Below are 72,089 nucleotides of genomic sequence, written 5' to 3'. Positions count from 1 at the left end.
AGAAGAGAATGACAACCGAACCCCCAAGCGAGAACAGAAAGCCTTCCAGAATCTGGAAACAAACTGCATGCCCCTATCAGAGACTATGTCTGAAGGAATCCCATGCAATTTGACAATGTGGTCAATAAATGCCTGCGCCAGCGTCTTAGCATTGGGCAAACCAGGAAAAGGGATAAAATGCACCATTTTGCTAAAACGGTCCACCACCACCAGAATCAAAGACTTCCCCGAGGAACGAGGCAAGTCCGTTATGAAGTCCATGGACAGATGTGTCCAAGGACGGGAAGGAATGGGCAAAGGAAGGAGAGGACCTGATGGCCGTGAATGAGGGACCTTGGCACGAGCGCAAGTCTCGCAAGCTGCCACAAAACCCTCAACCGACTTACGAAGCGCAGGCCACCAGAATCTCTGAGCGATGAGATCCAGTGTGGCTCTTGCCCCCGGGTGCCCAGCAAGGACCGTGTTGTGGTGTTCTTTAAAAATCTTGTGTCTCAAAGCGAGAGGCACAAACAACCTCCCAGGAGGACAAAGATCAGGAGCTTCTGACTGGGCTGCCTGCACCTCTCCCTCCAATTCAGGAAAAAGAGCAGAGACCACCACACCTTCAGCCAAAATGGGACCCGGGTCTTCAAAATTCCCACCTCCCGGAAAACAACGTGACAGGGCATCTGCCTTCACATTCTTAACCCCAGGGCGGAACGTAACAACAAAATTAAACCTTGAAAAGAACAAAGACCATCTGGCCTGTCTCGGGTTCAGACGCTTGGCTGACTCCAGGTAGGCCAGATTTTTATGGTCAGTAAACACGGTAATAGGGTGTCTGGCTCCCTCTATCCAATGGCGCCATTCTTCAAAAGCCAACTTGATGGCCAACAATTCCCTATCTCCCACATCATAATTTCTCTCTGCGGAGGAGAGTTTCTTTGAGAAAAAGGCACACGGTTGCCATTTGGCAGGAGAGGAACCCTGAGACAAGACCGCACCCACCCCTACCTCAGAAGCATCAACCTCAACTATGAAGGGTAACGAAATATCAGGTTGTACTAGGATGGGAGCGGAAGCAAAACTCTCCTTGATATTAGAAAAGGCCTTACGCGCCTCTACCGACCAGGAAGAAAAATCTACCCCCTTTCTGGTCATATCAGTTTAACAACAGAGGAATAATTCAAAATAAATTTCCTGTAATAATTGGCAAAGCCCAAAAAACGCATCAGCGCCTTCTGATTCTCAGGAAGCTCCCACTCAAGCACAGCGCGGACCTTCTCGGGGTCCATGCGAAAACCAGAAGCGGAGACAAGAAACCCCAGAAATTGGATTTCTGGAACCGCAAAGACACATTTTTCCAGTTTCGCATATAATTTATTCTCCCGCAGGATGAGCAAGACCTGATGTAAGTGTTCCTTATGAGTCTTGAAATCAGGAGAAAAAATCAAAATGTCATCCAAATACACTAATACAAATTTTCCCATTAAATGATAAAAAATGCTGTTGACGAAATGCTGAAAAACGGCTGGGGCATTCATCAAACCAAAAGGCATAACCAAATTCTCAAAATGGCCCTCAGGGGTATTGAAAGCCGTCTTCCATTCGTCTCCTTCTCTGACCCTAACCAGGTTGTATGCCCCTCTTAGGTCTAATTTGGAAAAGACTTTAGCCCCAACAACCTGGTTAAACAGGTCCGGGATCAGAGGAAGCGGATAAGGATCACGAATAGTGATACTGTTCAGCTCCCTGAAATCCAGACAAGGTCTTAAAGAACCATCTTTTTTCTTAACAAAGAAAAAACCAGCCGCAACAGGTGACTTCGAGGGTCGTATGTGTCCTTTTCTCAGACTCTCAGAGATATAAGCCCGCATAGCGACCCTCTCAGGTTGGGAAAGATTGTATAAACGAGATTTAGGCAGCTTGGTGCCTGGGATGAGATTAATAGGGCAATCATACTCCCTGTGCGGAGGTAAACCCTGAACTCCACTCTCAGAGAAGACATCCAAAAATTCAGAGAGGAAAGGTGGTACAGTCTTAGTAGAAACCTCAGAAACAGATGTTATGAGGCAATTCTCTCTGCAAAAGTTACTCCAACCATTTATTTGCCTCGCTTGCCAATCAATGGTGGGGTTATGTTTAGTGAGCCAGGGTAGCCCCAACACTAGAGGAGTAGGCAAACCGCTAAGGACGAAACATGACACATCCTCAACATGAGCATCACTCACAATTAAACGGATATTGTGAACTATGCCCTTTAATGATTTCTGAGAAAGTTGAGCTGAATCAATAGCAAAAACAGGAATATCCTTTCCCAAAGTGCATACCTGGAAACCATGAGTTATTGCAAATTGATTATCAATGAGGTTGACAGCTGCTCCACTATCCACAAAAATCTCACAAAAAATGCTCTTGCTCTCTAGCGCCACCCTAGCAGGCAGGACAAAACGGGAACTACAAGCAAACGGAAAACCTTCAATTTCCGCCTCAACCCTGCCAATAGTAACAGACGGAACATTTTTAAAAGATTTTTTCCTTTTTGTCTCTTTATTACTCCCAGAAAACTGCCTGAATCTCCTAGAGGGACAAACATTTGCCAGATGATTTATACCTCCACAACAAAAACAAACCCTCCCCTGCGGGCTGAATCTTCTATTGTCAGAGGCAATCAACCCCAGCTGCATGGACTCCTGCTCAGAAGGGGCTGACAGCGACTGAGACCCCTGTGCACAGAATGAGACCGCTGCACTGTCCCGGGACTGAGTATGACAGGAAGGAGAGATCTCTCCTCTCTCTCTAAGACGCCTGTCAATACGAACAGCCTAAGACATAGCAGAATCCATTGAGGTAGGTCTTTCATGATAGGCAAATGCATCTTTCAATCCCTCTGAAAGACCATAGCAAAATTGACTTCGGAGTGCAGCATCATTCCAACCCGTATCTGCTGCCCATCTCCGAAATTCTGAACAGTATATCTCTGCGGATTGTTTACCCTGGCATAACAGACGTAGTCTAGACTCAGCCAGAGCAATACGATCCGGATCATCATATATCTGACCCAGGGCTAAAAAGAATTCATCCACTGAACGAAGGGGCCATGCCCCCTCCGGCAGCGAAAAGGCCCAGGACTGAGCGTTACCCCTGAGCAGCGATATAATGATCCCCACCCTCCGTTCTTCATCACCAGAAGAATGGGGAAGAAGGCGAAAATGGAGTTTGCAAGCCTCTCAAAAACGCACAAAATTCTCACTACCCCCGGAGAACATATCCGGGAGCGAGATCTTAGGCTCAGCACAAACTCCATGAACGCAAGCTGAACCGGTCACTTGAAACTGAGAAAAAGTCTTACGGAGATCAGCTACCTCCAAAGAAAGATCCTGAAAGCGTTCAGCCAAAAGTGAAACCGGATCCATGCTTGAGACGGTTTTGGCGGCTGATAATGTCACGGATGGTGTACAGGAAACAAGACAATACCATATAAACAATGTCTCTCTGGATCCACAACTAAGGAACAAAGGGAGACCCCTGCAATAGACCTGCCGCTCTCCCTCACTGCTCAGCCTATGCGAACCCCCCAAAGGTGGATGGCCGCATATCCACGTTCCTCGGCTATCTATTACCTGAAGACCCTACAATAGTGAAGGGACACGACCACCGGCTCCCTACACTGACACGGAGGGAGTCAGGGTCACCTGGATCCAGAAAAGACAAAATCATAAATACAAAAACAGCACTTATCTTGCAGACGACTGACGACTGGGAACTGGGAACAGCATGCACACACACTCCAGGAAGTTGTATCAGCCGCACACTACTGCATTATGGGGAGGAACTTAAAGGGTAGCAATCAGTCCAACTGCATGACAGCTGAGATAAACTAACGAGATGAGAAACTAAACCAAAACAAAGAAATTCAAGGAGGAGGATCTGAGAAGCTCCTGTGAGCGCTTCTCAGCTGTCTGGCTGTGACAGTTCCACGGCCCAGAGGAGCCAACGTGTATCTCGGTATCAAGCCAGGAAGATAGGCAGAGGTGAAGTCTGTATTCTACTATTCACTCTTCCGGAGTAGCAAGTTTATTGTGGATAAAGACAAAGGAAGGACAAAACCATTATTCTGGGATCTAGGCGCCTTTGTATTTGGGAGAAGGATTTATTAGCTTCCGGCAGCCTCACCGTTATTTTTAAGGACAGATAAGATTTCTGTTGCATCACTTGTGAGTCGAAGACTAAGACTTGAACTACCTCAACTGAGACTGAAGCAAGGCAAGGAGCTGAATATCAGTGAGTACATAACTAACTACCCTAGCCTGAGACATAACTACAAGTACAGCCTGTTACTGGGATTCATCATATCCAACTTGCATGTGTATCAGAGACTGCTTTATTACTGGATGTAAACTGTTATAAAGAACCTGGTTATAGTAAAGTTTTCAGTTGGACTTAAACCTGCCTCATTCTTCTAACTTCATACTACTACCACTCTCAACATTTTGCACCATCAAGGTGCTGGCGTCACGACACTACATAAGTCAGGGGCCCAGTCGCACAAGCACTCAGAAACCCAATCACCATCAAGGGCACCTCGATCACCACCTGGCCGGTGTCCCCTGTAATAGAGTGTGCCCCGGAGAATCCTGTGCTGTTCTCCCCTTGACTGCACTGCTGGCCCAGGGAGGCATCTGCTAAACCGTGAGTAACTGATGAACTGTTTGTACACTTCAGCCCACCATGAACCTCACGTGTTCTACCCCTGCGGACTAGCACGTTGCAATTTAAAATTGGCGTCATGAACAGGCTCAATATCCTCTGTGCCTTATGTGAATGAGCCCCATTTGTTTTATTGGGCTAAAGAACTGTTTAAAACTGCTTAAAAACTGCATGGATATACTGTGCCAATTATCTACTTTGAAATCGCATTGTTAAACTAAAACTGCTTGCTGTGACTGAATTATCTTTGACCTTGAACCTAAAATGGCCGCCGGAGGCCTTCTTGTCTGATTTTTGGCACCATTACTCTGCAAAACACCCTGTTCGGCGGGAAAAATAGAGTGCCGCACCTTGAAAGTGCGGGAAAATAATTTCTGCTGCGCCACCACTTCATTACCATGGATTACAATATGAGCGCCACCTCCACTATGCTGCAGAACATAGGGGACGTGCAAGAGGAGAGGTGGAGCCTGCATGATCAGTGGATCAGTCTGCTAGACGAGTGGCTGCTCACAGACACTTAGAGAGACGCTAAGCTTATTGTTATGTCACAGCCGGAGCCAGAGCACGAGATTGGTGCACCGCCAGCATGCAGCCAAGGTGAAAGACTGCCACCTTACCCTTGCTCACAACCGCAAGGAGGGTTCGCCCGACCTAATCCATTATGGCCTGCTGTTATTTTTAAGGACAGGTGAGATTTCTGTTGCATCACTTGTGAGTAGAAGACCAAGACTTAAACTACCTCAACTGAGACTGAAGCAAGGCAAGGAGCTGAATATCAGTTAGTACATAACTAACTACCCTAGCCTGAGACATAACTACAAGTACAGCCTGTTACTGAGATTCATCACATCCAACTTGCATGTGTATCATAGACTGCTTTATTACTGGATGTAAATTGTCATCAAGAACCTGGTTATAGTAAAGTTCTCAGTTGGATTTAAACCTGCCTCATTCTTCTAACTTCATACTACTACCACTCTCAACATTTTGCACCATCAAGGTGCTGGCGTCACGACACTACCTAAGTCAGGGGCCCAGCCACACAAGCACTCAGAAACCCAATCACCATCAAGGGCACCTCGATCACCACTCTAACTCTTCCCACAGTTTTTACACTACATAGACAGTAATATAACGAAATGTGCGGATTGTTCCCGATTGGTGTGCTATTACTTTGTGGAACGTTTCGACGAATGGTTCACAAAATATCAGCGTTTTTGTGGCAAAATTGGTCCCATAGGAATGAATGGCAGAATGTTCAAAACTAGAGTGTGAGCTGACAAAAGCTAGAGTGTGAGCTGAAAAATCAGGACATGATTTCTAAACTCTCTCATTTTCAAGCCCACCTACACATATTTTATTTTAAAATGTTCAGCTATGGCCTCATGCACATGGCCGTTGTTTGGGTCCGCATCCGAGCCGCCGTTTTGGCGGCTTGGATGCGGACCTATTCACTTCAATGGGGCCGCAAAAGATGCGGACAGCACTCTGTGTGCTGTCCGCATCCGTTGCTCAATTTCGCAGCCCCGCTAAAAAAATATAACATGTCCTATTCTTGTCCGCGCTTTGCGGACAAGAATAGGCATTATATTGACGGCCGTCCGTTTCGTTCCGCAAATTGTGGAAGGCACATGGGCGGCTTCCGTTTTTTGCGGATTCGCGGTTTGCGGACCGCAAAAAACGGAACGCTCGTGTGTATGAGGCCTATCCCTGCTGCCACTAAAAATGTCCACAGCTAAGCCATAGTCCTGATAGTTTTCACAATATGACCATTTGTTTGCAACTCACGCCGCTCATTGACATTCATTGAAATGCCACTCTAGCCACCTCAAATTTGAAGGGAAATTTCTAAACTGCGACTGTGCCTTAATTTTTAACCCCTTAAGGACTCAGCCCTATTTCACCTTAAGGACTTGGCCATTTTTTGCAAATCTGACCAGTGTCACTTTAAGTGCTGATAACTTTAAAACGCTTTGACGTATCCAGGCCGTTCTGAGATAGTTTTTTCGGCACATATTGTACTTCATGACACTGCTAAAATTGGGTCAAAAAAGTAAATTTTTTTGCATAAATTCTAATACCCCCAAAAATTGTGATGACTTTACATTCCCCATATGTCTACTTCATGTTTGTAGCATTTTGGGAATGAAAATTTATTTTTTGGGGATGTTACAAGGCTTAGAAGTTTAGAAGCAAATCTTGAAATTTTTCAGAAATTTACAAAAACCCAATTTTTAGTGACCACTACAGGTCTGAAGTCACTTTGTGAGGCTTACATAATAGAAACCGCCCAAAAATGACCCCATTCTATAAATTACACCCCTCAAGGTATTCAAAACTGATTTTACAAACTTCTTTAACCCTTTAGGTGTTGCACAAGAGTTATTGGCAAATGGGGATGAAATTTGAGAATTTCATATTTTTGCCTAATTTTCCATTTTAACCCATTTTTTCCACTAACAAAGCAAGGGTTAACAGCCAAACAAGACTCTATCTTTATTGCCCTGACTCTGCCGTTTACAGAAACACCCCATATGTGGCCGTAAACTACTGTACGGGCACACAGTAGGGCGTTAACCCTTTAGGTGTTGCACAAGATTTAATGGAAAATAGAGATACAATTTCAAAATTTCACTTTTTTGGCAGATTTTCCATTTTAATATTTTTTTTCCAGTTACAAAGCAAGGGTTAACAGCCAAACAAAACTCATTATTTATGGCCCTGATTCTGTAGTTTACAGAAACACCCCATATGTGGTCGTAAACCGCTGTACGGGCACACGGCAGGGCGCAGAAGGAAAAGAATGCCATACGGTTTTTGGAAGGCAGATTTTGCTGGACTGTTTTTTTTGACACCATGTCCCATTTGAAGCCCCCCTGATGCACCCCTAGAGTAGAAACTCCAAAAAAGTTACCCCATTTTAGAAACTACGGGATAGGGTGTCAGTTTTGTTGGTACTAGTTTAGGGTACATATGATTTTTGGTTGCTCTATATTACACTTTTTTGTGCGGCAAGATAACAAGAAATAGCTTTTTTGGCACCGTTTTTATTTTTTGTCATTTACAACATTCATCTGACAGGTTAGATCATGTGGTAATTTTAAAGAGCAGGTTGTCACGGACGTGGCGATACCTAATATGTATACAATTTTTTTTATTTATGTAAGTTTTACACAATGATTTCATTTTTAAAACAAAAAAACTGTTTTAGTGTCTCCATAGTCTAAGAGCAATTTTTGGGCTATTATCTTAAGTAGGGTCTCATTTTTTGGGGGATGAGATGATGGTTCGATTGACACTATTTTGGGGTGCATATGACTTTTTGATCGCTTGCTATTACTCTTTTTGTGACGTAAGAAGACAAATAATGGCTTTTTTTACACCGTTTTTATTTGCATTTTTTTACGGTGGTCACCTGAGGGGTTAGGTCATTTTTATAGAGCCGGTTGATACGGACGCGTTGATACCTAATATGTATACTTTTTATTTATTTATTTAAGTTTTACACAATGATTTCATTTTTGAAACAAAAAAAATCATGTTTTAGTGTTTCCATAGTCTAAGAGCCATATTTTTTTCAGTTTTTGGGCGATTATCTTGGGTCAGGTATGATTTTTGCGGGATGAGATGACGGTTTGATTGGTACTATTTTGGCGTACATGCGACTTTTTTGATCACTTTTATTACCTTTTTTGGGAAGTAAGGTGGGCAAAATTTCAATTTTCTCATAGTTTTTATTTTTTTATTTTTATGGCGTTCACTGTGCGGGGAAAGTAACATGACCGTTTTATAGATCAGGTCGTTACGGACGCGGCAATGCCTAATATGTGTAGTGTATTTATTTTTTTTTATCTTAACTTTTTTCACTTTTTTTCACTTTTTTTTTGACCCAGACCCACTTGGTTCTTGAAGATCCAGTGGGTCTGATGTCTGTATAATACAGTACAGTACACTATATAGGGTACTGTACTGTATTTTACTTACACTTTGTCTGAACAGATCTATGCCTTTAGCATAGATCTGTTCAGCACCATGGACAGCAGGATGCCTGAGAAGGCGTCCTGTTGCCATGGGAACCTTCCCCGTCTGCTCAGTTGTAGCCACAACTGCGCAGACGGGGAATGGTAAGGACGGGGCTGTCGGGGGGCTGTCTGGGGGCTCTCTCCCTCTCCCATCGGGGGGCTGCAAAGGCACACAAGCCCCCTGATGGGAGAGGGAGGGTGCTCCTTGAGCTGTTAACCTTTTCCATACAGCGGTCCGTACGGACCGCTGTATGGAAAGGGTTAAACGGCTGACATCGCATCACCGATGTCAGCCGTTTATACCAGGGTGTCAGCAATGTGCTGACACCCTGGTATAACCACTGTCCACCAACGATTATTCAAGGGGAGGCGGGCGGGGGATCGCGATCCCGCCTGCCGCACCGCCCGCCTCCCGCACCGCCTGCGACACCCCCCCTGCACCACCTGCCCACATAATATCATTCAGGGGTGCAGGGGGGGTTAATAAAACTTTATTTCGGGCATTTTAAAGTTTGATCCCCTCGGTCAGAGGGATCAGAATCGGCTAAAAGCGCAACAAACCGCAGGTCTGAATTGACCTGCAGTTTGCTGCGATCGCCGATACGGGGGGGGTCACATGCCCCCCCCCCCCCCCGGCGTTGTGACAGGATGCCGGCTGAATGATTTCAGCCGGCATCCCGTTCGGATTAACCCCCGGGGCGCCACAATCTTATTTTAAACTCATGACGTACCGGTACGTCATGGGTCCTTAAGGACTCGGGACCCATGCCGTACCGATACGTCATGGGTCCTTAAGGGGTTAATATATCAGAGACATACTATGCATCAAAGTGTAGGTCTGGGTCTTGTGATTCTCACAATCTAAAGCTCTTCGCTGTAGGGTTTATAATTTTTAAACTACAACCATTTGAATATGGCAACCGCCAGTGAAGTGAGCAAGTTGGAGCAGTTTGTTTTTAACCACTGTTCTCTGCCCTTGATGTAGAGTGAGTTGCCATAGGAACCCAGGTGTGAGCAGCCAGCAGAGTGACAAAAGCTAGAGTGTGAGCTGAAAAATCAGGACATGATTTCTAAACTGCCACCGCTCCCTCATTTTCAAGCCCACCTACACAAATCGGCTGCTAATGTTTTTATAAATGTATGTTTCAATGTAGAAAATCACAGAAATAAGATAATAATGCACTTAGTAGATGTAAGCATTATATATGGACAAAGTCCTCACTCTGATATGATAAAATCTGAGACACTTAGCCAATATATTTTGATCAAAACACATCTGTGCCTGCCTACCAAGCGCCAAGGTGGTCTCAGGTCAGGCGGGTCCTACGCTAAACCTACCTAAGCCGTTGGGCTTCTATGTTCAGGAGCGCAGACGCCGCACATATGGTGTGCTGCTCCTAGTCTCCTCCATGTGCATCAAGCAACCGATGGGAGGAGGAGCAAGCACACCTATATGTACCACCTAATCAAGCCGCTCTATTGGATAGGAAGGGCCAAAGTGCAAAGGAATGCTACTCCCAAGATAAAATAGGAGCGCATTCACACCTGAAGGTGCCACTCCCTCAAGCATACACTACATAGACAAAAAAAATAAAAAAAATAACAGAAAAAACAAAGATAAAAACATCCTGCACGGTACGATATATAAATGTGCGGATGTCCCTGGCCATATTGAAGAAAATCACAGAAAAAAGATAATAATGCACTTAATCAAGTAGATGCAAGCATTATATATGTACAAAGTCCTCACTCTGATATGATAAAATCTGAGACACTTAGCCAATATATTTTGATCAAAACACAAGCGCCTACCAAGCGCCAAGGTGGTCTCAGGTCAGGTGGGTCCAATAGAGCGCCTTGATTAGGTGGTACATTTAGGTGTGCTTGCTCCTCCTCCCATTGGCTGCTTGATGCACATGGAGGAGACTAGGAGCAGTACACCCTATGTGCGGCGTCTGCGCTCCTAAACATAGAAGCCCAATGGCTAAGGTAGGTTTAGCGTAGTACCCGCCTGACCTGAGACCACCTTGGCGCTTGGTTGGCGGGCACAGATGTGTTTTGATCAAAATATATTGGCTAAGTGTCTCCGATTTTATCATATCAGAGTAAGGACTTTGTCCATATATAATGCTTACATCTACTTTGCTAAGTGCATTATTATCTTATTTCTGTGATTTTCTACATTAAAATGGCCAGGGACATCCGCACATTTATATATCATACCGTGCAGGATGTTTTTATCTTTGCTTTTTCAGTGATTTTTTTTGTCTATGTTTTAATGTAACTGTCAGTGGCGTATTGCCAATATAGGCAGACCACGCCATTGCTATGGGGCCCGTGGCACAGGGGGGCCCGGAGCGCAAGGAAGGCCCCGCCCCCCTACATCTACTTTGCACAAGACACAGTTTACTGGCTGAGGTATGAGGCGGCTTGTGGCCCGCCCACTTGTGTTCTCCCAGCGGAAACAGCCAATCACAGAGCTGCATTACACACAGACCGACGGGGAATATTCGGGAGCTTTCTAGTCAGTCTAAAACTCATCCAATCAGCGGCGGGGGCTGTCCGTGATGTAATGGAGCAGAGGGAATAGTTCCAGGCGGAGCTGTCAGTCAGAGAACTTTTCCGCCAATCAGCGTGAGGAAGGGGCGGGGCGTGCGAGACAGCTCCTGAAAAGTCTGGAAGATGTGGAGACTGTGTGACAGGGAGCGGCGATTATCAGTGGTAAGAACGTTCTCCGTTGTTCTCGTCCCGTCTGCTGTGTGTGAGGGGAGGACGCAGTGGGCTGGGACAGGTCTGACGGGAAAACGGAAAAATAACAGTAGAGGCGCCGTGTATATGACAGCTGTAAGGGGAAATAGCCAGAAGTATCCTTAAAGTCGTAGAGTTTTACCTGACAGTATGGGATTTTTAGAGGTCATGGCCCCACCAAGAAAAAATAATATATAGTTTTTGTGGGATAATTAAAAAACCATTACATGTGAAATAAATAGAAGAACCTTTCATCAGACGGAATGCGCTGTGAACCGGACCGTGTGACCGCGGCTGTTTATTCTGCAGGTGCTCGGCTTGAGCTAGAGCCGGACCAAAGCAGCTGTAACTGTAAGGCCGTGTTCGAATGGTCAGGATTTGCTTGTAAATTCTGTCAGAAACCATAGACATTGCTCCGGTAATGGAGGGGAGTGTGGTATATGAGATGTCGTACACGTTTTCTGAGAGAAACCTGCACAGAATAAGCCTCCTTTCACACTTTCAGGGTTTTGGTGTTTTTCTTGCAGTAAAAACAGCAGCTCCAGATGTTTGCTGACGGTCTGTAGGCAATGTGAAATGCAGGACAGAAGAGGTTCCTTAGACTGCATTTTTAAGCATTTTTGTAACATTTATTTTACTAAATGGAAAAAACACACTTCACATAGCCACAAAATGGCATTTAAAGGGAATCTGTCACCTAGTTTGAGCATATTAAACTCTTAACATAGCGATGTTCATAAAGTACCTGCATTCCATAGCTTTTCCACAGTCTGATCTTGTCCACCCCCTCCCATCTCTCCTTCTAAATCCTGGTATGTCTTTTCTGAAGCATTAATGTCTCCTTCCCTGCTAGATTTATTGAGTATTTGTTTGCATTGACTATTTCACCCCTGTATCTGGTGCCCCTTGTGCCCCTTGATTAGGCCATATGTAGCCCCCTCCCCTCTTGGTGTGAGAGAAGGATTTATTATTTTATCCATATATAATTGGAATATTCTGTAGTACACATTTTTGTCCACTAGATGGCCGCAAACCATATGTATGAGAAGGTTAATAATGGAGGGGGAAGAGGGGATTACATTACAGTCTTCAAATACACCTATAGACTCAGTGAAACCACTCCTATCAGGTTAAGGAGCCAATAGTCTCTTCTTAAGGAACACCCCTTTTGTGATGTCATGCCTGCTATTTAAGTGAATGTACTGTGAATAAAAGTCTCGCCTGCTCTTCCACCAGGGCTCAAGGAAGATGAGAAGATGCTTTCATGAAACCACCTAGTTTGTCTGGTCTCATTATAAAGCTGTATGGCATGCACATACTTATTCTTCTAATTGATTTGGCACCACACAAAGAAGAAGGAGAAGCGCATGAATTGCGCTAACAAAATGGCGCCAACGTGGGGCAGATAGCTTGCGTAACTTCCGATTCAAACGCCACGAGAGCGACTTAAACGGAACCATCAGACGAGATCACATGCCGGCAAGGTAAGAAAGCTTTATTTCTTACAAATCTCCTCTGTAACTTCCGCTTTTGTGGGTTCTCAAGAGTTGAATTGGTGTTATCGCGATAAAAGGGTTCAAGTTATAGCTGATCTGTCTGTTAGAAAGAACCTGTTGAAATATTCCTTCTTTGTGTGGTAGAACATGCTGGAAACTAAACTGAAGTTGTTAGACAGCTGAGCCGGATATCCTGTGACGTAGAATTAGTTCCCAGCCAAGGTTCTGACGAGAATCTTGGGAAAAGGGTTAATACCAATTGCCATAGGCAATTGGAAGTTATTAAGATTTTGTATCCCGGTGAATTGACTAGGGGTCTTCACTTTGAGAGATTGTGGGTTCAATACTATTATTTCATTTGAGCTGTGTGCAACTGCGCTTAAGTTTGTGGGTTCGGTGGCGATTACTTATAGTAATCGGATTCCGTTTGAGCTTTGTGCAACTACGCTTAAGTTTGCGGGTTTGATAAGTAGCAATTGTTAGAGCTTTGTGCAACTACAATAATGGGAAATTCGAATGTTGCAGGACAGAGTGAAAAGAGATATTAACAGCGACTCAGTTGATGAGAGAAAAAGAAAGGAAAAGTTTCAGTTAGAAATAAAAGTTGAAAGCATTCTGTCATACTAAGTAGCAGCGATTTCCGGTATTATCCGTAAATATGCAGTTTTGTGTAAAAGTTCCCCCTAGAGATTGCAAATGCAGTAGGAGATAGATTAAATTAAAGTTTGTGTAAAACTGTAGGTGGAAAGTTGAAAGTAATTGAGAAGAATGGACAATATTGCTATAGTAAAATGGAGGATTTGGGTGTGGCAGGGAACAAAGAGAGTTGGCCATGCGGCATTCCCTTCCCCCCACCACATGTGTTGTAACTAAGTAATCCTGGGTCTTGTGGTCCATCAAAGACTACCTATTGCTTTTTCTGTCAGCCCCTCCTCTACACCAGGTGCTGGAATGTGCTAATCAGCACCACCCACTGTGCCTTCTGCTCTCTCTAGCCTTTCCCCATCCCCCAAAAACTCTTTCCTTAGGACTTAAGGGGGGATGGGAGTGTGGGTGCAGGTACAGGAATGCTGTCTGTGGATCTCAAAGACAGGACATAGTTTCTATCATAGTTTCCAACACTGGATTATATCCAGTGATGTCTGAAAATAACCCTTCCCAATTGTATGTCCCATCAGTTAAAAAGGTACCTGCAGTAATTGCCCCTATGATGACTACTAGAAATATTCCCATGATGCTAGTTGGAAGTGTCCTATCAATCTAGATTGCACCCATTCTAAGTCCTTATTCAGGTATGAGTGAAATTGTAGGGATATCTGCATCATTATATGATGTATGACATATACTACACCCAGTAGTAACATCAATTTTGCCATGATGAATAGAATTCCCAATTCAGAGGACTTATGCTGCTTTATAGAAAATTAGTTAAAATATGGAGAGTTTTCTCATATTATTTATGAGATTTGGAAAATTTAGTCCAATGTAGAGCTGAGGATTTAATACATAGTGAAGATCAGTGAGTCTGTGATGAAGTATTTAGATCATCAGTCAGTCACATTGTCCTCAGGACAGAGAGTGTGGAGAAAGTTTTCACTAGACTCCAGGAAAGTTGGGTGGATTTGGATTTTTGAGATTACCTTAGCTATGCATGAGAAAATCCTAAGTACTGCCTTTGTGTATGGTCTTGAGAATCATCTAGAAAGGTCTAGTGTTGGCTAGGCTTGAGAGAAGTTCATTTTGTACCTATTTTGTCATAGTGTAAAAGTTAAATCGAACAAAGACCTAAGGCGGGGGTGGCTGCCAATCAGCCCTCCCCACAAGGGGGGGGGGGGAGACTTTGTATGTACTTGCCCACTTCCTCGCCTGTTGGAGGAAGACAAATGTTCAGCCCCTTCAAATGAAACACCCATAGGAAATTAACAACCCAGAATCAAATACTGGATCCCTGTTATCTATACAGTCCTTAGGATCTAATTACATTGCCTCATAGCAAACATGTTCCATGATCTCTCATGGCTAAGGATAGTATCACATGTGTAGGAGCATCTAGTAATGCAATTCCTACTCCTCTCACCAATTAATCACCGTCTTAAGGGTGTGCAAAATTAGATCCGATCACTCTGCTGCATCTGGAAGGGGGGAGGCTGGGAGTAGTAAATACAAATACTTTTTCCCACCTCTGTAAATAAAAATAAAAAGTGCTTTCTGGGAGTAGTAAATAAAAATATAAATATTCAAATTCAAATTTAATGTCTCCATCCAATTAATAACCACATTTTTGAGTTTCTGGTAGATCATTTCAGGTTCCTGGAAGATGGATCACCTCGGACAGGATATGCTGTTCCTACTTAATCTGATGTTGTCAAGAAAGAACCACTCCGTCCAGCAATGGTAGTGCAGGAGACAGAGCTGAAGACACTCGCTGAGGTTGGTAAGATGGCTGAGGGTAAGACTACTAACATCCAGGTATGCCTTCGGTATCACTCATTATTATGGTCTAATCTAGTGAAGCAGAGATTTTGTATGATCCATGGCTAAGCCCATCAATAATGAATGCTGAGTGTATGAAAGATGTTTGATGCCCTGATGCTGCCTGAGGAGGTAGAGGCTACATTATTACCTGAAGTCTATGCTAAGTGGAAATCTGTGTGATATAGGATGGCTTAAGGCCAGTGGACTTCCAAAAAGTTTGCCTTTTTCAGATACAGGCTACAGAGGCTGAAAGGAAACATCAAAGTATAAAGGTAGAAGTGATAATAGGACTCTGGAGGGTTAGGAAGAAACTCTTCCTTCAGAGGGCGCACTACCTAAAGAGGATGGATTTAGAACATGGGCAAATCGAGAGAGAGAAGGTGTGATTGGGTTCTGTGGTGGATGACTCCTGGGGTCAACAATGCTGCCACTAGGTTAGTTGCTGTAATGATGATGGGAGAACTATGGGAGTTCCAGGAAGGCATATGCCAAGGTCATCTTACCCGTTTCAGAGACTGCGGATTGACTACATTCAGAACAAAGGTGGAACAGTGTGAATATGTCTGTGTATATTGATCTCTTTCCAGGATATTCGGAGATTTGGCCTGTAGCAAAGGCTACAGCTAAAAGATACTGACTGAGGTGAGAGTACCTATCCCTGGGGTTTTTCTTCCTCCGATATACATCTAACCGGAAGATAGGCCTAAGGCCTTATGAAGTACTCTTTGGGAATGCTCCTGGATTAGGTGTCTATTTCCCCAATAGTTCCAGATGCAGCATAGTAGTTTTCCAAGTTATGTTGTCTGCTGCACAAGTTATTGTCTAATGTGTATTTCCAAGTTTTAGTTGTTTCCTAGAATCCAGACTGTATAGAAGCGATTCATTCTTCACAATCAGGAGATTGGATAGTGGTGAAACAAGAGACGGGCGGAAAGTCCTAGAGCTACGGTTTGAAGACCTACATCAAGTCCTGATAACCGCCGCCACTGCTGTCGAATTGCAAGGAGAAACTGATCGTATTGCAATCAAGTGCCAGGACTATAAGAGCCATAATGCTGTTTCATGCCTTATTGTTTGTTCCATATTGTACAAAGGGGAAATCACAGTCAAATCAAATTCCAACGGTGATATATTATCAAGATGAGTCAGGAACAACGAAGTTGACTTTTGCAGTATAGTGGACTGTAAGACAGATGACAGATAGGACACTTGGTTTTGGTCTGATAAGTACATCTGTGTGACGGGGACTGACCCAGTCTATGGTAATTGTATTTAAATATGACCATACCAACTGTGGATATTGGAGGTTAACAGAATGGAGTACTAATCTGAAGTGTTGTGAATACAAACTAATTGAAACTACCTCTAGAGTCAGTAAAGGTGAAGGTTTGTCGCAAAAAAAAATGACTATCCTGAAGGGAACCCCACCAAACAGTTGTAAACATGATGAATGTAATCCTCTGTTCCTGTCCATTAGAAATCCTATCCAACAGGATTTGGGGATATATGTGTTAGGAGCATGTGTAAGTGACAAAGATCCCCTAGGCAAATTTAGAATATTGGTAAGAGAGAAACCTCAAAGTTCAGTAGCATCTGTGGCTCCTACATCCTTACCTATAATTGACATTAAATATTTGGCCAAATTTAAAATATAATGACAAACTGACCTTAGAGACAGGATTTATACAGGAAAGCCCTTTGGTGTTTTCCCTCCAGGATATTGTTCTTACATAATTCAGCTGAAGAAGACAAGTAGTGACTCATAGTTCCTGACAGTTGGTTTATCAACCAAAATGATCAAAACGCGGGGCGTGGCCTGACCGGCATGGAGTGAAGACGCAGGTCGCTTCAGCTCCGGCTTTATCCTGCTCATATCCTGACCATCCGCTCTGGTGGACCCTGTTTTTTTATCTAAAGACCCTCAGTGAGTCTCTGTGACTGTCCCCCCTAAGTTTTGTCCGACCCTGTGACCTGCGGCGGCTGCCGGACAATACCCTGGGGCCGGGCCTACATACCAGACGGCTTCCCTGCCTGCTGGCCGGATCTATCGGTGGGGGACCTGGTGAAAAGGGATTCCCTGCCATACTTATCTGCTCCGGAGGTCGAGAGGAGCCGGGAGGCTTAATCCGGTGGGTTCCTTGGCTTCTTCCCTGGCTGGACGGTGACACGGCGTATCCTGCACGTTTGGCGCGGCGGGCGCCATCTTGGCCGCAGCGCTGAAGAAAGCGACACCGCTCCCTCTGTAGCCAGCGTTCCAGGTAGAGAATCTTCGCTGCTCCTGTATCACCATAGAGACTTACCTGGGGCGGTGTGACGCCGGTCGGGGTCACTGGGCCTACGCGATCCTCAGCACTGAGAGGTGCATCCTTTATACTAGGCCACAGGCGCTGTTTGCTGGAGTGCTGCTTCCTTCTCCCCCCCTTTTTTATAATATCAAAGCGAGGGGTGTACTGAAGATTTTATGGGCCGCAAAACGGGCACCTCAGGGCCTGCTATCCCTCCTAAGCTGATGCTCGACAATATGAGCCAAACAGATAGCCGCGATGCTGGGGCTTCTTCTGAACGTCCGGAGGTGGATCTTGCAAAAGTCATGGCGGCCATTACTAACTGCCAAACGACACTCACGGTCAAAATTGACCATGTACAGGCCGACCTAACCCTCCTCAGGCATGATATCGATAAGATCCGTGAGAGAACAACTGAGGTGGAGAGAAGGCTGGGAGAGGTGGAAGATACGGTTCAACGTGAAGATTCGGTGGTCCGTGCCTTGCAGAATCAAGTTAAAACCCTAGCGGCAAAAGTGGAAGACGCTGAAAATCGAAACAGGAGAAATAATATTAGGATTATGGGCTTACCGGAGAGGGCAGAGGGTCCGTCCCCTGAGGAATTTACGGAGCGCCTTATCAAACAAATCCTGAACCCAATCACCTTATCGGGGACTTTTGCAGTGGAGCGGGCGCACAGGATCCCTACTCGTCCTTTGCCCCCTGGAGCCCTGCCACGTCCTTTTATCTTTAAAGTGCTAAATTATAGGGATCGGGACGCTATTCTGGCTACGGCCCGTCGTATGAAGGACATTCATTTTGATAACGTCCGGATTTCCTTCTACCCGGACTTCTCTACAGAGGTGCAGAAACAATGCAGGCAATTCACAGCAGTGAGAGTTCGGTTGAGGGAGAAAGGCCTTGTCTACGCCATGATGTATCCAGCACGTCTCAGAGTCCAGGATGGAGAAGTGGTGAAATTTTTTGCCACCCCAGAGGAGGCGTCCGACTGGCTCGACCGCAGAGGCTGAGTATAATGGGACTTGTGTACTGAGAGTCTTATTTTATGTTCAGGATGGTCACTTTATATGTGGGAGCTGAATGTGCTAAAATTGTGCTGCCCTACTGCCTAGGTTCAGTTTTTGGGTTTACCTAGAGGGGTGGGTGGCAGCACGGGCCTCCCCGTCCTGATCTACTAGAGAGGAGATTGTTCATGGGTTATTTAAGCTTGGATAGGTTGGGGTTATCTGGGCAGGGTGGGGGGTTTTGCCCGCTGTTCTGGGCAGCTTGGGATGTTTTTACTGCATTCTTGATGTATGGGTATGACTGTGTGTATGTATGGCTTGGGTGGTGCATTTTCCTCGTATGGTATAATTTTGACACTCCGCCGTAATGGCTATCTGTCGGTTTGTCTCCTGGAATGTCAGGGGACTAAATGATAAAATTAAAAGATCTCTTGTCTTCAATTTTATAAAGAAGCATAACCCTGATATGTTGATATTGCAGGAGACACATCTGCAGGGGCGGAAGCTGCTAGCGTTGAAGAAGCCTTGGGTGGGAGCAGCTTATCATTCGGTGTATAGTTCCAGAGCGAGAGGTGTGTCAATTCTGGTGGCGAGGTCCCTCCCCTTCCGTTCCTACTCTGTTCAGATTGACATGATGGGACGTTTTGTGATCCTACACGCTGCAATCAGAGGCATTGATTATCTTGTGATAGGAGTATATGTCCCCCCCCCCTTTTCAGAGGGATGTGTTGGATGAAATTATGAAACGAGTTGCAACGTTGCCTCCGGTGCCTCTGATTGTGCTTGGGGATTATAATGCGGTGTTGGACCGGTCAATGGATAGGCTTCGCCCTGGGGGGTCACATACTGAAGCGTTGAACTCCTGGGCAGAGGTATTTGCTCTTACAGAGGGATGGAGATATATGCACCCTGATATTCGGCAATACTCTTGCTATTCGGCTTCATATGCAGCGCTCTCCCGGATAGATTTAGTGTTTCTCGGTAAGGAACTGCTGCCCTCACTAGTGGCCGCGGAATACTTGCCGAGAGGCATTTCTGACCATGCCCCCCTGTTGGTGGTTCTGAGACAACCGCTTGCACCTGCCGAAAGGCAATGGAGACTAAATAGTAAATGGCTTTAGGTGCTACCGGTGGCTTGGGCTGCGCAACAGGGGATGAAAGATTATTGGGAACTTAATGAGGGTTCTACTAACCCTCTGGTGGAGTGGGAGGCTTTTAAAGTTGTCCTGCGTGGTACGTTGATTCAGGCAATTGCATCTTACAGGAAGGAGCTGAGTGCCACCAGAACTAAACTAGAAGATGAGGTAGTGGGAAAGGAACAGGCTTTCATCTCAGACCCCAATGATGTGAACCGTGGTTTATGGGATGAGGCACAGAGGAATCTTACCCTGCATCTCACTGAGTATACACAGAAGAGGTTGCTGTTCCAGAGGCGCCTGGTCTTTGCAGATGGTGACAAAAATGGGAGTGCCTTGGCTTTCCTGGCTAGGACTGAGGCACCGCAGACGGTAGTTCCGCACATTACCTGTGGGGATGGCTTGAAGGTATATCGGCCGGCGGATATTTGTGAACAGTTTGTTCAGTTCTATACTGACCTGTACAGTTCTAAATCCACCTCATCCCCAGATGGGATCCGTTCATTCCTTCAATCCATCCCACTTACTCCTTTGGCTGCGGCTGATAGTAGATATCTAGGGAGACCTATTGATGATGGGGAGGTCAGGGCAGCAATCGAGGACATGGCACCTGGGAAGTCACCTGGTCCGGACGGCTTCCCGATTGAATGGTACAGGTTAGACGTTAATTTGCATTCTGCACGTTTACTCAGGCTTTTTGACTATGCATGTGATTCCGGGATGTTGCCTTCTTCCTTTGGGGAGGCGACCATCGTGGTAATTCACAAAGTCGGGAAGCCTCCGGATCAGTGTGCATCATACAGGCCGATTTCCCTTCTAAACACGGACGCGAAAATCTTAGCCAAAGTCCTGGCTAGGCGTCTTAACGGGGTGATACTGTCCATTATTGACCCAGATCAATCTGGTTTTATGCCCGGGAAGACGACTGATATAAATCTAAGGAGATTATTTACTAACTTACAGGTCAGGCACGATAATGCGGGTTCAAGAGCCTTGGCGTCCCTGGATAATGAGAAGGCCTTTGACTCGGTGGAGTGGCATTTTATTTGGGAGACAATGTTCTGTCTGGGTTTCCCTTCCTCCTTTATCAAGTGGGTCCAATTGTTATATCAGACACCTATAGCACGGATTAGAGTGAATGGAGTTATATCCCGGCCCTTCAGGTTGTATAGAGGCACTAGACAAGGGTGTCCTTTATCCCCATTGTTGTTCGCCCTGATAATGGAACCGTTGACACAACTGATCAATAACAGCTCTCTGATAGAGGGGTGGACGGTGGCAGGGATTCAGGAGAAAGTATCACTATACGCGGATGACCTGTTAGTCTATTTGGCCGACCCTGGCCCCTCCCTAGAAACTCTGCTGGATGTGGTGAATGGTTATGGGAGGTACTCGGGATTACAGGTAAACTGGGCGAAGTCTAGTTTATGTATAATAGATGTAGATGAAGCTGTAGATATTTCCCCGGTATCCCCCCTGAGAGTAGTGGATAGCTTTCTTTACCTAGGGATACATATTCATAGGGACCCTAGACAGTTTTGTCAATTGAACTTGAGGCCTACCATGGAATATGTCACGCGTAAGCTGGAGGCCTGGGAAAATCTTCCGCTGACCCTGGTGGGAAGAATTAACATTGTTAAGATGGTGTTGCTACCCAAACTTCTGTATATTTATAGAGCGGCGCCAGTAAGGATCCCTAAGTCCCACTTTGATATTTTGGATAGAACCTTGTCCCGTTTCTTGTGGCTCCATCGGTCCCCTAGACTGGCGAGAAAGACGCTGAAGGCCTCCTATGTACAGGGGGGTTTGCAGCTTCCAGATATGTATATTTATTACATAGCTACGCGCCTAATGTATGCATCTTGGTGGATTAGGGCAGATGCCAATAACCCCGCGGTGGTATTAGAGGCGGCGCTGGTTGGATCATATGAAGCTTTAACTAATCTGGTATACAGGAGGGGAAGACCCATAGGTCCTGGGATTTATACAGACTCTATGATGACAGTTAGCGAGGCTTGGGTGAGCTTTGTGGAGATACATACGGAGGGTTTGGAGGGGGATACCTGGTCCCCTTATATTCCACTATGGCGTAACAAGCTCCTTCCAGAGCTCTTGCACCTTTCCGATTTTGAATTCTGGCCTAGGAAGGGCCTTAAATATCTGACACAATTGTTTCATGAAGGGAGCTTCCGCTCCTTTGAGAGCCTGCGAGCGGAGTTCCAGCTGCCCCAGACTAGCTTTTACCGCTTCCTCCAACTGAGACATGCCTGTGAGAAACAATTTAAAGCCCTATCCTTAAATTTAGAGTGCGGCCCACTAGAGTCAGTAGCCAGGAGGAAAGTCCCATGTAAACCTATTTCTTCCTTTTATGCTGAAATTGTTAAAATGCAAGAATCTCCTATTAGACGATCCTTTGTTAAATGGGCTGAGGATATTCCCGAGTTGGAAGATTCTCATTTGGAGGAGTGGCGTCTGAGATGGAGGACGTCGGTTATAAGTGCGAGAGATCAGCTCATTCAAGCGAAATGGATGCACAGAGTGTACTTGACCCCACTGCGTCTCTATCAGATGCGGCAGTTGCCGAATCCAGGATGTGATAGATGTGGGGAGGTGAGGGGCTCTTTCTTCCATATGGTGTGGCTCTGCCCGGTGATGAAGACATATTGGAAAGGAATTTGTAACTTTATTAATGTTAAGTTGGGGCTCCCAGGGATCTGTAATCCAGTAATATGCTTACTAGGTTTAGTTTCTGAAGTTACTCCTTCCAAATATAATAGAATACTGTTAAGATTGTTGATGTTCTATGGGAGGAAGAATATACTTTTGAACTGGAAACCGCCCAAGTGTCCTACAGTGAGCCAATGGGTAATCCTTATAAATAATGACCTGCAAATGTATAAATTGACATACGAGGCAAGGGGATTGACTGATCGATTTGATAATATCTGGATCCTTTGGGTCCGGGCGGAGGGTACGACTTGAAGTCATTGACGATGGCGAATGTATCACCCATTGTATGTTTGTGTGAGTGTTTGTGTATGAGTGAGCTCTAGAAGCAACTTAGTGACAACAGTGATACCTTGTATTATAGTCATTTATATGTCTTTTATGGTCAAGATACATGTTAATGATGGACTTGCCGATGTGAGTGCATGTTTCATGGAAGATTGTTCTTCTTTGTTCTCCCTCAGGGAGTGTTGTATTAAATGCAAAAATGTTAAATAAACACTATTAAAAAAAAAATGATCAAAACGCAGATATCTGGTGATTGTGTGGAGATTTGAAACTCCAACCCAGGATGCAGGTGGAATGAAGTGGCCAATGTACCCTGATCAAGTCCTGATCGGGTACTGATGCCATTTGTTCTATTCTCACCTCCTGAGTGGGATCAAATCAGAAAACAATGTCCGGTCACGACTAAGGAGGTCACTCCCTACATCCTTTGACTCACGTTTATACATGTATACATGGATGCCATAGGAATCTGTAGAAGAGTTTCTGATGAATTTAAAGCAAAAAGTCAGATAGTTGCAGGATTTGAGTCATTAACTCCCATGATTAGTAAAAATCAAAAAAAATAAAAAAAATTTTTTGATTGGATTAACATATCTATTGTCATCAACAGAGATTTGTGAATTATATCTGTGATGCTGTGCAGAGAATGGTGGAACAACTGAGCTCTTTTCCAGTGATGACTCTACAGAACCGACTGGTCCTTGACAGCAGAAAAAGGAGGGGTCTACAAGAACGGCTGCATCTACATCCTGGACAACACTGCCCCTGATGGAAGGATCACCAAGGATCTGAAGAAACTGATGGACTTTATCAAATGAACTGACGGGAAAAATTCTGAAATTAATATCATGGCCAGAATAATGTTTTGGGAACTGGTTCAGCGACTACAATGTTATTAGAATTTGGTTTTAACAGGCTGTCATATAGTTCTACATTTTAGGAAAATTGTTTTTGAAAATGTATAATACATCCATGCCCACACTATGTATATGTGCGGTGCCCCTGTCAAAGACAAAGATTATTCCATCCTTAAGTAAATAAAACCTTGTTGATGGTTGCGGGGTAAATAGGACAAGGTGAAGGCAAACCCGAAAGGGAGTTGAGGGGACCTGGTGAAGCAATAAGGAAAGTCCAGCTCTTCGCTGTTTAGGTCGTTGGGAGAGTACCTCACTTTGCCTGTTCACCTCTGGTCTATTGCCCGCAAAAGGAGGGATTTGTGAGAGAAGGATTTATTATTTTATCCATATATAATTGGAATATTCTGTAGTACACATTTTTGTCCACTAGATGGCCGCAAACCATATGTATGAGAAGGTTAATAATGGAGGGGGAAGAGGGGATTACATTACAGTCTTCAAATACACCTATAGACTCAGTGAAACCACTCCTATCAGGTTAAGGAGCCAATAGTCTCTTCTTAAGGAACACCCCTTTTGTGATGTCATGCCTGCTATTTAAGTGAATGTACTGTGAATAAAAGTCTCGCCTGCTCTTCCACCAGGGCTCAAGGAAGATGAGAAGATGCTTTCATGAAACCACCTAGTTTGTCTGGTCTCATTATAAAGCTGTATGGCATGCACATACTTATTCTTCTAATTGATTTGGCACCACACAAAGAAGAAGGAGAAGCGCATGAATTGCGCTAACATTGGTCACATCTGATTGAACACTGAGTGGTATAAATCTAAGTCCTTAGGTCTTTCAGACCTTGGTCTTTCCAAATGCCACATCTCTCAAGTGCCACTCTTAAGTGCACATACTGAATTATACCAGAATTGGACCAGACGGGGATCACAGGTAATTACAGACATTGTTTACATTAACTATGTTTCAATTTTTCCTCTTACTCTTCCCACTTTTCCAACACCTCCTGAAATACCCCCACATCCATTAACCCAGCAAGGAACTATTCATCTCTTCCTACATTTTACCTTCTCATCTGATCGCTTGCACAAACCTGTTTCCCAACATAAAACACTTCCTTCCCAAACACACACACACGCCTCATGCCCTCTCTTATTCTCATCTATTAACACTTTCTCTGCTTCTCCTTACTGCTGGTGATATCTCTCCAAATCCAGGACCCCCTCAGCAAATCCCCACTATCACCTCCATGTCCCACTACAAATCTCCTACAAGTTTCTGCAACCCCCTAAACCTAATAACCATTCCTCTGACCCCTGCTCCTTTGGTTCCTCTTGCAGGAGCATTATGGAACGCGCGCTCTGTCTGTAACAAACTGTCGTACATTCACGAACTTTTCATCTCTCAAAACCTTTCCTTTCTGGGTCTCACTGAAACATGGCTGACACCCTCAGACACCTCCTCCCCTGCTGCACTCTCTTATAGTGGATTTCAATTCACTCACACCCCCCGCCCTGGCTGCAAACATGGTGGAGGAGTTGGTCTCCTCCTATCAGACACCTGCTCCTACAGCCCAATTCCACTGCCACCCTCCATTACGCTCACCTCATTTGAAGTACACTATGTTCGCATCTACTCTCCCTCCAACCTTCAAGTAGCCGTCATTTACCGCCCTCCAGGCCCAGCCACCATCTTTCTTGACCACTTTAACACCTGGCTACTACACTTTCTTTCTTCCGACATCCCCACTATCATCATGGGTGACTTCAACATCCCTATTGACACCTGCCACTCGGCCGCCTCTAAACTCCTGTCACTCTCTTCCTCCTTCGGCCTATCACAGTGGTCTTCAGTTCCCACCCACAGAGATGGTCACACTTTGGATCTGATCTTTACCCGCCTCTGCTCCCTATCTAACCTTTCTAATTCGCCTCTCCCCCTATCCGACCACAACCTACTCACCTTCTGTTCACTGGTCTCTTCTGCTGCTCCCCCGGTCCACACGCCAGCACACCCCCGCAGGAACCTTAAACATCTCGACTTTCGCTTGCTTTCTGACTCTCTTCTCACACTCTCTACCATCTGCTCCCTCCTAGACCCAGAAGCTGCTACCACCCTATATAACAACACAATAAGTACAGCTCTGGACACTGTTGCCCCCCTCACACACAACAAAACCCGAAAAATCAACAGACAACCATGGCACACTAACCTGACCAAAAAACTCAGACAAGCTTCCAGGGCTGCTGAGCGGCAATGGAAGAAATCCCATTCAAATGATCATTTCACGGCATACAAGCAATCCCTCCTCATATTTAAATCCTCACTCGCTGATGCAAAACAGGCCTACTTCTCATCTCTCATATCTTCCCTGTCACACAGCCCTAAACAACTTTTTAGCACTTTTAACTCCCTTCTCCGTCCCCCAGCGCCCCCACCCTCTCCACTCTTCTCAGCTGAGGACTTTGCCAAATATTTCAAACAAAAGATAGTCAACATCAGAGAAAGCTTCACTACACAGTTCCCACAGACCCTCTACACAACGGCTCGGTCCTCTTCTCCCAAAACCCGCTTCTCTACCATTACAGAAGAAAAACTCTCCACTCTACTCTCCAAATCTCATCTGACCACCTGTGCACTTGACCCAATCCCATCCCACCTCATCCCTAACCTCACCACAGTGTTTATCCCAGCCCTAACTCATCTCTTCAACCTATCACTAAACTCTGGTGTCTTCCCCTCTGCTTTTAAACATGCTACCATTACACCCATCCTCAAAAAGCCTTCACTTGACCCATCTTCCTTGTCCAGTTATCGCCCCATATCACTTCTTCCATTTGCCTCTAAGCTACTTGAACAACATGTCCATTCAGAACTGTCCTCCCACCTCTCCTCCTGCTCCCTCTTTGACCGCCTACAATCTGGCTTCCGACCCCACCACTCGACCGAGACTGCCCTTACCAAAGTCACCAATGACCTACTGACAGCCAAAACCAAGAAACAATACTCTGTCCTCCTTCTCCTTGACCTGTCCTCTGCCTTCGACACTGTTGACCACTCCCTTCTGTTGCAAACTCTCTCATCTCTTGGCATCACCGACCTGGCCCTCTTCTGGATCACATCATACCTCACAGACCGGATGTTTAGCGTCTCCCACTCTCGCACCACCTCCTCGTCTCATTCCCTCTCTGTTGGTGTCCCGCAAGGCTCTGTCCTAGGACCCCTGCTCTTCTCTATCTACACCTTTGGCCTGGGACAGCTCATAGAGTCCCATGGCTTTCAGTATCACTCTTACGCTGACGACACGCAAATCTACCTCTCTGGTCCAGACATCACCACCTTACTATCAAGAATCCCACAATGTCTATCTTCTATATCATCCTTCTTCGCCTCTCGCTTTCTAAAACTTAACATGGATAAGACAGAATTCATAATCTTTCCCCCATCTTGTTCAACCCCCTCAACAGACCTATCTATCATGATCAATGGCTGCACATTCTCCCCGGTCAACAAAGTCCGCTGCCTCGGAGTGACCTTGGATTCTGCCCTCTCCTTCAGACCGCACATCCAAGCACTTTCCACCACCTGCCGCCTCCAACTCAAAAACATCTCCCGCATCCGTCCTTTCCTTAACTTTGAATCTGCGAAAATTCTTGTACATGCCCTCATTATCTCTCGCCTAGACTACTGCAACATTCTCCTCTGTGGCCTTCCATCTAGCACTCTCGCACCCCTCCAATCTATCCTCAACTCTGCTGCCCGACTAATCCACCTCTCACCCTATTACTCCTCTGCCTCTCCCCTCTGCCAATCCCTTCACTGGCTCCCCATTGCCCAGCGAATTCACTTCAAAGTACTAACAAATACATACAAGACCATCCATAACCTGTCGCCTCCCTACATCTCTGAGCTACTTTCCCGATACATCCCCACACGCACTCTCCGATCCTCACAAGACCTCCTTCTCTCCTCTCCTCTTATTGCCTCTTCCCACAATCGACTCCAAGATTTCTCCCGTGCATCCCCCATACTCTGGAACTCGCTACCCCAACATATCAGACTCTCACCTACATTGGAATCCTTCAAAAGAAACCTGAAAACCCACCTCTTCAGACAAGCCTACAACCAGTGACCCTGCTGCCTCTATACCGCCATGACCTACTTAACTCGCACCTACTGTGTCCTTCTCCCATACCATGTAGATTGTAAGCCCTCACGGGCAGGGCCCTCTCTCCTTCTGTACCAGTTTGTAACTTGTCTTGTTTATGATTAGTGCAATTGTCTGTATTATGTATGTGCACCGCTCATCATATGTACAGCGCTATGGAATGAATGGCGCTTTAATAATAATAATAATAATAATTCCAGCAAGGGTCTTCTTTCTTTTATTCAAGTTTTCATTTTGATCAAAAAGCGATTTTTCTGATATGCTAATGAAGCTTCAAGGTGCCCAGAGGGGCGTTATTCCTCTCCACAAGTGCCCAGTAACGCCCCCCCTGCAGTGCCCAGCCCGCCTTTATTTCAAGCTAATTTATTCACCCCACCATCCTTGTGTCCTACTTTCTTTCCCCAGAGATCTCGCGCAGCCGCAGTATCGCCGACTGCCTGCGCCTGTTCTATACTACGGCTCCTGAGGGCAACAGCCTCAATAGTGTCACTGGGCATGCGCCAAGCCCAGTGACGTAATCAGAGCGCTGTTGCCCTCAGGAGCCGTAGTATAGAACAGGCGCAGGCAGTCAGCGATACTGTGGCTGCGCGAGATCTCTGGGGAAAGAAAGGATGACACAAGGATGGTGGGGTGAATAAATTACATGACGTAGCGGAGGGGGCGGCGCTGTTCGGCTCCGATGTGGGAGTAAATTAATTTATGAAGAGGCGGGCTGGGCACTGCAGGGGGGCGTTACTGGGCACTTGTGGAGAGGAATAACGCCCCTCTGGGCACCTTGAAGCTTAATTTGCATATTAGAAATATCACTTTTTGATCAAAATGAAAACTTGAATAAAAGAAAGAAGACCCTTGCTGGAATGAAGGTACTTTATTGAAAATCGCTATGTTAAGAGTTTAATATGCTCAAACTAGGTGACAGATTCCCTTTAAAAATAAAAATAAAAGCAAAATAATGAAGTTAATTTTGGTGTTTTTTTTTATGGTTTAAAAACGCCAGTAAACTATTCATGTGTGGAAGGATCCTGAAGAACTAGCATTTACACCCCTTCCCCTCTTTATTTAGTACATGTAAGCACACTCAGCATCAGCAGCAAGGAGTTAAAGGGGTTATCCAACCAACCCCTATAATGCCCCCCAAAATGCCTGGGCACTGTATGCGGTGCCTGGGCATTTTGGGGGGCATAATAGGGGTTAGATAGCCCCTTTAACCCTTAGGATACCGGAGGTTTTTTCTTTTTTGCATTTTCTTTTTTCTTCTCTATCTTCCTTCAGCCATAACTTTTTTATTTTTCCATTCACATAGATGTATGAGGACCTATTTTTTTGCCGGAGAAGTTGTACTTTAATATGGCATACAATGTAGTGGGAAGCAGGCAAAAAACTGAATTTCTCCACCGTTTTATGGGTTTTGTTCCTACGGTGTTCCCTTTGCGGCAAAACTGACCTGTGTCTTTCAATCTCTGGGTCAGTACGATTACAATAATACCACATATGTATAGGTTTTTTATGTCTAAATAGTTTTTTAGTTACTGCAACAAAGTTAGTTAATAAAAAAATAAAGATTTATCCCTAACAGTTTCAGTAGGTCATGTATACATTCCTTTATTGGCAAATGGGGGTGTGGCAGGGGAGGAGCCAGGACAGGAGGTGGGATGGGCCGGGGTGTGTGGGTGGGGTTAGGGGGCCCAATTCAGATTCCCAGTGATTTCTATGTACGCACCTGGTAACTTTGAAGCACTTTGGGCAACAACATTGCAATTGAATGTGCCACATAAATAAATAAAAGTTGAAATGCATTTCTCACTCGATCAAGCTTGCCATGTGCACTTTTTAAATTTGATCAATCAATTGGTTAGTGTAATGTTTACTATCTTTACTCCAAACACTCCACTCTGCCCACTCCATAAAGTTGTGTCACATGAGTAAATAGCATTTATCATGTAGAAAAAGTTAATACAAGGCACTTAACTAATGTATTGTGATTGTCCATATTGCCTCCTTTGAGGGCTGGATTCATTTTTCCATCACATTATGCACTGCTCGTTCTCAAGGGTACAACCACCCTGCAAGTGGTGGTCGTGCTTGCACACTATAGGAAAATGCACTAGCCTACGTGCGCATCCACGTTCCCTGCCACCTTAGAGGCTGACGTTTCTTTCTATAGTGAGCAAGCATGACCACCACTGATAGATTGAAGAGTGGTTGTAACCATGGAAACGAGCAGTGTATAATGTGATGGAAAAATTAATCCAGCAATATGGACAATCACAGTACATTAGGAAGTTCCTTGTAGTAACTTTCTCTACATGATAAATGCTACTTGCTGAAGTGAGACAATCCCTTTAATCAATGATTATGTTTACCCCAAAGTGGTGCCAATAAATACTGCCCTCATACGACTGCACTAAGGTGAAAAATGCATTGAGGGGGAAGGGGTTAAAAGCTTTCAACGACTGAGGAAGCTCAACTTTTAAGCCTCATTCACACGTCCGTGCTCAAATCCGTGAGCAGGTGGTCAGTGAAGCATCTGTGAAGCTGTCCATGAAGGATCCATGTTGGGTCCGTGTGTCCGTTTTTTGCTGTCCGTGTTCCATCCATGTTTTACTGACACTGAACAGCTGAAAAATTATTTTCAAAGCATCGGTTCTTAATGATCCATGAAACACGGTTGCAATACGGATGGCATCCGCGTTGCATCAGTTTGGCCGGACTAGGGCGCAGCTAAGGGTAGGCCAGCATGATTAGATTTTGGTTGTAGGGTCTTGGTGGTTAAGGGATTTGAATTGAATGGTGGGGTGGGGGGCGCTGCTCTAGTGAGGAGGAGTCTGGGAGGCTATTTATGGGGGTGTAGTTAGGCGAGGAGTGCCATTTTGTGGAGAAGAAAAAACTCCCATCCACCCTCCCATATATTGGAAGTAGTGGAGGGGGTGACATAGGGGAGTGAATCAAGCCAGGTTTGTGGATGATAAAAGGCATTTTGGTTTGATAACGAGGATATTAATTTTAATGGTTATAAGGCATTAAGAGGCGGTTATGGGGGTTGTTGTTTGATGGTGCGGGAAAAGTATGTCATGGCAGTCGAGAAGGTAGGAGGTACTGGAAGCTGGGACTACGGATTGGGATTTGAGGTTGAGAGGGCCCCTTATGGTGGGGGCTGGACTCTCATGGTGGGGCTTACCTGTTCGGTTTGGCGAGGCGTCCACCACCAGGTGCCTCCGAGCTTGTATACTGCGGCTGGAGGCAAGGTGGATTTGCTGTGTGGTTTGTAAGTGGACAATTTGGGGCTTCCAGGACCTCCTTCGTCTGCGGTTATGTTATTTATGTTATATATGTTATGTATTTATATTAATAATAAATGGCTGCTGTGGCCAATTAAATCCATTTGATGAGTGGTGTGGTTATTTTGGGGGGATAATGGTGGGTAGACGGGTATGGGAATGGTGGGGTTAAGAGATGGATGAGACCCGGAGTATCAACCAATACCTTATTCATGTGGTTTTCGCGGACCCATAGACTATAATGGATGTTATGGATCCGTGAACACGGACCCACAGACCGTGCTAAAACACTGATGTGTCAATACACACATTAAAATGAATGGGGACGTGAGCTGTCCGTGGAGAACACATACAGCAAATGTCCGTGAAACACTGACGTGTGAATGAGGCTTTATCTACATAAAACACATAATGCAAGCAAGTATTGGCAGCAATTACAGTATTAAAAAAAATTCTGCCTTTAGACTGGCATTGACTTTTTTCCAGTGAATTACCTATACTGACAGGGAATGTCCCACAGGATTGGCGCGTGGCATATGTGGTGCCAATATTCAAAAAGGGGCCAAAAACAGAGCCTGGAAACTATAGGCCGGTAAGTTTAACATCTGTTGTGGGTAAACTGTTTGAAGGTTTTCTGAGAGATGCTATATTAGAGCATCTCAACGGAAATAAGCAAATAACGCCATATCAGCATGGCTTCGTGAGGGATCGGTCATGTCAAACTAATTTAATCAGTTTCTATGAGGAGGTAAGTTCTAGACTTGACAGCGGCGAATCAATGGATATCGTATATCTGGACTTCTCCAAAGCATTTGACACTGTACCGCATAAAAGGTTAGTATATAAAATGAGAATGCTCGGACTGGGAGAAAACATCTGTATGTGGGTAAGTAACTGGCTGAGTGATAGAAAACAGAGGGTGGTTATTAACGGTACACACTCAGATTGGGTCACTGTCACTAGCGGAGTACCTCAGGGGTCAGTATTGGGCCCTATTCTCTTCAATATATTTATTAATGATCTTGTAGAAGGCTTGCATAGTAAAGTATCAATTTTCGCAGATGACACTAAACTGTGTAAAGTAATTTACACTGATGAGGACAGTATACTACTACAGAGGGATCTGGATAGATTGGAGGCTTGGGCAGATAAGTGGCAGATGAGGTTTAACATTGATAAATGTAAGGTTATGCACATGGGAAGGAAAAATGCAAGTCACCCGTACATACTAAATGGTAAAACACTCGGTAACACTCACATGGAAAAGGATCTAGGAATTTTAATAAACAGCAAACTAAGCAGCAAAAACCAATGTCAGGCAGCTGCTGCCAAGGCCAATAAGATAATGGGTTGCATCAAAAGGGGCATAGATTCCCGTGATATGAACATAGTCCTACCACTTTACAAATCGCTAGTCAGACCACACATGGAGTACTGTGTACAGTTCTGGGCTCCTGTAAACAAGGCAGACATAGCAGAGCTGGAGAGGGTTCAGAGGAGGGCAACTAAAGTAATAACTGGAATGGGGCAACTACAGTACCCTAAAAGATTATCAAAACTAGGGTTATTCACTTTAGAAAAAAGACGACTGAGGGGAGATCTAATTAATATGTATAAATATATCAGGGGTAAGTACAGAGATCTATCCCATCATCTATTTATCCCCAGGACTGTGACTGTGACGAGGGGACATCTTCTGCGTCTGGAGGAAAGAAGGTTTGTACACAAACATAGAAGAGGATTCTTTACGATAAGAGCAGTGAGACTATGGAACTCTCTGCCTGAGGAGGTGGTGATGGTGAGTACAATAAAGGAATTCAAGAGGGGCCTGGACGTATTTCTGGAGCGTAATAATATTACAGGCTATAGCTACTAGAGAGGGGTCGTTGATCCAGGGAGTTATTCTGATTGCCTGATTGGAGTCGGGAAGGAATTTTTTATTCCCCTAAAGTGGAGAAAATTGGCTTCTACCTCACAGGGTTTTTTGCCTTCCTCTGGATCAACTTGCAGGATAACAGGCCGAACTGGATGGACAAATGTCTTTTTTCGGCCTTATGTACTATGTTACTATGTTACTATGTTATAGTTCGGCATATAAATTTGTGATGACATCATCAGGGTAGGCAGAGAACTAAGACTCAGTTGAGTATGCAGCCTAAATCTATAATCTATAGATCTACAGTATATGATCAATGGGGCTCATCCCCGGGATCCCCATGATCAGTATCAATGAGCGCCACAGTCCCTTCTCGGTTTATTTAGGCACAGTGGCTTGCTTTACATGTGCTTCTAACTGCTCAGCCCCCTAGGGTGAGGGTTTGGGGGTCTGACCCCCAAGGATTACACAGTGTTTTTTAACCCACATGTATGCCACAATATTTTTTGTTGCTCTTAATCATGCATTTAGACATTTTGAGTACAACTGGCTTAGTTGCCCATAGCAACCAATCAGATTCCATCTTACAATTTGGACAGCCCCTTTGGAAAATGAAAGGAGGAATCTGATTGGTTGCTATTGGCAATTAAGCCAGTTCTACATGACACCAGTTTTATAAATAATCCCATTTGTGTTTCATGATTAAAATGCCAATAGATTCCTTATTGCCTTGTATTATGCTGTGTTCATTTATTGTATAGAATACAAGTTTAGTAGATATAAGCAGTGGTTAAATGTTTGACATTTTCATTTACTTTTTGACTACTCAACCTTCACAGGGTATTTCAGACATGAACATTTATGTCCTATCCATTGGATGAATTCTAGATCAGTTGAGGGTCCAAGGGCTGGGACCCCCACAGATCACCAGCCCTCATCCCCTGTTGTCCCCAGGTGCAAGACTGCTGCTATGGAATGGAATAGTTTTTTTTAAGCCTGCCGATCTATGCAGAGTCTATGGCACTGATGGAAATAGCTCAGTACAGCGCCAGTGGTTGGGCCCCCTCTCCGTCCATTGGATAGGTGATTAATGCTTTAGGCAGAAATACCCCTTTGAAGATGTTGTGCATGATTAGGACATTATGCCAAGTACCTGCCAGAAACAGCGCCACTCCTGCCCACTGGTTGTGTCTGGTATTGCAACTTAGCTCTATTGAAGTGAATTAGGCTGGTCTGCAATGCCACACAGGCGTGGCACTGTTTCTGGAAGAAAGCAGCCATGTTTTTCTAATCCTCGACAACCTTTTTAAGGAAGGATTAGGAGTCGCATAGATAATATGGTTGAAAAAAGATGGTTATGTCAGTTAAAGCTCATATTTGCATTGGATTATATTGAGTAGAATAGACATTGCTGTCATCTTGTTCCTCTTTACTCTCCAGATGATCTGTAACAAAAAAAAAAAGATCAATGTTTAGTGCACTGGATATCCCACCAAAGCTGGGCACAGCTTGTGTAATTAAAGAGGTTATCCAACACCTATATTGAGCCCCTCTAATGCCTGGACCCCTCATATTGGTTATGCTTACCTTGCGAGGGGGGGGGCAGCTAATAGCAGGCTGTGACGGGACCTCCATAGCATTGCGGGTGACTCTAGGGAGGCTCGTCCCCATTGCGGCCTGCTAATGGCTGAACCCACCTTCCCGCATCCCCCCCAACCCCACCCCGTTGCCGGATGTTTTGATCTGTGGGATGGGGAGATACAGCGGCAGCCATGCGGGCATCAGGAGCGTTGCAGGTCCCGGGGAGCGGGGTAAGTATAACCTTATAACCTGTCTGACGGGCCCGGGCATTAGGAGGGTCATTATAGGGGTTGGATGAGGCTACTTTCACACTTGCGGCAGGACGGATCCGACATGCTGTTCACCATGTCGGATCCGTCCTGCGGCTGTTTCGCTGTGCCGCCGCTCCGTCCCCATTGACTATAATGGGGACGGGGGCGGAGCTCCGGCGCAGCACGGCGGTGCACGGCTTAAGGCCGCCGGACTAAAATTACTGCATGTCAGGTTTTTTAGTCCGGCAGCTTTCTCCGTGCAGCGCCGGAGCTCCGCCCCCGTCCCCATTATAGTCAATGGGGACGGAGCGGCGGCCCGGGGGCACGGCGAAACAGCCGCAGGACGGATCCGACATGGTGAACAGCATGTCGGATCCGTCCTGCCGCAAGTGTGAAAGTACCCTAACCCCTTCAAGCTGCATTTTACCTCATGCAGTTTCTATAGGATTCTTGTTTTGTCTTAAAGGACTATTTTGTTTACCATAAATAAAACTTATCTTTTAGTCTAATTCATCATCAATAATTACCTAATATACTGTAAATTTCAAATATTTATAATAATATAAAAGTAGTTTTCTTCCTCTGCTACCCACTGTGTTTCCTCATAGATTGCCATGGCATCGACCTGTAGTTCTGAGCCTTTGTTAGGTCGAGCATGCTCAGTGTGTTGCTATCAATCCTCTAGCTAAATGTCTTGTGAAACAAAGGGCGTGTCAGTGTGCTGGTGATTACTGAGTAGAGGGGGCGTGACTGGACTGTGTATCAGGCAGCCAATCAGTAAACACCAACACAAACAGGAAAGCCATGGATTGTGGGGATTGTAGTTTTGTGAGGGAAGATCAGGCGCCATGATACTCTCAGTGTGCTGCAGACTCACATAGGAGCTAGACAAATGGATTGCAAGGTAAAATGAAGCTCTGGTTATAGCTATAGGTATGGGCTCTGGTTGGGTCACAGCTTGCAGCCTTAATGCAGTTTTTCAAAAATTAAGTTACTTTACCAGAATACCCCTTTAAAGGGAATGTGTCGCCTATACTTTTTTAAGGATATTTGTCACCTATCCTTTTTTCCTAATCTGTTTTTATTTTATGATTTCAGATTTTTTTTAATTCTGTTTCATGATTATGGGGGCAGCCATCTTGTCTGAGCTGCTCTTAACAGCAGTTACAGATATACTTTACATCAGTCGCCATGGTCCATAGGCACAATGGACAGGAGGGCACCCCATTGACTTCTATGGGAGAGTTTTCTAGGCATGTTGTGGGACCTGTGCAGAGGTCAGGATGGAATAGACAAGCCATAATATCACCTATTGTGAATTTTGAATCCCGCTATTTTGCTAGACAAAATAGAGCAGCATGCTACTCTATTTTTGTTCCATATTTTTGACGGAATTGGCGACAGAGGCCGATAATCGAGAGTCCTAGTTAATTGCACTCCTTTTTAATGACCTATGCAATCATAAGAAAAAAAATGTAATGTGTGGTATGGGTCAGGGTCTTACTTTTTCTTTGCAAGTTCAAGAAGTTTCTTCCCCATTCTGGAGTGAGGATTGAGGCATATTGCCCTTGTCCCATGCTTTAATGTAACACTATAAAGATTTGAAACAAAAAGTAGAAAAGATAAATGCGGTAATAGTATTTCTGCATCAAAACCTGTGACTTCAGGTGAAAAATAAATATAAAAATATCAAATGTAAAATTCCCTTTATATTTCTGTTGTACATTTTTCTCAGACAGCTGCTTAATGTGTGCATTTACAGATAGTGGGATGAAACAGGTCAGCATTGACCCAAATATATATGGAAGATCTTGTAGATTTCTACACGTGCCTTGCCTAGAGTATTTGCATTGCTCCATTGGCTTAAAAGGTAGCTGTATTAAGATATATCCAGCGAGTCCCCGCTTGTGCCAGATGTGGGCAGGCTTGAAATGAAATTGAACACTATGCTAACACTTCGTGGGGCACTCTGCTGACAGTGTTTAAAGAGGGTACTGTGCTGGCACTGATTATGCAGGACACAGAGGATCTGTTTATTATTGAATAAGGGGGCTGCTGGCACTTATATTGAAAGTACGGGCCTGTATATGGGTGAAAATAGCAGAAAAATATCTGCGGCACACACAGGGCAACATGAAAAAAAAAATTTCTTTTCTTGTAGCTGCCACTTATGGTGTCCTAACTAAGGGCAACATAAATAAGTGACTGATTCTCTTAGCACAATGCTGGGTCACTTTCTTTAATTGACCCAGTCAATCTGCCAACATCTTGTATTGAAAAGCTCCAGCTGATAATGATGAGTCATAAATATTCATGAGCTCCTGACTCTCCCCGCCTACCTGCTGCTGATTGACAGTTTTTCTCCATATGAATCAGCAGCAGGTGGGCAGGGGAGTGGCTATAGCTCTGAATTAAATATACGCTGGACTCACTGACATCACGCTGGACTCAAATCAGCTCATTAGCCTGCGGCATGCGGCATCTTTGTGTGTATATCATGTAACCATCTGTCACACCAGTAAGTGAATACATCTAAGGCACTTTTTAGTAGTTAATGATTGTATATAATTAGTTAGATTATAATCAAATATCCACATGACAGGTTCCCTTTAAAATCCTATGCATTGAGCTCCCCCTAGTGGTGGTTTCAAGCAGTTTTATAGTATACTATAAAGCCACACACATAGAACTCTATGATGGGAGATTTATCAAAGTATTTATGTCAGTTGTGCGGTGTAAATGCATTTAGAAATATAGGGGGTCATTTACTATTCTGACATACGCCTAAATTAGGCATATTTCAGGCACAGATGGCAGCACAGCTGTTAGTTGAGCCGCTATCTACAACTTCGCCCCAATTCACGCCAGGTCTAAAATTGTGGGCGTGATGTGGGCAGGGAAGAAATTTACAATTTTCGAAGCCTATTTTAGGCACAGGAAGCTGTCTTACATTTAGAACTGGCATTGGATGCACCAAAGTTATGGAGAGGCCTGTGCCTCTTCATAACTTCGACGGAACCACCACCAGCTATGGGGGTTTAATTTTACCGACGTCTAAAACACTGATCTAAATAAATGTACCCCATAGTAGGGAATTTATCATGAGGGGAATATTTGAAGTCAGTTTTGCATGAGTTTGCGTTGGAGTACTTTATGCCACATTTATCAGATGTCTCATGTTGTTTGATAAATGTGTCTTATCCTTAGGGCATATGCACACGACCGTATGCCCTCCGAGACATACGGTCCGTGAGCGGGTCATATGTCCCAGAGTGGCATACATCGTATATTACAATGATGCTGTGCACGTCGGGCCTGCCCACTGGGCCAGGGGTGTAGCTATAGGGGGTGCAGAGGTAGCAGTCGCTACTGGGCCCAGAAGCCTGGGGGGGCCCAAAGACCCTTGGGCCACATAAGAAGACACCGGTATTATAGAAAGTGCATTCTGGGAGGGCTCTGTTATAGATTTTGCACTGGGCCTAGAATCTTCAAGTTACACTTCTGGCTGGAGGGAAGGGGTTAGGTCAAGAATTTGGCATATGGGAGTGCCGTTTAAATTTTTGCCTATGTGCTTCCCTGCCCCTGGCCACAAAGCACGGAGGGAAGGGGGGCCCAAGCTGAACTCTTGCACCAGGGCCCATGAGCCTTTAGCTACGCCCCTGCGCTGGGCTATTGTCCCGCACTCATAAGATCTTATGAGTGCGGGACAATAGCCACGCGGGCGGCCCGACGTGCACAGCATCATTGTAATATATGATGCACGGTACTCCCGTGCACACGATGTATGCCGCTTCGGGGCATATGGCCTGCTCACGGACCATATGTCTCGGAGGGCATACGGTCGTGTGCATTAGCCCTTAGACCTAACTATTTTGTCTAGAGAAGCTCCTTCAGTTTTCCTACTCCACCCTCCTCCTGGAGTGAGATTGCGACTTTTAAAAAAAGTTGCAATGATAAATCTGGAGTGAAACTCATTAACATAGCTAGCCACATTCACTTTTCTACCCACATAACAAAACTGGAGTGAGTGGTGTGCAAATGATTGAGTGAGTGTAAAAAGTCTCAAATATTTACGCAAGCTCTAAAATTTTGTCAATTTTGGAGTGAAGGTATGATAAATCTGGGCCATAGTGTTCAGAATGAAGGTCATATTTATGCAGAACCTATTCTACTTTTTCTGGCAAATAAAAACAAAAAAAGCTAATCCGTTAATCTGGGGCAATGTGCTTGGCGATCTCTGTTGCCTGGGAGTGTCTGACCCACGCTTAATGGCAAGCCTGGAGGGGTGGGGGTGGGATACAAAGATCAGTGTATGCTCATGTTTTAGCATTCAATACTGTAGCCTGTTACTTTAACAATTCATTTTCTAGATCATCCTAAAACAGCCCATTTTCACAGGAGCGTGCACAACGGCATGCAGATGATTTAACAGTCCAAAAACAAGTGACCGATTCCCTTTACTTCTTTTCATTCTGATAATTCCAATTTACAGATGACTACCTCCAAGGACAAACTTGGCTCTGAGGACCAGAATAATTTATTGTATTTTTTTTTACTCCTGAGCTATGCACCAGTCTCACATTTTTACATTTTTTGTTCAGATAGTTTTCTAACATGTTGATATTTGCAGGAGAAATGTTTTTTTTTGGCAGTTTGGTCTACATATTGCAATAACATAGACCAATCAACTATAACATTAGAAAGATGAAGTGAATAACATTGACTATCTCATAACATTAACACCTGTCAAGGGGTGGGATAGTTTAATCAGCAATCGAACATTCAGTTCTTGAAGGTGATATGTTGGAAGCAGTAAAAAATGGAGTTGCTTTGATAAAGGCCAACTTGTGATGACTGGGTCGGAGCAACTCCAAAACAGAAGGTCTTTTGGCGATGTTTCCAGTATAAAATGTTTAGGACCGAACAAAAGTGGTCCAAGAAAGATAGCCAGTGAACCTGTGACAGGTTCATGGCCGCTCAGGGCTCACTGATGTGTGTAGTTAGTGAAGGAAAACCTGTCTGGTCCTATCCCACAGGAGAGCTACTGTACCACAAATTGCTGGAAATATTAATTCTGTCTATAATATGAAGTGTTTGTGCATTGCCTGGTCTGGTCATTTACGTGTGGATGGCCGAGTGTGTGTAGGTTGTTTACCTGGGGAAGAGATGACACAAGGATGCATTACATAAAGAAGGCAAGTTGGGAAACTTTGGGTCCTGGCAAATATGTGAATGTTACTTTGACACATACAACCTACCTAAATATTGTTGCAGGCCAAGTCGACCCCTTCATGGCACCAATATTCACTATGGGCAGTGGCCTTTTTCAGAGCCACACCACACTTCAAGGAGCATGGCAAAGAATTCAAGGTGTCAACTTGGCCTCTAAATACCCAGACGTCAATCCAGATGAATGTTTGTGGGATGTGCTACAAATTAGTGATTAGTGAACCGGTTCATCCTGCTTTGATCCAACATAGTTCCTTCATCTACATAACTCAGATTCAAAGCAGGACAAAACAGTTCAACAAATCTCCAGTAAAAATACAGATCAGATACATTGAGGTCCCATGTTGCCATTTACAGAACTTATAGACTCTGCTGCTAATGTTTTAGCGCCAGATACCACGATACAGTCAGGTCCATAAATATTGGGACATCAACACAATTGTAACATTTTTGGCTCTATACACCACCACAATGGATTTGAAATGAAACAAACAAGATGTGCTTTAACTGCAGACTGTCAGCTTTAATTTGAGGGTATTTACATCCAAATCAGGGGAACGGTGTAGGAATTACAACAGTTTGCATATGTGCCTCCCACTTGTTAAGGAACCAAAAGTAATGGGACAATTGGCTTCTCAGCTGTTCCATGGCCAAGTGTGTGTTATTCCCTCATTATCCCAATTACAATGAGCAGATAAAAGGTCCAGATTTAATTTCAAGTGTGCTATTTGCATTTGGAATCTGTTGCTGTCAACTCTCAAGATGAGATCCAAAGAGCTGTCACTATCAGTGAAGCAAGCCATCATTAGGCTGAAAAAAACTAAATAAACCCATTAGAGAGATAGCAAAAACATTAGGCGTGGCCAAAACAACTGTTTGGAACATTCTTAAAAAGAAAGAACGCATCGGTGAGCTCAGCAACACCAAAAGACCTGAAAGACCACGAAAAACAACTGTGGTGGATGACCGAAGAATTCTTTCTCTGGTGAAGAAAACACCCTTCACAACAGTTGGCCAGATCAAGAACACTCTCCAGGAGGTAGGTGTATGTGTGTCGAAGTCAACAATCAAGAGAAGACTTCACCAGAGTGAATACAGAGGGTTCACCACAAGATGTAAACTATCGGTGAGCCTCAAAAACAGGAAGGCCAGATTAGAGTTTGCCAAACGACATCTAAAAAAGCCTTCACAGTTCTGGAACAACATCCTATGGACAGATGAGACCAACATCAACTTGTATCAGAGTGATGGGAAGAGAAGAGTATGGAGAAGGAAAGGAACTGCTTATTATCCTAAGCATACCACCTCATCAGTGAAGCATGGTGGTGGTAGTGTCATGGCGTGGGCATGTATAGCTGCCAATGGAGTTGGTTCTCTTATATTTATTGATGATGTGACTGCTGACAAAAGCAGCAGGATGAATTCTGAAGTGTTTCGGGCAATATTATCTGCTCATATTTAGCCGAATGCTTCAGAACTCATTGGACGGCGCTTCACAGTGCAGATGGACAATGACCCAAAGCATACTGCAAAAGCAACCAGAGAGTTTTTTAAGGGAAAGAAGTGGAATGTTATGCAATGGCTAAGTCAATCACCTGACCTGAATCCGATTGAGCATGCATTTCACTTGCTGAATACAAAACTGAAGGGAAAATGCCCCAAGAACAAGCAGGAACTGAAGACAGTTGCAGTAGAGGCCTGGCAGAGCATCACCAGGGATGAAACCCAGCGTCTGGTGATGTCTATGTGTTCCAGACTTCAGGCTGTAATTGACTGCAAAGAATTTGCAACCAAGTATTAAAAAGTGAAAGTTTGAGTTATGATTATTATTCTGTCCCATTACTTTTGGTTCCTTAACAAGTGGGAGGCACATATGCAAACTGTTATAATTCCTACACTGTTCACCTGATTTGGATGTAAATACCCTCAAATTAAAGCTGACAGTCTGCAGTTAAAGCACATCTTGTTCGTTTTTATTTCAAATCTATTGAGGTAGTGTATAGAGCCAAAAATTTTAGAATTGTGTCAACGTCCCAATATTAATGGACCTGACTGTACCACGAGTCCATGCATCAACAATCAGGGCTTTTATGGGGGCACAGTAGGATGATCACAATATTAAACAGGTGGTTTAAATGTTATGGCTGATTTTTGTATATTTGTAATTATGTTTAATACAATTTTATACATTTTTTTTAATTAGATTTAATTTTAAAAAAATTATACACTTTTTAAAAATTTAATAATTTTTTTTAAAATACCCGTTTACTAAGACAACCCCATTTTAAAAGAAGGCTTGCGTGGCAACCAGCTGATGTTGTGGATCTGGCTTCTCTAACCCTGGCTACAGTTGTTATTGCTAGAGGAATCCACATCTAACCATCATTTTCACTGCAGAGACCACTGAAGGTGAAATGTAGCATTAGGTGACTGCCGTTCCAATTATTGGTCATCCATGTGATGCATGAGCAGATGGGTCTGCCAGAGCAGGAGTCACTTTTACAGAATTGTTCTCTGTATTGGCTCATAGACAAAGATCTGGAGTAATGTTTAAAGTATGTGTGCTTTGTGCTGGAATTTATTGAGCCCTGAACTTCAGAGTTCTGACTTCAAAAACTGGTAAAATAGGGCTTTTGCACCTTTTGAGCTCACTTGTGCAAAATTTTTGTGAGGCTTTGCATTTTTACAACACTCAGTCTAGTTTTGAAGTTGGTGGAAAGTGGGCGTGGTTAGCTATGTTAATGAGCGGGACTTTTATTTATTTTTAAACTAAAAAGTCCCAAAGCTACTCCAGTATGGAGCTGGTGCAGCAAACTGGAGTACCCAAATGTGTTAGGTTTAAAGATGAGCTAAATTTAACAAGCAGCACACGCCGTTTGGTAAATCTGGTGCCAAGTACACCAAAGCAGATTCAAGTAAAACTGACTTCAAATATATTCTCCCCATTATCTCACAAAAGTAAAAGACTTTTTATGATTTATTTGCTTGATATACCATAATCTTAATGTTACATAGTTAATACGGTTGAAAAAAGACATACAGTTGTGTTCAAAATTATTCAACCCCCAATGCTGTAAAGGGTTTTAGGGAATTTAGTGTACATTTGTAATTGTGTTCAGAATGAAATCTTACAAGGACTTTTTAAAGAACCAAATGCAACTAAAATGACATCAATTGTTATTGTAATACAGTATTAAATGTTTTTTTGTGATTTCTTCATTGACACAATTATTCAACCCCTTAAAGACTACCACTCTTAAGAACAGAGGTTCATTCAAGTGTTTTCGATCAGGTATTGAAAACACCTGTGGATGTCAAGGAGCAGCAATCAAGCATAATAAGCCCCAATTAGGCAGATTTAAAAGGACTGTGATACTCAGCTCCTTCTAGACATTTACTGGTGTGTTTACAAACATGGTGAAGTCAAGAGAATGGTCCAGGAAGACAAGAGAAGAGGTGATTTCTCTTGTCAAGAAGGGCAATGGCTATAAGAAGATTGCAAAGATGCTAAACATAGCAAGAGACACCATAGGAAGCATCATTCGCAAATTCAAGGCAAAGGGCACTGTTAAAACGCTACCTGGTCGTGGCAGAAAGAAGATGCTGACTTCGACTGCTGTGCGCTACCTGAAGCGCAAAGTGGAGAAAAGTCCCCGTGTGACTGCTGAGGAACTGAAAAATTATTTGTCAGATGTGGGTACTGAAGTTTCAGCTCAGACAATAAGGCGCACACTGCGTAATGAAGGCCTCCATGCCAGAACTCCCAGGCGTACCCCCTTGCTGTCTCCAAAGAATAAGAAGAGTCGACTGCAGTATGTCAAAAGTCATGTGGACAAACCACAAGTTTTGGGATAGTGTTCTGTGGACTGATGAAACAAAATTAGAACTGTTTGGGCCCATGGATCAACACTATGTTCGGAGGAGGAAGAACAAGGCCTATGAAGAAAAGAACACTTTGCCTACTGTGAAGCATGGCGGGGGGTCAATCATGCTTTGGGGCTGTTTTGCTTCTACAGGTACAGGGAAGCTTCAGCGTGTGCAAGGTACCATGAATTCTCTTCAGTTCCAGGAGTTATTGGATGAAAATGTGATGCAGTCCGTCACAAACCTGAGGCTTGGGAGACGTTGGACCTTTCAACAGGACAATGATCCCAAGCATACCTCCAAGTCCACTAGAGCATGGTTGCAGATTAAAGGCTGGAACATTTTGAAGTGGCCATCGCAGTCACCAGACTTAAATCCGATTGAGAACCTCTGGTGGGACTTAAAGAAAGCAGTTGCAGCGCGCAAGCCTAAGAATGTGACTGAACTGGAGGCTTTTGCCCATGAAGAATGGGCGAAGATACCCATAGATCGCTGCAAGACACTTGTGTCAAGCTATGCTTCACGTTTAAAAGCTGTTATAACTGGAAAAGGATGTTGTACTAAGTACTAAGATTGAATGTCACTTGGGGGTTGAATAAAACTGATAATGATGTGAGCACAGAAAAGACATTTGTGGTTATTTCATTATAAATGTTATGTTATATTTGTCTGACTTACAAGTGCCTCTTTGATTTAATTGGAAACAAGATGACTGAAATGATCAAAATCAATGTCAAACTGGCCAAAACACTAAATTTCAGTGGGGGTTGAATAATTTTGAACACAACTGTAAGTCCATCAAGGTCAACCAAGAAATAGGTGGGGACCGGAATCCCAGAAGGAAGATGTTAATGCATTAAAGTGTGACATACGCGATTTCCATTTTCTCACACTTGGAACTTGGTGGAAATACTTTTAATGTCTTGATCTGCTTAATGTCCACAGAATTGGCACCAGGCCCCTTGCACGAACAGCGCCTCTTCCCCCATAGGGACATCCCTATAAATGAAAACAATTACATGACTCTTTATACAGACCTTGAGGACAATCGTTTGTATTGTTTACAAGGCTCCATCTGTAATAACCTTTGGACCTCAGAATAGAAAGTAGTAAAAACAATTACTGGTTAGGGAACATCTCCAGAACGCCTGCAGCAGTAGTATGTTCTTATATTACGAGTTTTTTTGTTGCTCAAGCTCCTAAAACATATTTACCCACTCTCCAAACCAAAATTCTATTACAGGAAGAACTATACTGGCACTGTTCATAGATGGTGCTTTGCCAACACCGTTTATGGAGGGTACTAACCTTGCAATTGTTTATGTGGGACACTCTTCTGACTTTATTGTTTATTGGGAGCACTCTGCCTTATGACATGTGTTCTGTCCCCAGATAAAGATCCAGTTGTTTCTGTCTGTTTAGCAATTGACATTGCATTTAACTGTGTTGTAATTCATTTGCATTACATTGTGTGGTAACAGCACCATCTATCGATGAGTTTAGGTATTTCATCGAGCCTGTTTTTCTCTATGCATTATGGGAGTCCCAGAGCATTGTGGGTAGTGATGGGAAGTTCGGCTCTTTTAGGTGAATCGGTTCATTTGAATCAGCTCATTCGAATGAACCGATTCATGAATCGGATCTTCGGTTCACTTGGTGAGTCAGAATGCTGAGCTGACTCGCAAGTGCCAGCCCCGCCCCTCCCCGCCCACCAACCAATCACCGACCAGAGCTGAGGGGGCAGGGCAAGCACAGCACAGTAGCAGTTCTGACTCGAGTCCTCGGAGTAGTACAGGGTCAGGGAGTCTAAATGAATCGAATGAGTCAAAAGAATCTAAAGATCCAACTCAGTTAGTGACTCATTCGATTCATTGAGTTAAAAGAGCCGAGAGTCAGACTGTAGAACAGGTTACATTACACTGTGTCATTTAATGCAGTTTATTATGTTTATTGTATCTGATAGCTCACTATAATTGTATTATCTCATATACTGAATGTATAGCAGATTATTCTGTGTTTTATGCCATGTACCATGGATATTTATGTTCTAAAATACTACTGTTTTATTCTGTAGTTTCACCTTTCCTGTCAGTCTACGAGCAATAAAGAGAACCTTAAAGCGGAACAGTCTCTTTTCTCTCAGAGGACAGAAGGTTTAGCTACATGTCAGATTACACACCGTGCTAACGTGTATGAGGACAGTATAGTGAAACGACTGCTGAGAACAAGCTCAGTGGATAACTGCCAAAGACAGCAGTGAAACGACTGCTGAGAACAAGCTCAGTGGATAACTGCCAAAGACAGCAGTGAAACGACTGCTGAGAACAAGCTCAGTGAATAACTGTCAAAGACAGCAGTGAAACAACTGCTGAGAACAAGCTCTGAAGATCAGATTGACGGAGCCGCCATTATCCACGCGAAGCCTGCATACGGATATCGCAACAGTCTCCTAACAGTCACAACATGTCCAATAGTCGAGCATCTTCCATTAAGACAAGGTCTCAGATGAGTGGCTCTAATAGGACATCGATCAGAGAAGCTGCCCCCATTGTTCGCGCAAAAGCAGAAGCTGCAAAAGCAAAAGCCAGCTTCACAGAACAAGAGATGCAGATAAAGCTGGAGAAAACGCAACTTGAAGCGACTCTAGAAAAAACTCGCCGCAGATAAAGAGACAGCAGCTGCCATAGCAGAAGCAGAATTTCTAGAAGCCACGGAACTTCAGGAAACCAAGAGTCATCGCAGCATTGTCCATCCAGAAGTTGAATACCAAGATCCAGAACAGCGTACCTTACAATACGTCTATCAGCATTCCAAGTCAGACGATGACCCAGATCCACAGCTTAATACAAAGCGGTTTGTTGACAAGGCAAGCCAACCTGCTTATTCGGATCATCAGAAAGTCGACTATCAGTCTCCTTGCAGCAGATGAGAGAATACACATCAGAGTGAAACTGCCTACAACAACTTCTCTCCAGAACAGAGAATCAGAAATCTGCCCCTGCTAAGAGAGATGCCCTTCGCTTCAGAACGGTATTACACAGATCGTATTAAACCAGAGACTTCCAACAGGTATGGCCGTGCACCACACATTCACTCTGACAACACACCACCAGCTGGTTCCAGCGCCAATCAAGCCACAATGGACTTTGCCAGGTTCCTTGCTCGACGTGAGCTGGTCACCAAGGGACTTGTAAAGTTCAGCGACCGTGCTGAGAACTATCGAGTTTGGCGAGCTTCCTTCCAAAATGCCATCAGAGACTTAGGTCTGTCATGTAGTGAGGAACTGGATCTCCTGGTAAAATGGCTGGGAAGTGAGTCCGCCGAACACGCTAGAAGGATTAGAGACATCAATGTAAATTATCCAGACATTGGTCTAAAAAGGGTCTGGGATAGACTTGATGAGGTTTATGGCGCAGCAGAGGTCATAGAAAGCGCCTTATTTAAGAGAATTGAGGACTTTCCTAAAATAGCGAACAAAGGCTATTCAAAGCTTAGAGAGTTAAGTGACTTATTAATGGAGTTGAGTGTAGCAAAGGCAGAAGGGGATCTGGTGGGATTGACATTCCTTCACACTGCTAGAGGTGTGAATCCCGTAGTTCAGAAGCTCAAATACAACCTGCAAGAGAAGTGGGTCATGTATGTTTCTCGGTATAAACAGACTTACAATGTACCATTTCCTCCATTTAATGTGTTTGTAGATTTTGTCTCTGAGCAAGCAACAATCAGAAATGATCCTAGCTTTGATTTCATGATGTCATGTGCCACCACCTCAGTCAGTAAACCTCGTAGGGCAATGGTGGAGGTCCATAAAATTAACGTTTCTTCCACAGGTTCAGTCCATAAAGAGTTCCGCTCCTATCAAGGAGGAGACAAACCTAAGGACCCGACCAGACAGTGTCCCTTACACAAAAAGCCTCATTCTCTACTTAAGTGCAGAACCTTCAGAGAAAAGTCATTGGAAGACCGCAAGACCTTCCTCAAGGAGAACAACATCTGTTTTTAATGCTGCTTTTCAACTTCACACTTCGCCAGGGACTGTGAGGTTAGTGCAAAGTGTGCCGAATGTGACAGCACAAACCATAACACAGCTCTACACCCTGGGCCACCATCGTGGGCTTCACCCAAAACCCAAGAGCATAGCGGGGAGCTGAAGGACACAAATACTGACACTTTGGCAGTTACTTCTAAATGTACAGAGGTTTGCAGAGACCTCAGGGGAGGCAGATCCTGCTCTAAAATTCCCAGGTTTACCCAGCAGATAACCGAAGCAAAGTCATCAAAGTGTATACAATTCTAAACAATCAAAGCAACAGGTCGTTAGCAAAGTCTGCCTTCTTTGATAGCTTCGACATCAAAGGACCCGATGCCCCCTACTCTCTAAGAACTTGTGCTGGTACTGTGGAAACAGCCGGAAGGAGGGCAAACGGCTTCATAGTTGAGTCCAGCGATGGTCAAGTGCGTCTGCCTTTACCAACTATACTGGAATGTAACCAGATTCCTGACAACAGGTCTGAGATACCCACACCAGAAGTAGCAGCGCATCAGCCTCACCTGAAGCGTATAAGACACCTGATCCCGAACCTTGATCCTGAAGCTCAGATAGTATTACTCCTCGGGAGGGATATCCTACAGGTCCACAAGGTTAGACAGCAGATTAATGGACCTCACAACGCTCCATACGCCCAAACACTTGACCTAGGATGTGTCATTGTAGGAGAAGTCTGTTTGGGAGGTGTACACAAACCAACAACTGTCTACAGCATGCTTACCAGTACACTTGAGAATGGACGCCCATCTCCTCCAACCATGCAAAAATCACTTCTTCATCAAGGAACTGCCTCAAAGCACTTCATCACCAGGTACCTTTGCAGGTCCCACCTACAATGACTTCGTCTGGGATGCCAATCAAGACCACCTGGGATCCACAGTCTTCCGAAAGACTAAAGAAGACAATCGTATAGCGATGTCATTCGAAGATAGACTGTTCCTAGATATAATGGAGCAGGGAATGGTGCAGGATGAAACAAGAAGTTGGGTTGCACCTCTACCCTTTAAGCCTCAAAGACATCGCTTACCCAACAATAGAAAGCAAGTTTTCAAGCGATTTGTCTCTCTCAGGCACAACCTACGAAGCAAACCTGAGATGAGAGATCACTTCTTTACCTTCATGGAAAAGATATTCCGGAACGGTCATGCAGAGCTAGCGCCTGTACTTCGAGACTTGGAAGAGCGCTGTTACCTGCCCATGTTTGGCGTGTATCACCCGAAGAAGCCAGGTCAGATCAGAGTAGTGTTTGACTCAAGTGCCAAGTGTGAAGGCGTATCATTGAACAACGTTTTGCTGTTAGGCCCGGATCTAAACAACAAGCTCATAGGAGTGCTTCTCCGTTTTCGCAGAGACTCCGTTGCATTCACGGATGATATCCAACAGATGTTCCATTGCTTCCTAGTTAAGAAGGAACATAGAAATTTCTTGAGATTCCTATGGTTCAAGGCCAACGATCCCTCTACAGATGTTACAGAGTATCGTATGAAAGTTCACATCTTCGGCAATAGTCCTTCTCCTGCAGTCGCCATCTATGGATTAAGACGCACAGCTTAGAAAGTAGAAGAAAAGTACTCTTTGTAGAGAAGGACTTCTATGTTGATGACTGTCTGAAATCAATGCCCTCAGATGAGACTGCAATCAGTCTTCTTAAAAGAACCCAGGAGATGCTCTCTCTGTCTAACCTGAGGCTACACAAGATCGCTTCTAACAGCCAGAAATTGATGGAAGCCTTTCCTTCTCAAGACCATTCAGAAGACTTGAAGGATTTAGACCTAGGCTTTGACTCACCTCCGATGCAACGGAGCCTTGGCCTACTATGGGACATAAAAGCTGATACTTTCACTTTTCCAGGTTAGCAGAGAAGAAAAACCCTTTACTCGCAGAGGAGTACTGTCGGCCATAAGCAGTTTATATGACCCACTGGGATTTGCAGCTCCTATACTCATCGAAGGTAAAGCTATGTTAAGAGACTTCACCAGAGAAGGGTCGAACTGGGACACTCCCCTTCCCATGAAGGAAAGAACCACGTGGATGGCCTGGAAGAATTCCCTTACAGCCTTATCGGATCTTCACATAGCTCGTCCATATGTTTGTGTACCAACTACCAAGATTGAGACACAAAAACGTGTTTTCTGCCATCAAGAAAACAGCCTTACAGCCTTATCGGATCTTCACATAGCTCATCCATATGTTTGTGTACCAACTACCAAGGTTGAGACACAAAAACTTTGTGTTTTCTGTGATGCTTCAGTCAAAGCAATTGCGGCTGTAGCTTACTTGAAGACGTTAGATACCAGCGGACAATGCCATGTAGGGTTCGTCATGAGTAAAGCGAAACTAACGCCACTCCAGGAACACACAATACCACGCCTGGAACTATGTGCCGCGGTGTTAGCGGTGGAGTTAGCCGAACTCATCGCTGCAGAAATGGACCTAGAGATTAAAGATTCTGAGTTCTATACAGATAGCAAGATAGTACTGGGATATATCTGTAATATCTGTAATCTGTATACGCTTCTATGTCTACGTCAACAACAGAGTTCTAAGGATCAGAAGATCTACCTCTCCTGAACAATGGAAATATGTACCTACTCATCTCAACCCTGCAGACCAAGCAACCAGATCTGTCGCTGCTGACCGTCTCAAGGATACAATTTGGTTTACAGGCCCCACCTTTTTGTATAGACCTGATGACCCAACAGTTCTCACACCCGCCGCACTGCTTACCCAAAAGACTGAACAAATTTGTGCTCCACCTGGAGAATTCAATTCCAAAGATCTTTACAAGAATCGATGGAGACAAGTACAGAGTCTCTCAAACTCGTTCTGGGACAAGTGGAAAAAGCAATACATTCCCACTCTGCAACCAAGGAGAAAGTGGCAAACCAGCAAGCCTAACCTCCAGACTGGAGATGTAGTCCTAATGAAAGACTGCCAGTCACGAAGAAATGAGTGGCCGTTAGGTCTTGTGACTAAGACATTCCCAAGTAAGGACGGAATTAATACGCAAAGTAGAATTGAAAATACGGAGACAGGGAGAGACCAAATTGTTCCTCAGACCAGTAGGCGAACTCGTTCTACTGTTTGCACCCAACAAATACAATAGTGACGTTGGTTGACGTCAAACGGGGAGTGTTCTGTCCCCAGATAAAGATCCAGTTGTTTCTGTCTGTTTAGCAATTGACATTGCATTTAACTGTGTTTGCATTACATTGTGTGGTAACAGCACCATCTATTGATGAGTTTAGGTATTTCATCTAGCCTGTTTTTCTCTATGCATTATGGGAGTCCCAGAGCATTGTGGGTAGTTCCTGGTTCTTACTAGTCTTGTGCTGGTACAGCAAGCAGCCACCATCTTATGTCTCAGGAGCCATACACTCTCACTGGGTTTCCTGCCACATCATCTGTTATTCAGCCTGTTTTTGAGCATAGTCGGTAAGAGCACTATCTATGTGTCATTTAATGCAGTTTATTATGTTTATTGTATCTGATAGCTCACTATCATTGTATTATCTCATATACTGAATGTATAGCAGATTATTCTGTGTCTTATGCCATGTACCATGGATATTTATGTTCTAAAATACTACTGTTTTATTCTGTAGTTTCACCTTTCCTGTCAGTCTATGTGTCACGGCTGAGGATGGGGGAAATCCTCAGCCGTGCGGTGATGGAAGATGTCCAGTCGCTACTCGCCAGGAACACAGAATCAGGGAGCAGGTCACCTCCTGTTGCGTCCCTAACGCTGACCCTGTCTCCTACCTGCATGGGCCGACCTTGATGGTAGGAGGACCCATGCGCAGGAACCTCAGATCCCTGACTTACCCTCCGACCGGTCCCTGGGCTAAGGAGCAGGGTAAGACAACCCACTCCTCCTAGGCACGGAGGAGCAGGAGTCTCACTGGCCAAGCAGCATGAAGAAGGGGGTACATAAACAGGACTATGGATAAGACAGGTGAACCACACAGTTCCACACAAACCTGTCTCAGCCTTGCTGACTGGAACCCGTGCTAAGGAAAGGCTGTCCACACAGACAAACGACAGTGCATACATACACGCACACAAACTCCAAAGGGACCGCACACATACCTGTTGTCCACGGCAACCGCACTTGAGGCATACAACATCAAGCCTCAAGCTGCGGTTGAAACAACAACCCAAACCGCAGGCAACTGTATGCGGCTCCCAAGGAGTCACGGCCAAAACTGTGGCCGTGACACTATGAGCAATAAAGAGAACCTTAAAGCGGAACAGTCTCTTTTCTCTCAGAGGACAGAAGGTTTAGCTACATGTCAGATTACACACCGTGCTAACGTGTATGAGGACAGTATAACATGGGAGGAACGAATCAACGACAATTCGCATACGGAGCAGTGGGTGACTCTGATGAGAGTACCTGTACACGTAGCGCCTGTTTTCTACAATATCATTGAGAGTTTATTTATTTGGTATGATTTGAAGTTCTTCCTTCACATCACAATACCTCAAGGTATAGGTTGACACAGTGGTCTGATGGTGGGGATCAATAATTGGAGTCTTAGGCTACTTTCATACTCGCGTTTTGGCTTTCCGTTTGTGAGATCCATCTTGGGCTCTCACAAGCGGTCCAAAACCCTAATCCATGGTGATGGATCATGTGATGGACCATGTGATGAGCGCAGTGACGTCATCAAAGGTCCTTTTCCTGTGCACAGCAAAGATGAAGACAGAAGAGAAGCTGGGCTGCGCGAACAAGTGGATTAAGGTGAGTTAAATATTTTTATTTATTTTTTAACCCCTCCAGCCCTATTGTACTAAGCATTCTGTATTAAGAATGCTATTATTTTCCCTTTATAACCATGTTATAAGGGAAAATAATAAAATCTACAAAACACCAAACCCGAACTTCTGTGAAGAAATCCGGGTTCGGGTCAGGGTACCAAACATGCAAAACGCATAACAATGTTTTGCACTCACGCAGAAAAATTGCGCATTTTCCCGCAACACACCCGCATCTTATCCGGTCCAAAAACATGACGCCCATGTGAAAGAGGCCTTAGGATTAGCAGATAAATTGAAGGTGAAATCAGGCATTTTTTAATGAATGGTGTGACAATCAGGTGTGAGTGGCTGACCTGTTTTATTTAACCACCTCAGCCCCCAGTGCTTAAACACCCTGAAAGACCAGGCCACTTTTTACACTTCTGACCTACACTACTTTCACCGTTTATTGCTCGGTCATGCAACTTACCACCCAAATGAATTTTACCTCCTTTTCTTCTTACTAATAGAGCTTTCATTTGGTGGTATTTCATTGCTGCTGACATTTTTACTTTTTTTGTTATTAATCGAAATTTAACGATTTTTTTGCAAAAAAATGACATTTTTCACTTTCAGTTGTAAAATTTTGCAAAAAAAACGACATCCATATATAAATTTTGCTCTAAATTTATTGTTCTACATGTCTTTGATAAAAAAAAAATGTTTGGGTAAAAAAAAAATGGTTTGGGTAAAAGTTATAGCGTTTACAAACTATGGTACAAAAATGTGAATTTCCGCTTTTTGAAGCAGCTCTGACTTTCTGAGCACCTGTCATGTTTCCTGAGGTTCTACAATGCCCAGACAGTACAAACACCCCACAAATGACCCCATTTCGGAAAGTACACACCCTAAGGTATTCGCTGATGGGCATAGTGAGTTCATAGAACTTTTTATTTTTTGTCACAAGTTAGCGGAAAATGATGATTTTTTTTTTTTTTTTCTTACAAAGTCTCATATTCCACTAACTTGTGACAAAAAATAAAAAGTTCTATGAACTCACTATGCCCATCAGCGAATACCTTGGGGTCTCTTCTTTCCAAAATGGGGTCACTTGTGGGGTGGTTATACTGCCCTGGCATTCTAGGGGCCCAAATGTGTGGTAAGGAGTTTGAAATCAAATTCTGTAAAAAATGACCTGTGAAATCCGAAAGGTGCTCTTTGGAATATGGGCCCCTTTGCCCACCTAGGCTGCAAAAAAGTGTCACACATCTGGTATCTCCGTACTCAGGAGAAGGTGGGGAATGTGTTTTGGGGTGTCATTTTATATATACCCATGCTGAGTGAGAGAAATATCTTGGTCAAATGCCAACTTTGTGTAAAAAAAATGGGAAAAGTTGTCCTTTGCCAAGATATTTCTCTCACCCAGCATGGGTATATGTAAAATGACACCCCAAAACACATTCCCCAACTTCTCCTGAGTATGGAGATACCAGATGTGTGACACTTTTTTGCAGCCTAGGTGGGCAAAGGGGCCCATATTCCAAAGAGCACCTTTCGGATTTCACAGGTCATTTTTTACAGAATTTGATTTCAAACTCCTTACCACACATTTGGGCCCCTAGAATGCCAGGGCAGTATAACTACCCCACAAATGACCCCATTTTGGAAAGAAGACACCCCAAGGTATTCCGTGAGGGGCATGGCAAGTTCCTAGAATTTTTTATTTTTTGTCACAAGTTAGTGGAAAATGATGATTATTTTTTTATTTATTTTTTTCATACAAAGTCTCATATTCCACTAACTTGTGACAAAAAATAAAAACTTCCATGAACTCACTATGCCCATCAGCGAATACCTTGGGGTCTCTTCTTTCCAAAATGGGGTCACTTGTGGGGTAGTTATACTGCCCTGGCATTCTAGGGGCCCAAATGTGTGGTAAGGAGTTTGAAATCAAATTCTGTAAAAAATGACCTGTGAAATCCGAAAGGTGCTCTTTGGAATATGGGCCCCTTTGCCCACCTAGGCTGCAAAAAAGTGTCACACATCTGGTATCTCTGTATTCAGGAGAAGTTGAGGAATGTGTTTTGGGGTGTCTTTTTACATATACCCATGCTGGGTGAGATAAATATCTTGGTCAAATGCCAACTTTGTATAAAAAAATGGGAAAAGTTGTCTTTTGCCAAGATATTTCTCTCACCCAGCATGGGTATATGTAAAATGACACCCCAAAACACATTCCCCAACTTCTCCTGAATACGGCGATACCAGATGTGTGACACTTTTTTGCAGCCTAGGTGGGCAAAGGGGCCCATATTCCAAAGAGCACCTTTCGGATTTCACAGGTCATTTTTTACAGAATTTGATTTCAAACTCCTTACCACACATTTGGGCCCCTAGAATGCCAGGGCAGTATAACTACCCCACAAGTGACCCCATTTTGGAAAGAAGAGACCCCAAGGTATTCGCTGATGGGCATAGTGAGTTCATGGAAGTTTTTATTTTTTGTCACAAGTTAGTGGAATATGAGACTTTGTATGAAAAAAAAAAAAAAAAAATCAGCATTTTCCACTAACTTGTGACAAAAAATAAAAAATTCTAGGAACTCGCCATGCCCCTCACGGAATACCTTGGGGTGTCTTCTTTCCAAAATGGGGTCACTTGTGGGGTAGTTATACTGCCCTGGCATTTTCCAGGGGCCCTAATGTGTGGTAAGTAGGTAAATGACCTGTGAAATCCTAAAGGTGCTCTTTGGAATATGGGCCCCTTTGCCCACCTAGGCTGCAAAAAAGTGTCACACATGTGGTATCGCCGTATTCAGGAGAAGTTGGGGAATGTGTTTTGGGGTGTCATTTTACATATACCCTTGCTGGGTGAGAGAAATATCTTGACAAAAGACAACTTTTCCCATTTTTTTTATACAAAGTTGGCATTTGACCAAGATATTTCTCTCACCCAGCATGGGTATATGTAAAATGACACCCCAAAACACATTCCCCAACTTCTCCTGAGTACGGCGATACCAGATGTGTGACACTTTTTTGCAGCCTAGATGCGCAAAGGTGCCCAAATTCCTTTTAGGAGGGCATTTTTAGACATTTGGATACCAGACTTCTTCTCACGCTTTGGGGCCCCTAGAATGCCAGGGCAGTATAAATACCCCACATGTGACCCCATTTTGGAAAGAAGACACCCCAATGTATTCAATGAGGGGCATGGCGAGTTCATCGAATTTTTTTTTTTTTGGCACAAGTTAGCGGAAATTGATATTTTTAATTTTTTTCTCACACAGTCTCCCGTTCCGCTAACTTGGGACAAAAATTTCAATCTTTCATGGACTCAATATGCCCCTCACGGAATACCTGGGGGTGTCTTCTTTCCGAAATGGGGTCACATGTGGGGTATTTATACTGCCCTGGCATTCTAGGGGCCCTAAAGCGTGAGAAGAAGTCTGGAATATAAATGTCTAAAAAATTTTACGCATTTGGATTCCGTGAGGGGTATGGGGAGTTCATGTGAGATTTAATTTTTTGACACAAGTTAGTGGAATATGAGACTTTGTAAGAAAAAAAAAAAAATAATTCCGCTAACTTGGGCCAAAAAAATGTCTGAATGGAGCCTTACAGAGGGGTGATCAATGACAGGGGGGGTGATCAATGACAGGGGGGGTGATCAATGACAGGGGGGTGATCAATGACAGGGGTGTGATCAATGACAGGGGGGTGATCAATGACAGGGGGGTGATCAGGGAGTCTATATGGGGTGATCACCACAGTCATTGATCACGCCCCTGTAAGGCTTCATTCAGACGTCCGGATGCGTTTTGCGGATCCGATCCATCTATCAGTGCATCCGTAAAAATCATGCGGACATCTGAATGGAGCTTTACAGGGGGGTAATCAATGACAGGGGGGTAATCAATGACAGGGGGGTGATCAGGGAGTCTATATGGGGTGATCACCACAGTCATTGATCACGCCCCTGTAAGGCTTCATTCAGACGTCCGGATGCGTTTTGCGGATCCGATCCATCTATCAGTGCATCCGTAAAAATCATGCGGACATCTGAATGGAGCTTTACAGGGGGGTAATCAATGACAGGGGGGTAATCAATGACAGGGGGGTGATCAGGGAGTCTATATGGGGTGATCACCACAGTCATTGATCACACCCCTGTAAGGCTTCATTCAGACGTCCGGATGCGTTTTGCGGATCCGATCCATCTATCAGTGCATCCGTAAAAATCATGCGGACATCTGAATGGAGCTTTACAGGGGGGTAATCAATGACAGGGGGGTGATCAGGGAGTCTATATGGGGTGATCACCACAGTCATTGATCATGCCCCTGTAAGGCTTCATTCAGACGTCCGGATGCGTTTTGCGGATCCGATCCATCTATCAGTGGATCCGTAAAAATCATGCGGACGTCTGAATGGAGCTTTACAGGGGGGTAATCAATGACAGGGGGGTGATCAGGGAGTCTATATGGGGTGATCACCACAGTCATTGATCACGCCCCTGTAAGGCTTCATTCAGACGTCCGGATGCGTTTTGCGGATCCGATCCATCTATCAGTGCATCCGTAAAAATCATGCGGACATCTGAATGGAGCTTTACAGGGGGGTAATCAATGACAGGGGGGTGATCAGGGAGTCTATATGGGGTGATCACCACAGTCATTGATCATGCCCCTGTAAGGTTTCATTCAGACGTCCGGATGCGTTTTGCGGATCCGATCCATCTATCAGTGGATCCGTAAAAATCATGCGGACGTCTGAATGGAGCTTTACAGGGGGGTGATCAATGACAGGGGTGTAATCAATGACAGGGGGGTGATCAGGGAGTCTATATGGGGTGATCACCACAGTCATTCATCATGCCCCTGTAAGGCTTCATTCAGACGTCCGGATGCGTTTTGCGGATCCGATCCATCTATCAGTGCATCCGTAAAAATCATGCGGACATCTGAATGGAGCTTTACAGGGGGGTGATCAGGGAGTCTATATGGGGTGATCACCACAGTCATTGATCATGCCCCTGTAAGGCTTCATTCAGACGTCCGGATGCGTTTTGCGGATCCGATCCATCTATCAGTGGATCCGTAAAAATCATGCGGACGTCTGAATGGAGCTTTACAGGGGGGTAATCAATGACAGGGGGGTAATCAATGACAGGGGGGTGATCAGGGAGTCTATATGGGGTGATCACCACAGTCATTGATCACGCCCCTGTAAGGCTTCATTCAGACGTCCGGATGCGTTTTGCGGATCCGATCCATCTATCAGTGCATCCGTAAAAATCATGCAGACATCTGAATGGAGCTTTACAGGGGGGTGATCAATGACAGGGGTGTAATCAATGACAGGGGGGTGATCAGGGAGTCTATATGGGGTGATCACCACAGTCATTCATCATGCCCCTGTAAGGCTTCATTCAGACGTCCGGATGCGTTTTGCGGATCCGATCCATCTATCAGTGCATCCGTAAAAATCATGCGGACATCTGAATGGAGCTTTACAGGGGGGTGATCAGGGAGTCTATATGGGGTGATCACCACAGTCATTGATCATGCCCCTGTAAGGCTTCATTCAGACGTCCGGATGCGTTTTGCGGATCCGTCCATCTATCAGTGGATCCGTAAAAATCATGCGGACGTCTGAATGGAGCTTTACAGGGGGGTAATCAATGACAGGGGGGTAATCAATGACAGGGGGGTGATCAGGGAGTCTATATGGGGTGATCACCACAGTCATTGATCACGCCCCTGTAAGGCTTCATTCAGACGTCCGGATGCGTTTTGCGGATCCGATCCATCTATCAGTGCATCCGTAAAAATCATGCGGACATCTGAATGGAGCTTTACAGGGGGGTAATCAATGACAGGGGGGTGATCAGGGAGTCTATATGGGGTGATCACCACAGTCATTGATCATGCCCCTGTAAGGTTTCATTCAGACGTCCGGATGCGTTTTGCGGATCCGATCCATCTATCAGTGGATCCGTAAAAATCATGCGGACGTCTGAATGGAGCTTTACAGGGGGGTGATCAATGACAGGGGTGTAATCAATGACAGGGGGGTGATCAGGGAGTCTATATGGGGTGATCACCACAGTCATTCATCATGCCCCTGTAAGGCTTCATTCAGACGTCCGGATGCGTTTTGCGGATCCGATCCATCTATCAGTGCATCCGTAAAAATCATGCGGACATCTGAATGGAGCTTTACAGGGGGGTGATCAGGGAGTCTATATGGGGTGATCACCACAGTCATTGATCATGCCCCTGTAAGGCTTCATTCAGACGTCCGGATGCGTTTTGCGGATCCGATCCATCTATCAGTGCATCCGTAAAAATCATGCAGACATCTGAATGGAGCTTTACAGGGGGGTGATCAATGACAGGGGTATAATCAATGACAGGGGGGTGATCAGGGAGTCTATATGGGGTGATCACCACAGTCATTCATCATGCCCCTGTAAGGCTTCATTCAGACGTCCGGATGCGTTTTGCGGATCGGATCCATCTATCAGTGCATCCGTAAAAATCATGCGGACATCTGAATGGAGCTTTACAGGGGGGTGATCAATGACAGGGGGGTGATCAGGGAGTCTATATGGGGTGATCACCACAGTCATTGATCATGCCCCTGTAAGGCTTTATTCAGACGTCCGGATGCGTTTTGCGGATCGGATCCATCTATCAGTGCATCCGTAAAAATCATGCGGACATCTGAATGGAGCTTTACAGGGGGGTAATCAATGACAGGGGGGTGATCACCACAGACATTGATCATGCCCCTGTAAGGCTTCATTCAGACGTCCGGATGCGTTTTGCGGATCGGATCCATCTATCAGTGCATCCGTAAAAATCATGCGGACATCTGAATGGAGCTTTACAGGGGGGTGATCAGGGAGTCTATATGGGGTGATCACCACAGTCATTGATCATGCCCCTGTAAGGCTTCATTCAGACGTCCGGATGCGTTTTGCGGATCCGATCCATCTATCAGTGGATCCGTAAAAATCATGCGGACGTCTGAATGGAGCTTTACAGGGGGGTAATCAATGACAGGGGGGTAATCAATGACAGGGGGGTGATCAGGGAGTCTATATGGGGTGATCACCACAGTCATTGATCACGCCCCTGTAAGGCTTCATTCAGACGTCCGGATGCGTTTTGCGGATCCGATCCATCTATCAGTGGATCCGTAAAAATCATGCGGACGTCTGAATGGAGCTTTACAGGGGGGGTGATCAATGACAGGGGGGTGATCAATGACAGGGGGGAAATCAATGACAGGGGGGTGATCAGGGAGTCTATATGGGGTGATCAGGGGCCTAATAAGGGGTTAATAAGTGACGGGGGGGGGGGGGTGTAGTGTAGTGGTGCTTGGTGCTACTTTACTGAGCTACCTGTGTCCTCTGGTGGTCGATCCAAACAAAGGGGACCACCAGAGGACCAGGTAGCAGGTATATTAGACGCTGTTATCAAAACAGCGTCTAATATACCTGTTAGGGGTTAAAAAAAACACATCTCCAGCCTGCCAGCGAACGATCGCCGCTGGCAGGCTGGAGATCAACTCTCTTACCTTCCGTTCCTGTGAGCGCGCCTGTGTGCGCGCGTTCACAGGAAATCTCGCGTCTCGCGAGATGACGCGTATATGCGTCCAGGCGGAATGAATCAACCACCTCCAGGACGCGTCTGTGCGTACAGCGGTCCGGAGGTGGTTAAAGAACAGGTATCTATCAAAGTTTAACCTTCACATGTTAGTGCAAGTGTATTACAGCACGAATTTCTGAGGACCTTAGAAGAAGAGTTATTGATATTCAGGCTGGAAAGGGTCACAGAACTATGTCTAAAGAGTTTAGCCACCACCAATCCACAGTCAGACGATTATGTACTAATTTAACATAAAGACCATCAAGTGTAGCAAGGTAAAAGTATTAACAATCAAAACACAAAGTGTACCTTAGACCAACAGGACACTAAAAAAGTGGCCACCAGCCACCAATGGTGTCCCTTTCCCAATGCATTTTGCAAAGAATGCTCCTGTTTTGCTTGTTTAAGTACTTTTTGCCTTGCTATAGTTGATAGTCTTTACATTATCATCTGTGAATCATTTTTTTAAGCTATTGAGCATCAGACTACCGGATCAAACATATGATTATGAACAGACTGGGGGCTACTATAAGGTAATGCTGGCGGTTTTATATGCGTTTTTGAGGTGACAAGTTCCCTTTAACTGATATTTGGTCTGACGGCATCATAAGTTTGTCCACCAGGTGTCCCCATAGTCTATCTGATTTCATTTGTTGCAGTATGGATTCATTTTAACATTTATGTATTTTTATGCTATTTATTGAATAAAGATTATATTTAATTTGGAGTGGTAGACATGTTTCTTTTTTGGTAGGATTTGGTATTTTCATGTTACCCCAAGTAAACAACAGGTGTTTGATCCATGAATCGCCCAATACATTTCCTGGTTCAATTAGAATTGGTATTTAAACATTCTAAATCTTTTGTAATGTGTGCAGTCCTAGATCTGCTGTTTGATGGTGCTGTACCAGTAAGGAGGGGACTAGAGGTGCAGGGCAGGCTAGACAGGTGCATGTAGTGGGAGATTCAGCTATTCGGAATGCAGATAGGGCGATCTGTCACAATGACCAGAATTGTAAAATGGTATGTTGTCTTCCTGGCAACATAAAAATAAAAAATCCCCTACCCACACTTTTATAATTGGGTAAAAATGAAAAAAATTAAATACTCTACATATGTTTGGTATCGACATGTCTGTAACGACCTTATCAATAAAAGGATCATGTTACTTTTACTGCATAGTGAACACTATTAAAAAATACAAAAATAAAAACTATGATTGAATTGCAATTTTCCCACTTCAATAATGAGGTATAAAAAATGATTTCAAAAGTTATATGTACCCCAAATTAGTACCAATAAACCGTCCCCTCATCGGCAAAAAATAAGCCCCTATACGAGACAATCTCCCCCCCCCCCAAAAAAAAAATGGCTTTCAGAAAATGGAGACACAAAAACATGATATTTTTTTTCCAAAAATGCTTTTATTGTGTACAACCGAAATAAAATAAGGAAATTGGACATAATAGGTATCGCCGCGTCCGTAACAACCTGTTCTATAAAAATGTCTCATGATCTACCCACTAAGGTGAATGCCGTAGAAAAAAAGAATTGTGCCAAAAAAGCTATTTTTTGTTACCTTACATCAAAAAAAGCATTATGCCAAGCGATCAAAAAGTCCAATATAAACCAAAATAGTACCAATCAAACCATCACCTCATCCTGCAAAAAAATGACCCCCTACATGAGACATTCACCCAAAAAATAAAAATAAATATGGCTTTCAGAAAATGGAGACACAAAAATGTTTTTTTTCAAAAATGTAAAACCGAAATAAAATAAGAAAAATAGACATAAGTATCGCCACATCCGTAACAACCTGCCCTATAAAAATATCTTATTATCAACCCCCTAAGGTGAATGCCGTAAAAAAAAAAAAAATGGAAAATGGAGACAGAAAAACATGATTTTTTTTTTCAAAAACGCTTTCATTGTTTAAAACCAAAATTAAATAAGAAAAATAGACATAATAATAGGTATTGCCGTGTCCATAACAACTTGCTATATAAAATATCTCATGATCTACCCCCTTAAGGTGAATGGTATAAAAAAAAACTGCAAAAAAGCGTTGCATCAAAAAAAGAGTAATTCCAAGCGATCAAAAAGTCCAATATAGACCAAAATAGTACCAATCAAACCATTACCTCACCCTGCAAAAAATGAGCCCCTACATAAGACAATTGGCCAAAAAAAAAGGCTTTCAGAAAATGGAGACACAAAAACATGATTTTTTTTCTTTTTCAAAAATGCTTTTATTGTGTAAAACGGAAATAAAATAAAAAAAATAGACATATTAGGTATCGCCACGTTTGTAACTACCTGCTGTATAAGTGTGAAACCCATAGGTAAGCTGGACCTTGTTCTATGGATTTTTTGTTGTTTCTACAATAAAGTTTCTACATTTTATGAAGCATATTTGGTGAACTGGAATTAATTATGTAGGAAAAGTATTTTGTAAAACCTAGAAAGTGGAAGGGGTTTGCCTTTGTGTAAAGTCCTGTCTAAAGCCTATATTCCGGGAAGATATAAGTGAGGGAACTGAACATGTGAAGTCACTGTGGGTAGAAACACACGTAGGCAAAAAACAATAATAAAATACTAATAGGAGTTTGTTATAAACCACCTAATAGAACACGGTGCAGATAAATTCTAACTACTAAGGCTACATGCACACAAATGTATTTTGTTTCTTTATTATTTTTTTTTTTTTGTGAATTGGATGAGGAGCCCCGCAAAAAATATAGAGCATGTCTAAGGCTACTTTCACACTAGCGTTCGGGGCTCCGCTCGTGAGCTCCGTTTGAAGGGGCTCACGAGCGGCCCCGAACGCATCCGTACTGCCCTAATGCATTCTGAGTGGACGCGGATCCGCTGAGAATGCATCCGCCTGCCAGCGCTCAGCCTCCGCCCCGCTCAGTGAGCGGACACCTGAACGCTGCTTGCAGCGTTCGGGTGTCCGCCTGGCCGTGCGGAGGCGAGCGGATCCGTCCAGACTTACAATGTAAGTCAATGGGGACGGATCCGCTTGAAGATGACACCATATGGCTCAATCTTCAAGCGGATCCGTTCCCCATTGACTTACAATGTAAAGTCTGAACGGATCCGCTCAGACAACTTTCACACTTAGAAAATTTTCTAAGTTTTAATGCAGACGCATCCGTTCTGAACGGATGCGAACATCTGCATTATCAGAGCGGATCCGTCTGATGAAACATCAGACGGATCCGCTCCGAACGCTAGTGTGAAAGTAGCCTTATTCTTGTCCTTTTTGTGGATAAGGATAGGCATTGTTACAATGGATCCACCATCTGTTGCTCCTAGAGGCCCATTTGCATATATTAAAACATCATTTTTCACATCATTTTTCTCAGAAATGCGGGCACATATGAACATGGGACCAACACAGATGTTTTCAGCTGCCAAGTGCACATGTAACAGGTCAGCTAGTTTCATAGGTACAAATCTGCTGATAGATGCCCTTTAGGGTCCATTCACACGTCCATGTTTTGCGGTCCGCAAATTGCAGATCCGCAAAACACTGACACCGGCCATGTGTGGACTGCACATGTCTGGCACTATAATAGAAATGCTTTTTCTTGTGTGTGTCTGCGGACAAGAATAGGACATGTTCTATTTTTTTGCGGGGCCGCGGAACGGAAGTGCGGATGCGGACAGCACACTGTGTGCAGTTCGCAGCTTTTCTGGCCCCATTAAAAATGAATGGGTCCGCACCAGTTCCGCAAAATTGCAGAACGGATGCGAACCCATTTTGCGGACGTGTGAATGGACCCTTAACATCATAGAAGAGGCTTAGTCATGTGTCTGGTCACAAGACCCTTCATCAGCCATCATCTTATTGACAGAACCTCTATGCGGACAACACAAAACATTTGCCTAAAAAGGGGACATGGCTTATAAAATATAACAAACAGCACGGACTATCAACAAAAGCTATATTAGTAAGGCCTCCTGCACACGACCGTATGGCTTTTTAAGTGTTTTGAGGTCCGTTTTTCACGGATCCGTTGTTCCGTTTTTTGTTTCCGTTGTGTTTTCGTTTCTGTTCTGTTTTTCCGTTCCGTTTTTCCGTATGGCATATACAATATACAGTAATTACATAGATAAAATTGGGCTGGGCATAACATTTTCAATAGATGGTTTTGCAAAAAACGGAACGGAAACGGAAGACATACGGATGCATTTCCGTATGTGTTCCGTTTTTTGCGGACCCATTGACTTGAATGTAGCCACGGAACGTGATTTGCGGGCAATAATAGGACATGTTCTATCTTTAAACGGAACGGAAAAACGGAAATACGGAAACGGAATGCATACGGAGTACATTCTGTTTTTTTGTGGAACCATTGAAATGGTCCGTATACGGAACGCAAAAAAACGCCAGTAAACGGGGAAAAAAAAACGGTTGTGTGCAGGAGGCCTAAGCCACATAGTCATCTTACATACACATTGGTCACAAGTAACCAGAAACTGACGAGCTCATTTTAGTCTGATTAACAGCCTAGAGGATCAAAGGGAAAGACAGTACTTTCCAAGGGTTTCCTTTCCTGCCCAGCATTTTCATAAGGCATGCCCTATTGGTGGCAGAAGTATACCACTCTGGCAGCTTCGCCGCCACAATATGTATGTGTGTAGATAGATAATAGATAGATATGAGATAGATAGATAGATATGACATAGATAGAATGAGATAGATATTATATAGATAGATATGAAATAGATTTTATATATATATATATATATATATATATATATAATGTATTTAGAAGGACTTACCTTGCACACATGACTGAAGTAAGAACAGTGAACAGAGGACAACAATCACTGCTCTGTACATTGTGATGGATGAATGCAGACGGTGATGCTAAAGTGGAAGAGGTAACTAACATACAGTGAGTATGTATATATCCTACATTCCCTCCCACTGAAATCAAACAATGGGAAAATCCCATAGACTGATCTAACTGGGACTTTTGGATATTCTCAAGTTCTCATTTCCTTGAAAAGACAGATGATATCAGAAAAGGAGCACCATAAACAGCCTAGTAATAATTATCATGATAGAAAGCAAAAGTAGAAAAAAAAAAAAGATTTGTCGTGCACATTTTTGCAACCATTTCTTATGCTATTGTCTGTAATACGACATAAAAGAGCACGTATAAGGATATATTCATCATTTATGAGAAGCTTTGATAGTTGTATGGAGTAAGTAAGTGTACATATTGCTGCATTACAGAGAGTTTAAAGAACCCAGGAGACAACTTGAATGGAGCTACAATAGTAGCGATATAGATTTAAGGGCTCTTTCACACTTGCGTTCTTTTCCTTCCGGCATAGAGTTCCGTCGTCGGGGCTCTATGCCGGAAGAATCCTGATCAGTTTTATCCTAATGCATTCTGAATGGAGAGAAATCCGTTCAGGATGCATCAGGATGTCTTCAGTTCCGGACCGGAACGTTTTTTGGCCGGAGAAAATACCGCAGCATGCTGCGCTTTTTGCTCCGGCCAAAAATCCTGAACACTTGCCGCAAGGCCGGATCCGGAATTAATGCCCATTGAAAGGCATTGATCCGGATCCAGCCTTAAGCTAAACGTCGTTTTGGCGCATTGCCGGATCCGACATTTAGCTTTTTCTGAATGGTTACCAGGGCTGCCAAGACGCTAAAGTCCTGGCAGCCATGGTAAAGTGTAGTGGGGAGCAGGGGAGCAGTATACTTACCATCCGTGCGGCTCCCCGGGCGCTCCAGAGTGACGTCAGGGCGCCCCACGCTCATGAATGACGTGTCGCATGGATCACATCATCCATGCGCATGGGGCGCTCTGACGTCATTCTGGAGCGCCCCGGGAGCCGCACGGACTGTAAGTATACTGCTCCCCCGCTCCCCACTACTACTATGGCAGCCAGGACTTTAATAGCGTCCTGGCTGCCATAGTAACACTGAACGCATTTTGAAGACGGATCCGTCTTCAAATGCTTTCAGTTCACTTGCGTTTTTCCGGATCCGGCGTGTAATTCCGGCAAATGGAGTACACGCCGGATCCGGACAACGCAAGTGTGAAAGGGCCCTTAGCCAGCTTTTTTGGAAACTACTGAACTAAATAACAAAGCTTAACCACTTCAATACCAGAGTATTTCTAACCAGGCCAATTTTTCAGATTTAGCAGTGGGGCTATCTAACTGCAAATTGCTATTTAATTTCTGAGCCATGTATTTATTATTTTTCCCAGGACACATTAGACCTTTCTTTTGTGCCATTAGATGACAGATATATTAAAAAATTTATATATATTGAAGGGAAAACTGTGAAACAAAAATATTTTTCCTTTCTTATAGTTTTTTTTTCTGTTACAAAAGATTTCAAGACAAAGCATTTCTAAAACCATTACCGTATGTTTGTACCATGAAAATAGATGCTACTCGTGTAATTTATCTAGTGGCAGGGCCCACCACAAGACTTTGAATGCTGGGTCCACCACAAGACTGCCAGAACTGATGTAAGCATTTAAAATTCTTTTTAGAAATGAAAAAATATATGTGTTACCTCTGTATTTTACATACAAAAAAAGCTATACTAAATATAGCTAAACACATATCTATGTTTTTTTTATTTTTTTTAATGAAAGAGTCATTTATAAATCTGAAAAAAGCCTAAGTTAGGCGTAGTTCAGGCGCTGTCTGCGACTTTTCCCCGCTCATGCCAGGTCTAAAATTGTAGGCGTGCCTTAAGCAGGAAAGGGGGCGGACTGGTAGGCCCGTCTTATTCATAATTTTTTACGCCTGTTTTAGGCGTAGAAAAAGGTCTAAATGTAAGACAGCTAGGAAGCTGTCTTACTTTTAGAACTGGCGAATCCACCGTCAGCTATGGACCTTTATTAAGACCGGCGTCTAAAACGGCGGTCTTAATAAATGTGCCCCTTTGTGTGTATATTTTACACACTGTCAACTATATTATTGTTAAAACAAATAATGCTAATAGTGTGTGTGTGTCCTTAGTCTGCTGTACTATTGCTAAAATTAATAATTATAGCAATAACTTTTTTATGTTTTTTATTTAACTTTTTATTTTTGTAAGTAATAAAAAAGTGAATTAATTCCTTCCTGCTACAGTCAAGGCACAATGTGGTTAATTCACAATGACAGCAGGATCACAGTTAATTTTATAGCCTGCAGGGGTCGCTCTCACATCAAGACGATTGTAGCAGAGAAAGGTCCTGCTGGCTTTATACTCTTCTTCACAGTGAGCTCACAGAAAACATTAATGAAAGTGGGATAAAGAAATGGCTTATTGGAAAAAAACCTCTAAAAATAACCTTTAGTAGTATATAATAAAAACAATAATAAGAAGAAATAACCCCCGCATAAACAAAATAATTCAGACATAGAATAGTACATATACCCACAAAAAGAAAGTGTGGCTAGATGCAGTAGAACAGATACTAAGGTATATCCTGGGCAAGTATACACAGATAATACTATGCAATAACAGTGTGGGCTGCGTGGGTAGGTTTACTCACGGTTCCTGTAGTTATTAAAAATACACCCACCAGGGTTTGTCACCGTAGGGTATATTGTCGGGAGATAAACTGTCCCTGGGTGTCCCTCTTAGGCTATTCCTTGCCTAAAAGTGGAACACCCACCCTGAAAGGGGCGACCCTACTTATCGGTGGCTAAGCCCTAAAAATGCCCTGGAAAGCCCTTAGATGTTTTCAAAGAAGCTTGTCATAATAGGTCCCGACGAGCTTCCCCAGTGAAGATAATCACTGGTTTATCACAGGACAAAAACAGCAGGTTAGTGAAGATGATGGCAACCAAGATGATGTGGGCGCAACAATGTATCTGAAGAAGCCCCTATTTATACCTGGAGTGGTATAAAGGCTTGATTTATGGCGGAAAAATAGTAGCTCTGCCTTACATCCGGTTCAGTGGAACGCAAATGCGTTCCAAAGACAGAAGGAGATTAATACCACATTGGTAAAAAATAAATACATTGGAAATAAAGCCTAGGTAGTGAACTAACACTAAAGCAGGAAGAAACCTACCAAAATAAAATATCTATGTACATAAATATAAGCTTGTAATACTGGAGTCAGCGGTATCGCCGGAGACTTAGCAACTTCCAGCAGATGGAACGCACAGCCGGTCGGTGGAACGCATCGTGTGGATGCACTGGTGGAACGCAAGCTTGCGGTCCAAGCAACTAATACACAGTGCGTTCCACATCTTTAGAAAGAGCCTGTGTTTTCTTTCTTTCAGAGTAGCCTGGTAGCGTTCAATATTATGTTGTAGAATAATTTTACGTCTATCAAAATCAGTCTTATATTTGAGTACTGATTCAAAAAGAATATTCAGATGTGTAGATCGGTCAAATATAAGACGTTCCTCATCTAACAACAATTGCATAAAACGAATTTAACTATCTAGACTTAGCAATGGGAACTTAGCAATTGGGAGCCCTTGTGCCCCCAGTTATGCAAATCTCTTCCTGGGCTGGTGGGAAGATATTGTAGCAATACGAGCAATGGACCTCCCATATCATTTTTTGGGGGCGGTACATTGACGATATTCAGATTTTATGGGATGGGTCTATTGACCTCTTTAAGACCTTTGTACAGCAACTTAATCTTAATGATATCGGTCTTAGATTTACACATGAAATCCACAATCAGAGCATCGCTTCTCTGGATATCTACATAGCCAAGAAAAATGGGGAACTATGCACTGAGACCTATCGCAAACCGACAGCCACCAATAGTTTACTAAAGTGAGACAGCTATCATCCTTTGAACCTAAAAAAAAGACATCCCTAAGGGACAATATTTACGTGAATCTTTCAGATCCCAAGCTAAAGAGGAGAATAAGACAATGAGAATAATTGGTACTTTTGATGAACAGAATCAGAAAATCCTTAGTATTCTGAGGAGATACTGAGGAATCCTTTTATATGATCCTGATATGTGATCTTATCCCCCACAACCGCTAGTCATGTATAGAAGAGGCAGATCAATTAGGTACAGACTGGTATATAGCCATTACACGAAAGCTCAAGATAAAGGAACATGGCTTGACCGTAAACCGCCAGGGACCTTTAAATGTGGCAATCACTGTATCTGCTGTCCTATGATCCTTAAATCAACCACCTTTAAAAGTGTATCGACGGGTAGGAGGTACCATATGCGAGACATTGCAAACTGCAAGACTCAGGGAGTTGTTTACTTATGCACTTGTGAATGCCCCCTAAATTATGTTGGTAAGACAAAGCAGGAAATGAGGCGTAGAGTAGGAGATCACCTTGGGGATATTAGTCATCATCTTGACAAACCTATAGCACAGCATGTTTTGGAATATCATAACGGAGACTATAGGACTCTAAAATTCCAAGTGATTGAAGTAATCCGAATATCCCCCATAGGTGGTGATTGGGATAAAAGAATTCTCTGTTAGAGGCTCAGTGGATATGCCGTCTCAAAACGGTGTGCCCGCTGGGCCTCAATGAACAGATATCCTTTGCCTCTTTTCTTTAAACCTCTCTTTTGTTCATGTACGCCTTTCTTTTTTATCCTGTATGTCCCTTTCCTTATTTCTGTACATTTAGATTACCTGCCTAGCTATCTGACCGTGAGTGGTCGTATATATGTACAGTGATGCCCATAATTATTCATACCCCTGGCAAATTTTTACTTAAAGTTACTTTTATTCAACCAGCAAGTAATTTTTTGACGGGAAATGACATAGGTGTCTCCCAAAAGATAATAGGATGATGTACAAGAGGCATTATTGTGTCAAAAAACATTTCTCAGCTTTTATTTACATTTGAGCAAAAAAAATGTTCCGCACTGTGGAAAATCTCAGAGGACGTGGTCGGAAGCCAAAATTGACACCTTTGCTGGCCAGGAAGATAGTTAGAGAGGTGAAAAAGAATCCAAGGATCACCACTAAGGCCATCCTGGTGAATCTGGGCTCTGCTGGTGGCAATGTCTCAAGGCAGACAATCCAACGGACACTGCACAATGCAGACCAAGGAGGACGCCACTTCTCCAGATAAGGCACACAAAAGCTTGCTTGGCCTTTGCAAAAGCTCATCTGGACAAAGAAGAAGACTTCTGGTCTTCTGTGTTATGATCAGATGAAACAAAAATTTAATTGTTTGGTCACAATGATGTTTCCTTCATTTGGCATAAAAAGGGAGAAGCCTTCAACCCAAAGAACACCATTCCCACTGTCAAACATGGTGGTGGTAACCTAATGCTTTGGGGGTGTTTTTCAGGCAATGGTCCAGGGAACCTAATCACAGTAAACGGAACCATGAATAAAGAGAAATACATGAGGATTCTCAACGACAACATCAGGCAGTCTGCAGAGAAACTTGGCCTTGGGCACCAGTGGACATTTCCGCATGACAATGACCCAAAACACACAGCAAAAGTGGTGAAGAAATGGTTAGCAGACAACAACATTAACGTTTTGGAGTGGCCCAGCCAGAGTCCAGACTTGAATCCAATTGAGAATCTGTGGAGGGAGCTAAAGATGAAGTTGATGGCAAGAAGACCCTCCAACTTGAAAGATTTGGAGCTCATTTCTAAAGATGAATGGGCAAAAATACCTGTGGAGACATGCAAAAAGCTGGTCTGCAATTATAGGAAGCGTTTGATTGCTGTAATAGCCAATAAAGGCTTTTCTATTGATTATTGAGAAGGGTATGAATAATTTTGGACTGGACACTTTTTGCTCAAATGTAAATAAAAGCTGTGAAATGTTTTTTTTCCACAATAATGCCTCTTGTACATCATCTTATTATCTTTTTGGGAGACACCTATGTCATTTCCCATCAAAAAATGACTTGCTGGTTGAATAAAAGTAACTTTAAGTCAAAATTTGCCTGGGGTATGAATAATTATGGGCAGCACTAGTAAGGCGGAGCTACTATTTGTCTGCCATAAATCATGCCTTTAGGAGCGGGAGCTCCATTTTCAAACATCATTACCACTCCAGGTATAAATATGGGCTTCTTCGGATACATTGTTGCTCCCACATTATCTTGGTTGCCATCATCTTCACTCATCTGCTGTTTTTGTCCCCTGATGAACCAGTGATTATCTTCAATGGGGAAACTCGTCGGGACCTATTATGACAAGCTTCTTTGAAAACATCTAAGGGCTTTCCAGAGCATTTTTAGGGCTTAGCCACCGATAAGTTGGGTCGCCCCTTTCATGGTGGGTGCTCCGCTTTTAGGCAGGGATAGCCTAAGAGTGACACCCAGGGACAGTTCATCTCCCGACAATATACCTTATGGTGACAAACCCTGGTGGGTGTATTTCCAATAACTACAGGAACCGTGAGTAAATCTACCCACGTAGCCCACACTGTTATTGCATAGTATTATCTGTGTATACTTGCCCAGGATATACCTTAGTATCTGTTCTACTGCATCTAGCCACACTTTCTTTTTTGTGGGCATAGCTACTATTCTGTGTCTGAATTATTTCTTTTATGCAGGGGTTATTTCTTCTTATTATTGTTTTTATTATATACTATTAAAGTTTATTTTTTAGAAGGTGTAACGGCACGTTTCAGCAGACAAGGGGTTAAAATCCGTTCAGGCGATATGCCCCTTTCTGAGAGACAGGCACAGCTACTGCAGAACA

The 72,089-nt window shown here is 43.8% G+C and overlaps 1 protein-coding gene across 1 annotated transcript; it reads right to left on the bottom strand.

The window, feature by feature from the left end:
- Positions 1 to 33,784: 33,784 nt before the first annotated feature.
- LOC120989693 (C-X-C motif chemokine 11-like) lies at positions 33,785 to 65,329 on the bottom strand. Its single transcript, XM_040417950.1, has 4 exons — positions 65,224 to 65,329; positions 44,857 to 44,983; positions 36,396 to 36,482; positions 33,785 to 34,504 (listed from the first exon to the last, which is right to left on the bottom strand). Exons 1-4 carry the CDS (start codon positions 65,282 to 65,284, stop codon positions 34,489 to 34,491), a joined length of 291 nt encoding a protein of 96 aa, XP_040273884.1. The 5' UTR covers positions 65,285 to 65,329; the 3' UTR covers positions 33,785 to 34,488.
- Between the last annotated feature and the right edge of the window lie 6,760 nt (positions 65,330 to 72,089).

The sequence above is a fragment of the Bufo bufo genome, chromosome 2, assembly GCF_905171765.1.
Source record: "Bufo bufo chromosome 2, aBufBuf1.1, whole genome shotgun sequence".
In the NCBI taxonomy this organism is placed as follows: domain Eukaryota; kingdom Metazoa; phylum Chordata; class Amphibia; order Anura; family Bufonidae; genus Bufo; species Bufo bufo.
This window is presented reverse-complemented; position numbering and strand designations above follow the sequence as displayed.

Bases quoted from the DNA above. Each gene is read 5' to 3' on its own strand.
- LOC120989693 (XM_040417950.1), bottom strand. From the start codon at position 65,284: ATGTACAGAGCAGTGATTGTTGTCCTCTGTTCACTGTTCTTACTTCAG. The intron at 44,984-65,223 runs GTAAGTCCTTCT...TTTCATTTATAG, and splicing joins ACTTCAGTCATGTGTGCAAG to GGATGTCCCTATGGGGGAAG. The intron at 36,483-44,856 runs GTATGTCACACT...AAATCTTTATAG, and splicing joins TGTGAGAAAATGGAAATCGC to TGTTACATTAAAGCATGGGA.